Raw genomic sequence first — 72,089 nt, 5'->3', positions numbered from 1 at the left:
TACCCCTAAACCGAGGTCCCCCCACATCGCCGCCACTCTATTAAATTTTTTTAACCCCTAATCTGCCGACCGCACACCGCCGCCACCTACGTTATCCCTATGTACCCCTAATCTGCTGCCCCTAATACCGCCGACACCTACATAATATTTATTAACCCCTAATCTGCTGCCCCCAATGTCGCTGCCACCTACCTACACTTATTAACCCCTAATCTGCCGACCGGACCTGGCCGCCACTATAATAAATGTATTAACCCCTAATCCGCCTCACTCCCGCCTCAATAACTCTATAATAAATAGTATTAACCCTTAATCTTCCCTCCCTAACATCGCCGACATCTAACTTCAAGCATTAACCCCTAATCTGCCGACCGGACCTCACCGCTACTCTAATAAAATTTTTAACCCCTAAAGCTAATTCTAACCCTAACCCTAACACCCTCCTAAATTAAATATAATTTAAATCTAACTAAATAAATTAACTCTTATTAAATAAATTATTCCTATTTAAAGCTAAATACTTACCTGTAAAATAAACCCTAATATAGCTACAATATAAATTATAATTATATTGTAGCTATTTTAGGATTAATATTTATTTTACAGGTGACTTTGTAATTATTTTAACCAGGTACAATAGCTATTAAATAGTTAATAACTATTTAATAGCTACCTAGTTAAAATAATTACAAAATTACCTGTAAAATAAATCCTAACCTAAGTTACAATTAAACCTAACACTACACTATCAATAAATAAATTAAATAAAATACTTACAATTGTCAACAATTTAAACCTAACACTACACTATCAATAAATTAATTAAATACAATACCTACAAATAAATACAATTAAATAAACTAACTAAAGTACAAAAAATAAAAAAGAACTAAGTTACAAAAAATAAAAAAATATTTACAAACATTAGAAAAATATTACAACAATTTTAAACTAATTACACCTACTCTAAGCCCCCTAATAAAATAACAAAGATCCCCAAAATAGAAAAATGCCCTACCCTATTCTAAAAATAAAATAGAAAAGCTCTTTTACCTTACCAGCCCTGAAAAGGGCCCTTTGCGGGGCATGCCCCAAAGAATTCAGCTCTTTTGCCTGTAAAAAAACATACAATACCCCCCCCCCAACATTACAACCCACCACCCACATACCCCTAATCTAACCCAAACCCCCCTTAAATAAACCTAACACTAAGCCCATGAAGATCTCCCTACCTTGTCTTCACCACACCGGGTCCCGATCGGTCCAGAAGAGCCTCCGATGTCTTGATCCAAGCCCAAGCGGGGGGCTGAAGATGTCCATGATCCGACTGAAGTCTTCTATCAAGCGGCATCTTCAATCTTCTTTCTTCCGGATCCATGTTCATCCCGCCGACGCAGAACATCCATCTTCACCGACGACTTCCCGACGAATGACGGTTCCTTTAAGGGACGTCATCCAAGATGGCGTCCCTCGAATTCCGATTGGCTGATAGGATTCTATCAGCCAATTGGAATTAAGGTAAGAAAATTCTGATTGGCTGATGGAATCAGCCAATCAGATTCAAGTTCAATCTGATTGGCTGATCCTAGAATCCTATCAGCCAATCAGAATTCGAGGGACAACATCTTGGATGAAGTCCCTTAAAGGAACCTTCATTCGTCGTCTAGTCGTCGGAAGAAGAGGATGGATCTGTGCTGGAGGTCTTGAAGATCAGCCGCTCGTCATCGGATGGAAAAACATAGAAGATGCCTCCTGGATGAAGATGTTTGCCGGTCCGGATGTCCTCTTCTGCCCGCTTGGATCAAGACTTCAGCCGGAGGATGGATGTCTTCAGCCCCCCGCTTGGGCTTGGATCAAGACATCGGAGCCTGGACGGATCGCTGATACCCGGTGTGGTGAAGATAATATAGGAAGATCTTCAGGGGCTTAGTGTTAGGTTTATTTAAGGGGGTTTGGGTTAGATTAGGGGTATGTGGGTGGTGGGTTGTCATGTTGGGGGGGTATTGTATGTTTTTTTTTACAGGCAAAAGAGCTGAATTCTTTGGGGCATGCCCCGCAAATGGCCCTTTCAAGGGCTGGTAAGGTAAAAGATCTTTTCTATTTTAATTTTAGAATAGGGTAGGGAATTTTTTAATTTTGCGGCTCTTTGTTATTTTATTAGGGTGCTTAGAGTAGGTGTAATTAGTTTAAAATTGTTGTAATATTTTTCTAATGTTTGTAAATATTTTTTTATTTTTTTAACTTAGTTCTTTTTTATTTTTTGTACTTTAGTTAGTTTATTTAATTGTATTTATTTGTAGGTATTGTATTTAATTAATTTATTGATAGTGTAGTGTTAGGTTTAATTGTTGATAATTGTAGGTATTTTATTTAATTTGTTTATTGATAGTGTAGTGTTTGTTTATTGATAGCTATTGTACCTGGTTAAAATAAATACAAAGTTACCTGTAAAATAAATATTAATCCTAAAATAGCTACAATATAATTATAATTTATATTGTAGCTATATTAGGGTTTATTTTACAGGTAAGTATTTAGCTTTAAATAGGAATAATTTATTTAATAAGAGTTAATTTATTTTGTTAGATTTAAATTATATTTAACTTAGGGGGGTGTTAGGGTTCGGGTTAGAGTTAGCTTTATGGGTTAATACATTTATTATAGTAGCGGTGAGGTCCGGTCGGCAGATTAGGGGTTAGTTATTGTAGGTAGGTGGAGGCGACAGGGGCGGAATATTAGGGGTTAATAAATATAATATAGGGTCGGCGGTGTAGGGGCAGCAGATTAGGGGTACATAGGTATAATTTAGGTTGCGGCGGTGTACGTAGCGGTAGATTAGAGGTTAAAAGAAATATGCAGGTGTCAGCGATAGCGGGGGCGGCAGATTAGGGGTTAATAAGTGTAATGCTAGGGGTGTTTAGACTCGGGGTACATGTTGGAGTGTTAGGTGCAGACTTAGGAAGTGTTTCCCCATAGGAAACAATAGGGCTGCGTTAGGAGCTTAACGCTGCTTTTTTTTTCAGCTCAAACTGCCCCATTGTTTCCTATGGGGGAATCGTGCACGAGCATGTTTTTGAAGCTGGCCGCATCCGTAAGCACTGCTGGTATCGAGAGTTGCAGTGGCGGTAAATTATGCTCTACGCTCTCTTTTTGGAGCCTAACGCACTGAAAACACAGCCATTCTGTGAACTCTAAATACCAGCGGTATTTAAAAGGTGCGGGTGAAAAAAAGCATGCGTTAGCTACGCGGGTCGTTGCCAACAAAACTCTAAATCTAGCCAATAGTATTTTGTAACTTTAATTTAGGTGTATTTTAATTTTGTTAAAGTTAGGGGGTGTTAGATTTAGGGGTTAATAGTTTAATTTAGGTATTTGCGATGTGTGGGGATGGCGGTTTAGGGGTTAATATGTTTATTTAGTGTTGGCGATTTGGGGGGATTGCGGTTTAGGGGTTAATAGGTTTATTTAATGTTGGCAATGTGGGGGGATGGTGGTTTAGGGGTTATTAGACTAGGGGTTTATGTTAGGATGTTAGTTTTTTTATAACTTTCTTTCCTCCATAGACTTCAATGGGGAATGTGAAAATGCAATGGCGATTTCGCAAATCACAGGTGTAAGGTTTTTTTCCAACATTTTATCTCTATTGATCTCTATGAGGGAATACGTGCACGAGCACGCCAAGTTGAAACTTGGTTTGTGTGCGTTATGTGGGTTACCGCAACTTATTGTCAGTGGCCTAAAGCCCAGATTGGCTCCTCCAAATAAGGCAATTTGTTGGTGGAATTTAGCTGTTGAAAAATAATTGTGATAAAAAAGATTTTAATTTGTTTTAAAAAAATTTAAACTTGGTTGATATTGTATAACAACAGAACAACAATCTCTTGTTATTACAAGGTGTTTATTGTCTCTTTAATGATGCCTGCCACACCCTGTATGGCTGCCGCTCCCTGGGCAATGAGGCAGTGCAGAAACAGTGCTATTGAGGTCACCTTTGACAAGTGATCGCAGAGACAGGGAGGCTCAATAACAGCTCGCCTGTAAGTGTGGTGCCTTCATTAAATGAGTAACATGCTGAGATTAGCGTGTATCTAATGCTGTTGCTGGATGGCCCTAGGTTAGTACCCTGGGGTGTCTAGTTTCACATTGGATTGGGTGACCGCTATTACATTTATAGTCCAAGCATAGCAAATATTACCATTAAACCAAGAATTCAAACTTTGTAGTATTTGGTCTATATTTGCTATAAATTACTTAGAAACTGAGACATATGAGGTATTCCTAAAATAAGGACAAAATAATGTATTTTTGTAGAAATTATTATAACTTAACAAGAGAATGGATAATTATTGTGATACCAATTCAGAGTATAAAACGCCAAAATTACCTGTCATTTAAACACAGACATTGCGAAAGACCTTTATCCTTGAGTTAAAAAAACTGCAAAACTATTACATCCTTTTTCATGAGACTATGCAATGACTTCCTATCCAATATGACACATTGAGGCCTAGTTATCAAGCCGTCAACCTCAAATACGCTGGAATTCCGCAGCGTATTTATGGCGAGGCTGATTTGCCTTAGTTATCAAAGGCTAGAGACTGGCAAAAGTAGAATTTTGTGACATAAACTTCGATCCGCCGGACTCAGTCCGACACAGATCGATTCTTACGTCATTCCAGATGTTCCGCACACAAGTGCGGCACAATCTGACTACTTTTGCTAGTTATCAAAAAACTAGCAGGTACGCTCGGCACTTGTACAACCCAGCGTACCTGGTTTTCAATCCGCCGCCCTGGAGGCGACGGATCCCATATGAATCAATGGGAGTCTGACCATAGCGAAAGTACAAGTTCGCTGCTGCCAGACATCCCATTGATTCCTATGGGAGCTGTCTACACCTAACACCCTAACATGTACCCCGAGTCTAAACACCACTAATCTGTCCCCCCTACACCGCCGCAACTAAATAAAGTTATTACCCCCTAAACCGCCGCTCCTGGAGCCCACCGCAAGCTACTCTTTACATATTAACCCCTAAACCGCCGCTCCCTGACCCCGCCGCAACTATAATAAATGTATTAACCCCTAAACCGCCGCTCCCGAAGCCCACCGCAAGCTACTCTATACATATTAACCTCTAAACCGCCGCTCCCGGAGCCCACCGCAAACTATATTAAATTTATTAACCCCTAATCTGCCCCCCTACACCGTTGCCACCTATAATACATTTATTAACCCCTATCCTGCCCCCCACCTACACCACCGCCACTGTAATAAAATTATTAACCCCTAAACCTAAGTCTAACACTAACCCTAACACCCCCCTAACTTAAATATTAATTAAATAAATCTAAATAATATTTCTATTATGAACTAAATTAATCCTATTTTAAACTAAATACTTACCTGTAAAATAAACCCTAAAATAGATACAATATAAATAATAATTATATTGTAGCTATCTTAGGATTTATTTTTATTTTACAGGCATCTTTCAATTTATTTTAACTAGGTACAATAGCTATTAAATAGTTATTAACTATTTAATAGCTTACCTAGCTAAAATAAAGAGAAATTTACCTGTAACAGCCAATAGAATGCAAGCTCAATCTGATTGGCTGATTGGATCAGCCAATCGGATTGAACTTGAATCTGATTGGCTGATTCAATCAGCCAATCAGATTTTTCCTACCTTAATTCCGATTGGCTGATAGAATCCTATCAGCCAATCTGAATTGAAGGGACGCCATCTTGGATGACGTCCCTTAAAGGAACCTTCATTCATCGGTAAAGAAGGATGTTCCGCGTCGGCGGGATGAAGATTCAAGACCCGGCTTGGAAGATGACATCGCCCGGATAGAAGACTTCTTCAGCGCCTCTTGGAAGATGACATCGCCCGGATGGAAGACTTTTTCAGCGCCACTTGGAGGATCACTTCATCGGATGGAAGATTTCTTGAGCGCCGCTTGGAGGATCACTTCTGCCGGTCCGGGTCTCCTCTTCAGTTCCATCGGTGGCTCGGTTGAGTGAAGACGACTAAAGGTAGGATGATCTTCAGGGGATTAGTGTTAGGTTATTTTAAGGGGGGTTTGGGTTAGATTAGGGGTATGTGGGTGGTGGGTTTTAATGTTGGGGGGTTGTATTTTTCTTTTACAGGCAAAAGAGCTGAATTCTTTGGGGCATGCCCCACAAATGGCCCTTTTAAGGGCTGGTAAGGTAAAAGAGCTTTGAGCTTTTTTAATTTAGAATAGGGTAGGGCATTTTTTTATTTTGGGGGGTTTGTTATTTTATTAGGGGGCTTAGATTAGGTGTAAGCAGCTTAAAATTGTTGTAATATTTTTAAAATGTTTGTAACCTGCTTTTTTTATTTTTTGTACTTTAGTTAGTTTATGTAATTGTATTTAATTGTAGTTATTTGTAGGTAATTTATTGAATTTATTTAATGATAGTGTAGTGTTGGGTTTAATTGTAACTTAGGTTAGGATTTATTTTACAGGCGATATTGTATTTCATTTAGCTAGGTAGTTATTAAATAGTTAATAACTATTTAATAACTATTCTAACTAGCTAAAATAAATACAAAGTTACCTTTAAAATAAATATAATTCCTAAAATAGCTACAATGTAATTATTAATTACATTGTAGCTATCTTAGGGTTTATTTTACAGGTAAGTATTTAGTTTTAAATAGGAATAATTTATTAAAGTATAGTGTAGTGTTAGGTGTAATTGTAACTTAGGTTAGTTTTTATTTTACAGGTAAATTTCTCTTTATTTTAGCTAGGTAGCTATTAAATAGTTAATAACTATTTAATAGCTATTGTACCTAGTTAAAATAAATTGAAATTTGCCTGTAAAATAAAAATAAATCCTAAGATAGCTACAATATAATTATTATTTATATTGTAGCTATATTAGGGTTTATTTTAAAGGTAAGTATTTAGTTTTAAATAGGATTAATTTAGTTCATAATAGAAATATTATTTAGATTTATTTAATTAATATTTAAGTTAGGGGATTTTTAGGGTTAGCGTTAGACTTAGGTTTAGGAGTTAATAAATTTATTACAGTGGCGGCGGTGTAGTGGGGGGCAGGATAGGGGTTAATACATTTATTATAGGTGGCGACGGTGTAGGGGGGGCAGGATAGGGCTTAATAGGTATAATGTAGGTGGCAGCGGTGTCCGGGAGCGGCGGTTTAGGGGTTAATACATTTATCAGAGTTGTGGCAGGGTCTAGGAGCGGCGGTTTAGGGGTTAGTAACTTTATTTAGTTGCGGGGGGTGCCGGTATAGGGGGTAGAACAGTGTAGTTAGTGTGAGTGCTTAGTGACAGGCTAGCAATAAAGCTGGCAAAAAGCAGAAGAGCAGCGAGATCGGATGAGTGATAACTCTCACAGTCCGCTGCTCATCGCCCCGCGGCTTTTTGACAGCTTTATTTGATAACTTAGGCGAAATTTTTCAGGTCCGCGGCGGCGATGTGAGACGAGCTTAGGCGGGCGTATTGGGCCGGCGAAGGCAGGAAAGTTGACACGTTGATAACTACCCCCCATTGCTTAGATTATGACTTTCACTACTCCATCAAAATATATTCACAACATAAAATAGTTCCTTTCGATTTAGCTCTATTACACCTGTGCTGTGGAAAACCCCCAAAAACTTGGTTGCCCAGTATGAATAACCTTAGCTCTCACTCTCTTATGATTTGGCGAACTCAGGATCGTAAACATTATAGCATGTCCCATTTTAACTGGGACAGAGTATAACATATTTTTTAAATCCCGACCTTCAGATGCAACCTCTTTTCATAGTAAAAAATAAGAAAATAACAAAAATTATAAAACATGTGTTCCCCCATAAAACCATTATGAAATGTCATGAATACAATATATTTAAATATATATATATATATATATATATATATATATATGTGTGTGTGTTTTAAACATAAACTATTAACCAAAATGTGTGCATGTATTTAGCTAAAGAGGGTGGTGAGAAGACAAGGTATTGCACTCACATACATTGTATAGATTACTATTATTACTAGATCTTAATGTTCCCATGCTCTACATAGACACGTCATTCTAACTCCTAAGGTGTTGTGGTATTGCCAATGTCATTATCACTATTATCATTATAAATGCTGGATTATGTAATAATCACTAAACCTCATATTGTAATTTACTTACCAGAAAGTGTAATGTATGTCTCTATTGAAGACTTCTTACTGAAATTAATGTCTGAAATTTATGTTGCAACAGCTCCCTGGGGTAGGTTGCATATGAAGTGAGAACAGCTTTGGGCGGGTAATATTATACTTTGAAAACGATTGCACAAACATTAGTAAATAGTACTAAATGAACAGGCTTAACCTATCTTTTAAACATTATCACTTACGCATTTGTTAGCAGTAATGTGATATTAAAAAAAGACAAATTACCATTGTATAATATTTACTATGTACACATGAAGTGCCAGATTAAAAGTGGAGTGCTATTTAACGCTCCCGTTTAATCATTAATTGCACTAGAAGTAAACGTTTTGTGCTCATCAGGTTGTGCTCGTATTATGAGTTAAAAATAAACTGTTTTCAGTTGCGCTAACTTGACGAACGCAAAAAGCGGTAGTTAGAATATGAAGTGTGGTTTACATATTCACCCATAAAAGTCAATGGAGAAAAAAAAGTGGAAAAAACCTAACACCCTACTCTTGTACAAACCTGATCTCTGAAAATATGAATATTTCACATTCCAATGTTCTTCACATAGACGAACATGTTTTATTTATTCATAAATGCATATTTCTAGATATATATGATATATTTCTAGATATATATGATATTTTTTGGTACAATATATATTTATTCCTATGTTTTCAACTACTTAACTGCAAACAGCTCCAATGCACTTATATATATATATATACAGTATATATGTGTACATATATACTTTAAAATATGTGTACATAAGATTTTATGTGTTTATATTTCTGTAAATACATACTGTATATACTCATATAAATACATATGTATTGTGACACTTTTTAGTTTTGCAACAGTTAACCAGAGCTCTGAGAACACGGTAATCATTCTAGTGTAAATTGTGATTGCGTTCCAGCGATCGTGTTTACTTTCAACTCATTATACGAGCGGTAAGCCCAATGAGTGCAAACCCCTGCAATAAACCCCTTATCACTTGTGCACAAACGTTAGCGCTCCACTCGTAATCTGACCCAAAGTAGTGCTCTCAAAACTGTCACAATACCTTTTTCATAAATACTAAATCAAAGTTTTTGATATACAGGGTAACTCTTATAAAAACCAAGGCTTAGGTCCTATGCTGGCTGCTGTAATCAAGTTGTGGCAGCAGATTTCTCATAGTGACTTAAAGGGACATTAAACACATTTTTTTTTTCATAATTCAGATAGAGAATACAATTTTAAACAACTATCTAAATTACTTCTATTATCTAGTTTGCTTCCTTCTCTTGATATTCTTTCCTGAAAGCATATCTAGATAGGCTCAGTAGCTGCTGATTGGTGGCTGCACATAGATATCTCATGTGATTGGCTAACCTATGTGCATTGCTATTTCTTTAACAAAGGATATTTAAAGAATGAAGCAAATTAGATAATAGAAGTAAATTGGAATGTTGTTTAAAATTGTATCTATACTATAATTGTGTTTGTAATGTCCGTCGCCGTCGGCATTTGCTCACACATCCTCAATGGAATGTTGGCAGTGCGAGGTGGATTCTTCCACCACCCTGCCATTTTCGGAATCCACCGGGATGCAGTGCAAGAGGGGAGAGAGAGCTCAAAAGAGAAGAGAGAGAGAGCAAAAGAGAGGGGAGAGGGAGAGCAAAAGAGAGGGGAGAGGGAGAGCAAAAGAGACGGGAGAGGAAGAGCAAAAGAAAGGGGGGAGGGAGAGCAAATGAGAGGGGGGAGAGAGAGCAAAAGAGAGGGGGAGAGAGAGCAAAAGAGAGGGGTGAGAGATCAAAAGAGAAGGGGGAGAGAGAGCAAAAGAGAAGGGGGAGTGAGAGCAAAAGAGAGGGGGAGAGAGATCAAAAGAGAAGGGGGAGAGAGAGCAAAAGAGAGGGGAGAAATCAAAAGAGAAGGGGGAGAGAGAGCGAAAGAGAAGGGGGAGAGAGAGCAAAAAAGAGAGGGGTGAGAGATCAAAAGAGAAGGAGGAGAGAGAGCAAAAGAGAAGGGGGAGAGAGAGAGCAAAAGAGAGGGGGAGAGAGGTGTGGTGAAAGAATCCACCTGGATGGATTCTTTACCACCCTGCTTTTTTTTGGAATCCACCTGGATGCAGCGGCATCCAGGTGGATTCCGAAAATGGCACCACAATAGACTGCCCTTCCGAAAATGGCAGGGTGGTTCAGTCACCACAATAGACTGCCCTCTGGTCAGGCTTTCCCATTAGTTCTCTATAAAAAGAAGTTTAAAAAAAAATTGTATTCTCTACCTGAATCATGAAAGAAACATTTTGGGTTTAATGTCCCTTTAGGTTAACCAACCAGATCAAACACACACCTATATTATTTAGTAAAAGTGTTACAGGTTATTTGTAGCTTCTCATGGTTTGTCAATGTGACCAGCTGCCAGAGAGTTTCTGATCTCTACACTATTCCTCCTACTGCAAGAGCACAACCTCATGTAACCTTCCAACCCACCTATACACACTACTTGCCCACCCACTGACTAATTCCACCCTCCCACGTTTACTCTTCCAAATTGTGAAGATAAAAAGCTCTTAATAAAAACATTAATGACCCTTACTATTATCTGTGCTGAAATTTAAATGAAGATTCATCATTCCATAGCGTCTTCTCTTAGTATTGATTTTGGGTGGGGTCATTGTTAGAGTAGCCAAAGCCTTCCAGAAGGTGAAGATAATTAACAAGTAGAGGACTCCTTGCTGCCTTTTTCAAAGAATATTTAAAGGGATATGAAACCCAACATTTGTCTTTCATGATTCAGATAGAGCGTTCAATTTTAAAAGGATAGGAAAGTCAAAATTAAACTTGTATGATACAGATAGAGCATGTTATTTTAAGACACTTTTAAATTCACTTCTATTTTCAAAGGTACTTTGTTCTTTAGTATCCTTGTTGAAAAATAATACGTACATATCCTACACTTGAGGGAGCTGGCAGCTGATTGGTCCCTGTACACATGTGTCTCTTGTGATTGGCTGACTAGCTCTCAGTAGTGCATTGCTGCTCCTTCTTCAAAGGATATTAAGAGAATGAAGCAGATTTGCTAATAAAAGTAAATTGGAAAGTTGTTTAAAACTGTATGTTCTATCTAAATCCTGAAAGAAAAAAAAAAGGATTGTATTTCCCTTTAACTGAATTTCAGGACAGGCAATATATTTTGTTTTAAGAAACACAATAGAAAGAGGCGCCAATGGTGCAGATCAATGGTGAATCTTGGGAGCTTCTGACAAGAGATGAACACAGGGTACTCACTTGTATGAAAGGCAATCAGTCATGCCCATAGGCTGGATTTCTGCAGCAGTCCAGCTAGCTGATCAAGGACAATATATTTTGTTTATTTCTCTTAAGTAAGTATTTTTTGTGATTTTGGAGAAGGGATTAGGAATTGGGATTCCCTTGAGATAGAAGAAGAGAGTAACATAAGGGTAGGGTAACAGATGAGAGGAGGGTGTATTGGAACTAATATGACTAATATTTAACAGGGAAGATATTTGCAATAAGAAAAAGGATGATGTTTATCAATGGGGGAGGAAGGTAGATGTAGATAGTTTGTTTACCATATAGGGAGATTGCAGGGGGCTGTTTAGAGATAAAAAGGTTTAGCATAGGAGGGATAGTGGCTACAACAGTTTCAGTGAAGGATGGGTCAACCATTTTACTGTATCCATTCAGGGATTGGTGATGTTGCTGTTGGGATTAACCTTAGTGTAGGGGATCAGGTCAGTTAGGGTTATTAGTGCTGGAGGTATTGGGCTAATAAGGATTATTTTTAGTGGGGTATTGAATGAGTGCCAGTTGGTGTTCTGCTTTTAAGAGTCTATAGTAAAAAAGCTGAGCAAGAGAGAAACGCTGGCTTCTATACATAATAAAGCAGATCACTGATATTTTTCTTATTATGTTTTAGTGGCTCCTGCAGAAAGTAGCTGTCACTGTTACTTGTGGGCTGCAAAAGAGCTTCAGCTGTTCAATGTTTGATTGGCTGAAGTGCAAAGATTGACCTATATATAGAATAAAGCATCATGCAGTCCAGGGGAGGTTTTACTCCATAATATTCAGGGGTGCAAAGAGCAGAGCATGAAACTAAATAAAGGTAATGAGGTTCCCTATCTTTACCAAGCCCCTCATATTCTTCTATGTTTAGATTTATTTTTTTGAATCCCCTTTCTCCTTCCTTCACATACGCTCTGTTTAGAACACTTGATATACAAAACTTGTTACAAATTCAGGGTAACTGGGGAGGTCCGGAACTCCCCCGCATCCCCCTTACAACCACCACTGACATAGTCACCACTGCAAAATTATTATTTTTTTTATTGAGAATTGAAAGAAGATGACGTGTCTGACTTAAAATGTGTTGTTGCATTTGGAATCACTAAAGTTAGAATATCTAACATTTACTGAATGGGATGTAAAATAAAAACCTTGCTGGCACTCACAGGGACTGCCCTTAGTTTCGAGATGCCTCCCTTACACCAAGATTACAAGTTTTGCGCTATACCTGGTGCGTAAATAAAGCAAAAAAAAATAGCGGTATCGCACTTTCCATAGCGCTGCCCTTACAAGTTACTGAAAAACCTTCTCTTGTTGTACGGTATGGTGCGATAAGCTCCATACCGCACAAAACCCAAAGCCTGACTTTACGTGCTTGTGCACGCTTTCTCCCATAAACATCAATGGGGAAAAAGTGTCAGAAAAAAACTAACACCTGCGGTCGCGGAATGGCGAACACCGTAACGCAACCCTATTGATGTCTATGGGGAAAACCCAGACATTGCCGACACTGAATAAAATGATTAACTATTAATCCGCCGCCCCTTACATCGCTGACACTAAATAAACCTATTACCCCAAAACCGCAGCCCCCCCACATAGCTACTAATAAAATAAACCTATTAACCCCTAAACCGACAGCCCCCCACATCGCAACACACTAAATTAAACTATTAACCCCTAAATGCCGGCCCCCCACATCGCAACACACTAAATTAAACTATTAACCCCTAAACTTAACACCCCTCCTTATTTAAATTAAATTTACAATATAACTATATTTAAATAAATAAAAACGTACCTATGAAATAAAAAAAAACTTAAGTTTAAACTATAAAATAACCTAACTTTACTATTTTAAAACAATCAAATTAACGGGGGGGGTAAATAAAAAAAAAATACAAATTAAAAAAATCCTAACACTATGTAAAAATAAAAAAAATTACATTACAAAAAAATAAAAACTCTAAAATTACGAAAAATAAAAAACTCTAAGATTACAAAATAATAAACTAAATTAAACCTAATCTAATACCCCTATTAAAACAAAAAAGTCCCCACAAAATAAAAATACCCCCTAACCTAACAATAAACTACCAATAACCCTTAAAAAGGCCTTTCATAGGGAATTGCCCTGAAACAATCAGCACTTTTACCTTAAACAATTACAAAGTCCCCCCTAAAAGTAAAGAAGTCTCGCCACCTTGATAAAGATGGATGTCTGAAACTGTGAGTAGATTTCCTGGGGTTAGTGTTAGTTTTTTTTAATTTTTTTGGGTGTTTTTTTTTAGAATAGGGATTTTAATGGCAATACCCATACAAATGCCCCTTTACGGGCAATGGGTATGTTAGGATTTTTTAAGACTTGGTTGGGTAGAGACTTGGTTGGGTAGGGAGGTTTTACTTTGACGAGGGACTTTGTAATTTTTTAAGGTAAAAGAGCTTATTGCTTCAGAGCAATGCCTTACAAAAGGCCATTTTGAGGGCTATTGGTAGTTTATTGTTAGGTTAGGGGGTGTTTTTTATTTTGGGGTGCTTTTTTGTTTTTATAGGGATATTAGATTAGATTTAATTGTTATAATTTTGGATAATTTCATAATTTTAGAGTTTTTAATTTTTTGTAATGTCATTTTTTAAATTTTTTGTAGTGTTGGGATTTTTTAAATTTGTAATTTAAGTTTTTTATTTTTCTTTCATTTTATTGTTTTAAAATAGTAATGGTAGGTTACTTTATAGTTTAAACGTAGGTTTTTTTTATTTCACAGGTAAGTTTTTATTTATTTAAAGACAGTTATATTGTAAATTTAATTTAAAATTAGGGGTGTGTTAGGATTAGGGGTTAATAGTTTAGTGATTTAGTTTTAGTTTAGTACTTGCGATATGGGGGGTGGGGTTGGCGGTTTAGGGGTTAATGGGTTTATTATAGTAGTAGCGATGTGGTGTGGGCGGGCGATTTAGGGGTTTATATAGTGTATGCTATGTGTGTGGGCGGCGGATTAGGGGTTAATAAGTTTAATAAAGTATTTGGGATGCGGGAGTGTGGTGGTTTAGGGATTAATAGAGGTTAATAGGTAGTTTATGGGTGTTAGTGTACTTTGTAACATTTTAGTTATGAGTTTTGTGGAACATTTTTGTTTCACAAAATCCATAACTACTGCTCTTATATCGCGGTATGGATCATGGCAGTATAGGCTATAACGCAAGCATTTTAGCCAGACCGTTACAGACTAAAATGCTTGTGGTGTAGCTATACCGCCGCGACTTGTAATACAGGAGACCTGCCATTCCATGTGTATTGTCAAACACAGATGGGGAAGCGCTAACAGCAAGGGTGGAGATAAAGATATCACAAGCTATCATGTAGAATCATGTTACTTCAATATTAAAGCACAAATGTACTAGCAATTCTAATCATATCGAAAGATATAAAACACAGGATTATTGTATAAAAAGTTGTGGCCACAACATACAATTCAATGTTCATAAAAAAAATCAAAAAAGTTCCAGAAAATCATCCGAGTTCAGAAGTAGGTAACTGACACTTTGTGAATACTTTGTAAATATTTGTAAGAAGCAGCCATTTGGAGTATTGTTGCAATCTTACCAAACCTTTACGTGTCAGTTAATGTCCGTTATTAGATTAGACCACTATTACCGCTGAGAAACTTTACCATCAGCTGCCTGAAATAGCGTTCAAACTTTCTTTGCAGTCTTGGCGTCTTCCACTTACAGCGGGTCGTGGTTCCTTATACTCACCTGTATGCTGTTATCACGTGATAACCTTGCACCAATCCAATGTTCGTTTTCTCGATTCCTCTCCTCTGGACACTCCAACAAATTCCAAAATGTTGATGTTAGTTAAAGGATTGTAGTAACATTTTTTTAATGTTCACTAGGTATTGCTATCTTCTCAACAGATCTTTTGCTAGTGTTGCTAGATCTTTTGCTAGTTATAAAGGCACAGAAGTAATGCGTAGCAAAAGATCTGTTGAGAAGGTAGCAATACCTAGTGAACGTTCACAAACTACTACTACAATCCTTTAACCGAAAAAAGCACAGAGGTAGCACTGAAATGCATAGCAAAATATCTGTTGAGAAAGTAGCAATGCCTAGTGAACGTTCACAAACTGTTACTACAATCCTTTAACAAATATCAAATATCAACATTTTGGAATGTCCAGAGGAGAGGATTCGAGAAAATGACCATTGGATTGGTGCAAGGTTATCACGTGATCACAGCACACATGTGAGTATATCGAACCACGATCCGCTGTAAGTGGAAGACGCCAAGACTGCAAAGAAAGTTTGAACCCTATTCCAGGCAGCTGATGGTAAAGTTTCCCAGTGGTAATAGTGGGCTAATCTCATAACGAACATTAACCTACACCTAATGGTATGGTAAGATTCCCCAGGCAAGTCCGGCTGGCAACAATACTCCAAATGGCTGCTTCTTACAAATATTTACAAAGTATTCACAAAGTGTCAGTTACCTACTTCTGAACTCGGATGATTTTCTGGAACTTTTTTGATTTTTTACAAACTTTGAATTGTACGTTGTGGCCACAACTTTTTAAACATCGCAGAAATCCTGTGTTTTATATCTTTATCTTTCTATTGGTTAGATTTAGAGTTGGGCGGTAGCCGTCAAAACCAGCGTTAGAGGCTCCTAACGCTGGTTTTTACCGCCCGCTGGTATTTGGAGCCAGTCATTAAAGGGTCTAACGCTCACTTTCCAGCCACGACTTTTCCATACCGCCGATCCCCCTACGCCATTTGTGTATCCTATCTTTTCAATGGGATCTTTCTAACGCCGGTATTTAGAGTCGTGGCTGAAGTGAGCGTTAGAAATCTAACGACAAAACTCCAGCCGCAGAAAAAAATCAGTAGTTAAGAGCTTTCTGGGCTAACGCTGGTTTATAAAGCTCTTAACTACTGTGCTCTAAAGTACACTAACACCCATAAACTACCTATGCACCCCTAAACCGAGGTCCCCCCATCGCCTCCACTATATTTAAATTTTTTAACCCCTAATCTGCTGTTCCGTACACCGCCGCCACTTACGTTATCCCTATGTACCCCTAATCTGCTGCCCCTAACACCGCCGACCCCTATATTATATTTATTAACCCCTAATATGCCCCCCACAACGTCGCTGCCAGCTACCTACAATAATTAACCCCTAATCTGCCGACCGGAGCTTACCGCTAGTATAATAAATGTATTAACCCCTAATCCGCCTCACTCCTGCCTCAATAACCCTATAATAAATAGTATTAACCCCTAATCTGCCTATCTGCCTACCCTAACATCGCCGACAGATAACTTCAAGTATTAACCCCTAATCTGCTGACCGGAGCTCACCGCTACTCTAATAAATGGATTAACCCCTAAAGCTAAGTCTAACCCTAACACTAACACCCCCCTAAGTTAAATATAATTTAAATCTAACGAAATAAATTAACTCTTATTATATAAATTATCCCTATTTAAAGCTAAATACTTACCTGTAAAATAAATCCTAATATAGCTACAATATAAATTCTAATTATATTATACCTATTTTAGGATTAATATTTATTTTACAGGCAACTTTGTAATTATTTTAAACATTTACAATAGCTATTAAATTGTTAATAACTATTTAATAGCTAAAATAGTTAAAATAATTACAAAATTACCTGTAAAATAAATCCTAACCTAAGTTACAATTAAACCTAACACTACATTATCATTACATTAATTAAATACAATACCTACAATTATCTACAATTAAACCTAACACTACACTATCAATAAATTAATTAAATACAATACCTACAATTACCTACAATTAAACCTAACACTACACTATGAATAAATAAATTAAATAAAATACCTACAAATAAATACAATGAAATAAACTAACTAAAGTACAAAAAATAAAAAAGAACTAAGTTACAAAAAATAAAAAAATATTTACAAACATTAGAAAAATATTACAACAATTTTAAACTAATTACACCTACTCTAAGCCCCCTAATAAAATAACAAAGCCCCCCAAAATAAAAAAATGCCCTACCCTATTCTAAAATAAAAATAGAAAAGCTCTTTTACCTTACCAGCCCTGAAAAGGGCCCTTTTCGAGGCATGCCCCAAATAATTCAGCTCTTTTGCCTGTAAAAAAAAAAACATACAATACCCCCCCAACATTACAACCCACCACCCACATACCCCTAATCTAACCCAAACCCCCCTTAAATAAACCTAACACTAAGCCCCTGAAGATCTCCCTACCTTGTCTTCACCACACTGGGTCCCGATCTGTCCAGAATAGCCTCCGAAATCTTCCTCCAAGCCCAAGCGGGGGCTGAAGAGTGACGTCCATCCTCTGGCTGAAGTCTGGATCCAACCGGCAAATGAAGAAGTCCATCTTCGGGAAGAAATCTTCATCCTATCCGGGCAGAAGAGGACATCCAGACCGGCAACCATCTTGATCCAAGCGGCATCTTCTATCTTCATCCGATGAGGAACGGCTCCATCTTGAAGACCTCCAGCGCGGACCGATCCTCTTCTTCCGACGTCCAACTGAAGAATGAAGGTTCCTTTAAGGGACGTTCCGATCAGCCAATAGAATGCGAGCTCAATCTGATTGGCTGATTGGATCAGCCAATCGGATTGAACTTGATTCTGATTGGCTGATTCCATCAGCCAATCAGAATTTTCCTACCTTAATTCCGATTGGCTGATAGAATCCTATCAGCCAATCGGAATTCAAGGGACGCCATCTTGGATGACGTCCCTTAAAGGAACCTTCATTCTTCAGTTGGACGTCGGAAGAAGAGGATCGGTCCACGCTGGAGGTCTTCAAGATGGAGCCGGTTGTCATTGGATGAAGATAGAAGATGCCGCTTGGAAGAAGATGGTTGCCGGTCCGGATCTACTCTTCTGCCCGGATAGGATGAAGACAATAATTTATATTGTAGCTATATTAGGGTTTATTTTACAGGTAAGTATTTAGCTTTAAATAGGAATAATTTATTTAATAAGAGTTAATTTATTTCATTAGATTTAAATTATATTTAATTTAGGGGGTTTTAGGGTTAAAGTTAGACTTAGCTATAGGGGTTAATACATTTATTAGAGTAGCGGTGAGCTCCTGTCGGCAGATTAGGGGTTAATACTTGAAGTTAGGTGTCGGCAATGTTAGGGAGGGCAGATTAGGGGTTAATACTATTTATTATAGGGTTATTGAGGCGGGAGTGAGGCGGATTAGGGGTTAATACATTTATTATAGTAGCGCTCAGGTCCGGTCGGCAGATTAGGGGTTAATAAGTGTAGTTAGGTGGAGGCGACGTTGTGGGCGGCAGATTAGGGGTTAATAAATATAATATAGGGGTCGGCGATGTTAGGGCAGCAGATTAGGGGTACATAGGGATAATGTAGGTGGCGGGGGTGTACGGAGCGGCAGATTAGGGGTTAAAAATAATATGCAGGGGTCAGCGATAGCGGGGCGGCAGATTAGGGGTTAATAAGTGTAAGGTTAGGGGTGTTTAGACTCGGGGTACATGTTAGGGTGTTAGGTGCAGACGTAGGAAGTGTTTCCCCATAGGAAACAATGGGGCTGCGTTAGGAGCTGAACGTGGTTTTTTGCAGGTGTTAGGTTTTTTTTCAGCTCAAACAGCACCATTGTTTTCTATGGGGGAATCGTGCACGAGCACGTTTTTGAAGCTGGCCGCGTCCGTAAGCACCGCTGGTATCGAGAGTTGCAGTGGCGTTAAATTATGCTCTACGCTCCCTTTTTGGAGCCTAACGCACTGAAAACCCAGCCATTCTGTGAACTCTAAATACCAGCGGTATTTAAAAGGTGCGGGGGAAAAAAAGCATGCGTAGCTAACGCACCCCTTTGGCCGCCAAACTCTAAATCTAGCCGTATATGATTAGAATTGCTTGTACATTTGTGCTTTTATATTGAAGTTAATTTTGCCTTTTTTTCACTACATGATATAGTTTGTGATATCTTTATCTCCACCCTTGCTGTTAGCGCTTCCCAATCTGTGTTTGATATTGTTTAATTATAATAGTGTGTTGGAGATTCAATATTTTTTATTGGGTTAGCTATAGGGTGTATGAAGTGAGTAGACACAGCTATATCTGCCTTTTTTGGCATTCCACGCATAATGGCCAATTTGTCAGCGGTATAGCCTTACCGCACCATACCGCAAAACTTGTAATCTTGCTGTAAGAAATGTATCAAGTTCAGTGGAAAGGGAAACTACTTCTATGGGGAGAGTAAAGTTAGCAGAGTGCAGGGGTTTAAAAATTAAATACTGCAGCCAATACAAGTCATATTAAGCTAGCGTATAGTTTCTTACAATCGCCCTTGTTTTCAAATATATTTGTTTTTCTATTAAAGGGACATAAAACCCCAATTTTGTTTCTTTCAGGAATAAGATAGAGAATACAATTTGTAACAACTTTCCATTTTACTTCTATTATCTAATTTGCTTCATTCTCTTCTTATCATTTGTTGAAGAAACAGCAATGCACATGGGTTAGCCAATAGCATGAGGCATATATGTGCAGCCACCAATCAACAGCTCCTGAGCCTACCTAGGTATGCTTTTAAACAAAGGATATCAAGAGAATGAAACTAATTTTATAATAGAAGCAAACTGGAAAGTGTATGCATTTTCTGAATTTTTAAATAAAACATTTGTCTCATGTCCCTTTAAGTAATAAGTGTTTTGGGCATTTTGACAAAAGCTTACTACCTTTCAGTTTGTGAAATAAAACAGCGGGATCAGCAGTGGTAAACGTTTAGAGAATACACCAGACCTTTTGGAGGATTTTCAGCTGTGCCCATGGAGCTTCTCTGCTCAGCCCACCATCAATTCATAAAGGGATATAAAAAATATATATTTTGTAATTAACACAGAGAATATCATTTCTATTATCAAATTTTCCCTGTTCCCATCATATTCTGTGTTGACAAGATACCTAGGTAGGCATCTGAAGCACTACAGGGCAGGAAATAGTGCTGACATCTATTATAATTATTATCAGGTATTTGTAGAGTGCCAACAGGTTCCGCAGCACTATGAACATGGGTGGTATATAAAAACAATTACAGGGATCAAATGGGTGAAGGGTCCTGCCGAGAGTTGCACTGTTGTAGTCGGCTCTTATGAGGGGGAACTACAAACAGCTGGACTCATAGGATTACATGCTATGGGGTTTAAGGGGATACCAGTAGAGATAGGAAGGTTAGTGTAGGTTATAAGCGTCCCTGAATAGTAGAGTCTTCAGGGAGCACTTGAAGCTTTTAAAACTAGAGGAGATTCTTGTGGAGCGAGGCAGAGAGTTCCACAAGATGGGAGCCACCTAGTGCTCTTGCAAATGGATAACATTCTTGCAAAACTGCTGCCATATAGTGCTTCAGAAATGTGCCGGTTCCAAAGCATATGCCCCTGCTTTTCAACAAAGAATACGAACAGAACAAAGACAAATTGATAATAGAAGTAAATTAGAATTTTTTTTAAAACGCATGATCTATCTGAATCATGAAAATTGGGGTTTCATATCCCTTTAAATTATGATTTTGTGAGCATTATTATAATGCATGCACCTCTTTCTCATACTGCAGGTATGCAGGGAGCACCCTTTTGTGAGACACACTGTTCTCAAGGTAGATACTGACTTTAAAGAATGTATAGCACAGGCAAGATTTTTTAGTGAAGCAAACCAGAAGTGAGGAAACCAGTATTAAAATAGGTGAGGGCTACACAAAATGTTAATGTATTTTACCATGGCTAAAACAGGGTTACTCCACCTTAGGTCTAAAGTACCTACCACACTCTAGCAGCAAGAAGTTGTGGCCTTTTTGTTGTCAGAAATGTTGGTGAAAGTGATGGTCAGGCTGCTGGGAAGAGGCAGATACTGCAGGTTGTGACCTTGAGGGCCCTTCCCCTTCTTTACAGTAGGTCATAAGATCTCTGGAAACCTTGTTGCTTCTGTTTGGGTGGAGTATGTCCATATCAGCTTCCGGTAGGGCTGCTGACCTCCGGATGTTCTGAGTAGTTAGGGACTCCCTTACTGATATCCTATGTTTGAAGTTTAGTCGGTTATCTTTAATAAACCCAACACGCATCTGGTCTTTTCTTCTACCTTGCTGTCTGTGTTTTTTCTTATGGTCTGTAATTTTTATAGGCTTGTGTTAAGGTATGGAAGGTACTTTACTCTGGCAGTGACCACACAAGGCCTATAATCCTCCATATATTTCTGTGTAAAAGGGGTCATTTTCTTTGAGTAATTAACCCTACACAAAGGGCTAATCTGTGTTAACAAAAAGTTATCAGAAGACAGATAACCAGATATCCCGGGATCAGTTGGGGCACCACAGGTAATGACCCTATGTCCAAACCACCACCCCCCCCAAAAAAAAAAGGCACACGCACACACACACGCACACACACACATACAAAGTTATACATTTTGTCCCTTTTTTGGATTAAAATCAGTGTTATTTCTTTTAGCTGTAACCCTTTTGGTGAGATATTTTAATATTATTAAAAAAAATGGTGTGCATCTGTGGTTGTATAGTTTGACCAATCTAAAGAATGTAAACAAAAATATAGAATAAAGGATTGTGAGATTATAATAAACATTTCTTTGCCTTTTTTAATGTAATATACACGCTACATGCAGACACTACCTCAATTAAATATTTTCGCAGGTTGGTAAGTTCTGTTATTTACTTCACAGTTGGGCTAGAGGATTTCTTTGGGTAATCATAGACTCTGCCAGGTAATTAAATCTCTCCAAGATCAATATGCAGTTTGCAAATTCTAATAAGAATGCCATTTAGCATGTAAGTATGAAAATGAACTTGCCTTTAAATCACTGCTCATCTGTTTTGTTTGGCAAAAAAAGTGCTCTTTCTTTTATAATGTATAGCTAATTTTTCATTGAAAAATTTTAATTTTTTCAAAGTAAGTTAAATGGTTTTATTATAGCAGGTTCCTTTAATTTTATCTTTTGTTTTATTTAATTCTCAAAGCATTGCTAATTAGTGATCTTATTGGAATATTAACCAATACCAACCTGTTTATTATTAAAACTTTTTCAGCTAACCAATACCCACATTGTCTTAAAGCTTAACAAGTAAAGAGCACGTCAAGCAGACAGTTAATATCACCTGTGGTTTAATCAAGTTCTCTCAGCATCTCAGAATTGAAGAGTCACACCTTCCGTCTCTGCAGTCCTCTAACACGCTGGCATTTGTCATTAAAGGATCACACCTGGCCCTGGGCAGAGGCAGCTTCAATCATTGTAAATGTGTAAACTAAATTTACCATTGCCAGTGTGACCAGAGTTCTTCACGGTTCCTGTCGACACCATCTAATGGATGACCCGCAGAGGAGAAATCCTCTAACACAATGATATGTATGTCATTAGCAGATTGATAGCGTCAAGAACAATAACCATAATCCTTTAGATACTGGAACATCACACAAACTATTAAATAAGGATTTACCCTTTACTGTATATTTGTCTGTTTATATATGCACATTGGAATCAAAGGGACATTTGTTTTTTATGTATGAGTAAATTATAATGTAAATTAAAAAAGCCTTGCAAAATATTTGTATTCAAAATAAATGCCACTTTGATAAACAATTTGCAAGGTTTTACAAATAAAGAGAAAAATTGGGGTACTAATGGCACTACTATAATGTGAATTCAGGAATTACCATAAATTCGACCTAGATGTCTGCTTTGAAATCATAAATCTTATACTGCAGATCTCAAGGTTCTATGGTGAGTACAAATGATAACCACAACTTAATCAGTACACAACTGATAATAGTGTACACTTGGATAGCACTCACATTCCTTAGCGGCTAAATTTATAGAGCAACGTAATATGGTGGAGGAGCAAACTTGAAAATATAAAATTTAACCTTTATTAGGATACTTTTAAAATTAAACAATACACACACATTTAAAAATACAAAGTTGTCAAGTCTGGTAATAAATGTGTAAATGTGGCCTCAAGTAAAAGGCAGAGAGAGTGCTTCTATACGTAAGGGATTTAGACCTAGGATGTAGATAGTAGTCCATAGTCTATTTCCATATAAGTAAGAAATACTAGGCTTGTGCTGTTGCCATCAAAGTTGCAACTACTTATAGTGCTGCTTAACATAAGAGGCTTATATAATTAGAACGTATTTAAAATCAATACTAGTAAACGTACTGCAGTTCCCTTAAAGGGACATGAAATCCAAATTTTTTCTTTCATGATTCAGATAGAGAATAACATTTTAAACAACTTTCCAATGTACTTCTATTATTTAATTTGCTTCCTTCTCTTGTTATCATTTGCTGAAAGGTTTATCTAGGCAAGTTCATGTGCAGCAGAGAACCTAGGTTCTAGATGTTGATTGGTGGCTGCATATATATATATATATATATATATATATATATATATATATATATTGAATGTGATTGGCTCACCCATCTGTTCAGTTAGAAACTAGTAGTGCTTTGCTGCTCCTTCAACAAATGATACAAAGAGATTGAAACAGATTAGATAATAGATGTAAATTAGAAAGTTGTTTAAAATTATATTCTCTATCTGAATAACTGCAATATGGTATAGATTCCAGTATTGTAATACAAATTATTATAGTTTGGATGCTCTCTCTTATTCAGCTAGTCTATTGTGTCACAATAGTATCTCGTAAGGGATTATGCAGAAAGATACTGCTTGCAAAGATTCTATATAGTTAGTAAGTGGTAAAGTACAAACATTCGGTTCAAATCGGTTCAATGATTTAGTCAGGGAGCTTTGAACAGAATGTTGTGCTCGATTGAAAGCCTAAACTGCGTTAGAATATTTAGCCAGACTGCAAATTTCTCAATCAGTGTTACCACTCCAGGATCCTAGGATGTGCAAAGTCCCAGAAGTTTCATCCCTTAGGATTTCAGAAAAGAAAATGTCCAAGTGTTCCCAAAAAAGTCTTATTATTAGGAAACTGTAGTAGCTCTTCTCAAAAACATGCACAGGATGATCTAGTGCTGTGGAATCTGTTGGCGCTCTACAAATAACCGATAATAATAATAATAATTATCTAAAAAAAAGAGAAATAAAAAGAAGGCGCCTCTTGATGCAGTACAATTTCACAATGTGGAATTCTTCCCTCTATGTGGCAAATAATATACTCACAAATGGAGCAGCACCCAACGTGCTGATTGAAGCAGACTGAGATATCACAGTGTCTCAGCTCACTGAACCAGGTTGTGGAGTCAGCTGGGTTCAATCAGCCTCACAGGAATAATGATGTGAACACAAATGTTTTTTAAACAAATTAAACACCATTTATTAAAAGCATTTTAAAATCTTATAGAGCTGATAAGCATATCTAGCTCTTAAAACAGGTACGCTACGCGTTTCTCAGCCTTGCTGGCTGTTTCCTCAAGCATAATCTGTTCATATCTACCAAATAAAGGTTAACATAGCCAATCAAAATTGATCAAACACACCCCTTTTTTCATTAACTGCTTTGGTACTGTCTAAAACATGTATAGTTATATCACCAAACATACATTGATCAAACTATTCAAAAACTATATATAAAAAAATTATATAAGCATTAGATAAATCACATAAATTCAAAAGCCATATAAATATTATATAGATCACCTACTTATTACAATAAGCCATATAAAAATTCATACCAGCATTATATAAATTGCATATTTGTTGCAACAAGCCAATTAAAAAAGCCATATAAGCAATATATTAATCGCATATTAATTGCAACATAGCGATTCCTATATGTATTCAATTTTACCCCTGTAAGAGAGGAAGTTTCCTACATTGACCTATTTCAGTCCATGGTAATGGAAGATCTGGAAGGCATACCAAAACAGGCACAATATTTGGCCCAATGAAATGAAAGCTTTGTTAAGTTTGTTCAAAGATACCAGTATAGTAATCCGTCAGGTGGATAAAGGTGGTGGTGTTGTCATTCAAGACTACAATGACTATATAGAAGAATCAGATAGGATATTGAAAGATAGGGAATATTATCTTCCTCTTAAAAAAGATCCCACCAAAGATTACCTACAGATCTTGAGGACACTTTTGGATTATGGTAGTAGAGAGGGTATTCTGACAAAAAAAGAAAAAGCATTTTTATTACCTATGCAACCTAATGTGCGCTTCTACTACCATCTCCCTAAGATCCACAAAAATGTAAACAAACCCCCTGGTAGACTCATCTTTGCAGGGATTATTAGCCTATATGATAATTTATCAGCTTACATTGATGAGTTTTTACAGAAATATGTTTGTGTACTGCCTTCATATTTAAGAGACGTTACAGACCTGTTGCAAAAAAAATCTGATATCCATGGAAGTGAAAATATGCTATAGATATTCTTGTGACGTTAGTGCGTTATACTCGAATATATCGCATAAACTAGGATTAGAAGCCATGGATTTTTATTTGGAAAGGGACATATATATGCCTGAGAATCAAAATAAATATGTATTGGACCTAATTGAGTTTATATTAACACATAATTATTTTAAATATTTAGATAATTTTTATTTACAGATCAAAGGGACGGCCATGGGTACCAGGTTCACACCCAGTTTCGCCAATTTGGTGATAGGAATGTTTTAAAGATTATTACATTTATCATCCTAAATAGGAAGTGAACCTGATATTCTATGGCCGTTATATTGACGATTTGATCTTTATATGGAGGGGGTCTCTGGATACTGCCAGAATATATTATTATTATTGGCTTCAAATTTACATCCAATATTTAAACACACTTGATTGATTTTTTGGAGGTACAATTCTCATGGGGGACCAATGGGAGAGTGAATTCATGTACCTTTTTAAAAAAAAAAGTCGACAGTAATAATTTTTTGAATTTCAACAGCAACCATTTAAAAAGCTGGAAACTGAATATCCCATACAGCCAATTCCGTCGTATCAAAAGAAACTGTACAGAATTGGATATGTATGATACACAATCAGAAATTAAAAAAATATATATTTTTAGAGAAAGGTTATCCCAAGGATTTGATTGCCTCTTGCTATGAGAGAGCAAGAATTCTCAGAAGGGAGGAATTATTAGATACAAATAAAAAAGCCTCTCAGAAAATGACAGCTGATAAATTTAGTAACCAACCATTATTCATAACTAACTAACTAACGGCTAGATTACGAGTTGTGCATCAAGGTAAAAAAGCAGCGTTAACAGGTCCTAACGCTGCTTATTTACAACCGCTGGTATTACGAGTCTTGCAGATATAGGTGTACCGCACACTTGTTGGCCTTACCGCAAACCGACTTACGTAAAGTTCGTAAACCCTTTTTTCTATGGGACTTCCATAGTGCCGGTATTACGAGTCTGTCCTGGGAGGCCAAAATGTGAGCGGTACACCCTATACCGACAAGATCCCTAACGCATTCTAAAGTCAGTAGTTATGAGTTTTACACTACAACGCCGTAGCATAAAACTCATAAGTAAAGTGCTAAAAAGTACACTAACACCCATAAACTACCTATTAACCCCTAAACCGAGGCCCTCACGCATTGCAAACACTATAATAAAAATGTTAACCCCTAATCTGCCGCTCCGGACATCACCACCACTATTATAAACATATTAACCCCTAAACTGCCGCACTCCCGCCTCGTAAACACTAGTTAAATATTATTAACCCCTAATCTGCCTCCACTAACATCGCCGTGACCTACATTATACTTATTAACCCCTAATCTTCCGCTCCGAACATCGCCACAACCTACATTATATTTATTAACCCCTAATCTGCTGCCCCCAACATTGCCACCACCTACCTACATTTATTAACCCCTAATCTGCTGTCCCCAATGCCGCCACTAAATGAAATGTATTAACTCATAAAACTAAGTCTAACCCTAACCCTAACACCCCCTAACTTAAATATAATTTAAATAAATCTAAATAAATATTACTATCATTAACTAAATTATTCCTATTTAAAACTAAATACTTACCTGTAAAAGAAACCCTAAGATAGCTACAATATAACTAATAGTTACATTGTATCTAGCTTAGGATTTATTTTTATTTTACAGGCAAGCTTGTATTTATTTGAACTAGGTATAATAGTTATTAAATAGTTATTAACTATTTAATAACTACCTAGCTAAAATAAATACAAATTTACCTGTAAAATAAAACCTAACCTAAGTTACACTAACACCTAACCTTACACTATAATTAAATAAATTGCCTACATTAAATACAATTAAATAAATGTAATTAAATTAGTTAAATAACAACAACAAAAAACACCAAATTACAGAAAATAAAAAACAAATTACAGATCTGTATGGGCATTGCTCTTAAAAGGGCATTTAGCTTTATTGCTGAGCAAAGCCCTAACCTAAAAAATAAACCCAAGCAATACACCCCTAAAAAAATCCTAACACTAACCCCCGAAGATTCACTTACCGGGAGAAGTCTTCATCCAAGTGGCAAGATGTCCTCAAGGAAGCCGGCAGAAGTGGTCCTCCAGACAGGCAGAAGTGGTCCTCCAGACGGGCAGAAGTCTTCATCCAGATGGCATATTCTATCTTCATCCTTCTGACATGGAGCGGCTCCATCTTCAAGATATCCGGTGCGGAGCAACTTCTTCAAATGACGTCTTCTTCGGAATGAATATCACTTTAAGTGACGTCATCCAAGATGGCGTCCCTTAGATTCCGATTGGCTGATAGAATTCTATCAGCCAATTGGAATTAAGGTAGAAAAAATCCTATTGGCTGGTGCAATCAGCCAATAGGATTGAGCTGGCATTCTATTGGCTGTTCCAATCAGCCAATAGAATGCAAACTTAATCCTATTGGCTGATTGGATCAGCCAATAGGATTGAAGTTCAATCCTATTGGCTGATTGCATCAGCCAATAGGATTTTTTTCTACCTAAATTCCGATTGGCTGATAGAATTCTATCAGCCAATCAGAATCTAAGGGACACCATCTTGGATGATGTCACTTAAAGTGATAATTATTCCAAAGAAGACGTCATTTGAAGAGGATGCTCTGCGCCGGATGTCTTGAAGATGGAGCTGCTCCTCGTCGGAAGGATGAAGATAGAAGATGCCGTCTGGATGAAGACTTCTGCCCATCTGGAGGACCACTTCTGCCCGTCTGGAGGACCACTTCTGCTGGCTTCCTTGAGGACATCTTGCCGCTTGGATGAAGACTTCTCCCAGGAAGTGAGTCTTCGGGGGTTAGTGTTAGGATTTTTTAAGGGTGTATTGGGTGGGTTTATTTTTTAGGTTAGGGCTTTGGGCAGCAATAGAGCTAAATGCTTTTTTGCTCTCACTTCTTGCCTGGTGATGAATATAAGGAAATTTGTGCACAATAATCCTAATAGAAATAGTAGAACATTGAGAGTTGGCTCTTTTAGATGTGGAGTTAAATGCTGAAACATGTGCAAATGTGTCACCCATGGTGCCACGTCCGTTATCTCACATAAAACAGAGGAGACCTTCAACATAAAGAGTAGGCTCACTTGCAGCTCCAGCTATGTAATATATTTGCTATCTTGTTCCTGTGGGGTCCAATATTTAGGTAGAATGACTAGAAAAGTCAGAGAAAGATGGGGCGAACATTATCGGAATGTTATAAAAAAAATCATTAAATCATAGTGTGTCTAGACATAATACCTGCCTGACTCACTGATGCAAATACAACCGATGTAACAAGCTACCCCAACCTTATGTCTCTGCACCCTAAACCTATATACTGTGAGCTCTCTGGAGCAGGGCCCTCTTCCTCCTGTGCTAGATTTGTTTAGTTTTGTTATGTTTTGTATTTTATCACAAATCTTTGTCATTGTATACCCCTATCATTGTACCCAGGGCTACGGAATTTGGCGGCGCTATACAAATAAATGATAATAATAATATAAATATACATATTTTAGACAGTACCAAAGGAGTTAATGAAAAAAGGGGTGTGTTAGTTGGATCAATTTTGATTGGCTATGTTAACCTTTATTAGGTAGATGTGAACAGAAAACAGATTATGTCTGAGGAAACAGCCAGCAAGGCTGAGAAACACGTAGGGTACCTGTTTTAAGAGCTAGATATGCTTATCAGCTCTATAAGATTTTAACATGCTTTTAATAAATGTTGTTTTATTTGTTTTAAAACCATTTGTGTTCACATCATTATTCCTGTGAGGCTGATTGAGCCCAGCTGGTTCAGTGAGCTGAGACACTGTGATATCTCAGTCCGCTTCAATCAGCACGTTGGGTGCTGCTCCATTTGTGAGTATATTATTTGCCACATAGAGGGAAGAATTCCACATTGTGAAATGTCATTGCACCAAGAGGTGCCTTCTTTTTATTTCTCTTTATTTAGCCAGACTTCAGACCTAAAGTAAAATGTAAGGGTTATAAAATGTACAAAATACAAGTAAAACACATAACAATAATAATAAAGTAATAAAGTATTACACACATATATACACTTTGTACTAAAAAAATAATTGAAATATAAATAAAATGGTTTTAAAGTGGTTGAAAGGGATATGGTATATGGTAAAGTGTCTATGTATACATGTCTAAATATGTATATATATGTATGTGCACGTATATATATATATATATATATATATATATATACAAATACACATATATGCACATAAATACACATATCTATACATATTTACACACTTTTGAGCCCTTTCCAGTCATACCTACAAACATGTATTTTCATTTGTATTTATTTATAATGCGTTTTTAACGGAAATACTTAAAATGTATATGTTCTTTACATATAATTTATTTTTATTTAAAATAGATATTTATATGTATATATATATATATATATATATATATATATATATATATCAGGGCTCAAAATTTCAAGTCCAAAGCTACTAACCAGGACAAAATGTTACTCGCCATTTCTAATCCCACCCACACCACACTCACTACTTTACCCCCTCTTTGCATGTTTAACCATTGTGAAACATTTTGTAATATTGTTTTTATTTTATATCATAACAAATTAAATAATGCTACATACAGTAATAAATGAACAAAATAAGTTCATATCAGCTTGAAATATCAACTAGAGGTTCTGGGGAAGACAACAGCTGGATAGAAAAAAGGAAGTTGTTGAACTGAAAGAATGCAGAGAGTGCTGACAGTCATGGAAGGTCATAGCAGACCTCCCTTCCCGCTCTTAACTATCTTTTTCAACTCCCTCCTCTCTTCAATCTCTTTTTACCCTCTCTCTTCTCTCTCAGGCCATATCTTCCCTTTACACTTTTTCTCTCTCTCTCTCAGATCTCTTTACTCTTTTATTTCTCCATTCTCTCTTAACTCTACCTTCTTCTCCACTTCCACTTTTTTTATACAGTCTCTCTCTCTGCCCGTTTACCCTCTCAGAAGTAACAGTCTAAACAATAATGTGGCCCTTACAGCCCTAGAGGAATAACATATCCTTGCACTTTAATGCATATATATAATATCCCTTTAGATAATAGTTTTAGCACTCAGCACAAAATGTGTTTTTGTCAGTGCTTCAATAAAATAAAATAAATAAAATAAAATGTGCTAACTTTGCTACTTACAACATGCCACCAGTCTTTAGACTCAACATTAACTAACTAACTTTCAGTTGCCACTGTTAAATTTCCACTCATCAATGGCTAGTGGGCTAGTGGAAATTTTGAGCCCTGTATATATATATATATATATATATATTTAGGGCTATAACATACATATAGTACCCCTTTAGATACACACCTGAACCTTAACAGTGTCTTACACAGGTACGCCATGAATGCCATATGCGCCATGTGCATATGGGTCAGAAGCTGACGGCGCGTAAGTGACGTCATCACAAAGTTCCCATTGGTCACGTCATTGCGCAGCCGCAAATTCCGCTGTACTTTGAAAGCTGTCACATTATCATTACCTTTCTGCCGTAGCCACACATCAGATCCATAGAACAAGGAATCATGTGCTTACACATTGTCAAGTCTGAGGAGATCGCCCTTTTGCAATATGACCCTTATTACCCTATGCAAAACATTGTGATAGATTTTGCTTCAAATGACTGATGGAATATGGTAGAAGCTAAGATCCAACTGAGGTACTTAGTTAAATTTGCACATAAAGTGGGTCTATAGATATAAGTGCCTATTTTGTATATACATCTCAGTCACTTATTCCTTATATTAACGTAAGTCCCAATCAATTAACTTGAACAGCACGAACACAATCTGTCTAGCCTAAGGACTATGTTTATTGATGATATACCACCTTTACGAAGGGGTGGAAATAGAGCACAAAAGCTCCTACGTGTGGAATCAAAATGGATCTACCTGTTGGATACTGTGGCACCCAAAGGTTTGAATACGATCCTCGAGTTTGGACCATTCTTTGGCAAATAGTGACAATTGGGACTTCCGTTAATATAAGAAATAAGTGATTGAGCTGTATATACAAATTAGGCACATATATATCTATAGACCCACTTTATGAACAAATTTAACTAAGTACCTAAGTTGGATCTTAGCTTCTATCATACTCCATTATTAATTCGAAGCAAAATCTATCACTGAACAGCCTGGTGTATACTTTGACAATATGTATATAATCATATACTTTTTATGTATTTGATGTTTTTTAAAATGTGTATTTTTAATTCTTTGCATAGGGTAATAAGGGTCATATTGCTTAAGCACGATCTCCTCAGACTTGCCAATGTGTAAGCGCAACATTCCTGGCTCTATGGATCTGATGTGTGGCTACGGTAGAGAGGTAATGATAATGTGACAGCTGTCAAAGTACAGCAGAGTTTGCGGCTACACAATGACGTGACCGATTGGAACTTTGTGATGACATCACTTACGCACCGTCAGCTTCTGACCCATGCGCATATAGAGCATATGATGTTCATGGCGTACCTGTGTAAGACACTGTGTTAAGGTTCTGGTGTGTATATAAAGGGGTAATGTATTTATGTTGGTTAGTTATTATCTTTGATGTATTGCATTTGACAAAGGGAACGTTATGCTCACTTTTACTTGATTGATATTAAACGCTAAGGCCTAGATTTGGAGTTTTGTCGGTAACGACCCGAAAACGCCGGCTTTTTTCTGGCTGCACCATAAAAATAACTCTGGTATCGAGAGTCCACATAAAGGCTGCGTTAGGCTCCAAAAAAGGAGCGTAGAGCATTTTTAACGCAGCTTCAACTCTCGATACCAGAGTTGCTTACGGACGTGGCCAGCCTCAAAAACGTGCTCGTGCACGATTCCCCCATAGGAAACAATGGGGCTGTTTGAGCTAAAAAAAACCCAAACACCTGCAAAAAAGCCGCGTTCAGCTCCTAACGCAGCCCCATTGTTTGCTATGCGGTAACCCTTCCTACGTCTGCACTTAACACTCTAACATGTACCCCGAGTCTAAACACCCCTAACCTTACACTTATTAACCCCTAATCTGCCGCCCCCGCTATCGCTGACCCCTGCATATTATTATTAACCCCTAATCTGCCGCTCCGTAAACCGCCGCTACTTACATTATCCCTATGTACCCCTAATCTGCTGCCCTAACATCGCCGACCCCTATATTATATTTATTAACCCCTAATCTGCCCCCCACAACGTCGCCTCCACCTGCCTACACTTATTAACCTCTAATCTGCCGACCGGACCTGAGCGCTACTATAATAAAGTTATTAACCCCTAATCCGCCTCACTAACCCTATCATAAATAGTATTAACCCCGAATCTGCCCTCCCTAACATCGCCGACACCTAACTTCAATTATTAACCCCTAATCTGCCGACCGAATCTCGCCGCTATTCTAATAAATGTATTAACCCCTAATGCTAAGTCTAACCCTAATACTAACACCCCCCTAAGTTAAATATAATTTAAATCTAACAAAATTAATTAACTCTTATTAAATAAATTATTCCAATTTAAAGGTAAATACTTACCTGTAAAATAAATCCTAATATAGCTACAATAAAAATTATAATTATATTATAGCTATTTTAGGGTTTATATTTATTTTACAGGTAACTTTGTATTTATTTTAACCAGGTACAATAGCTATTAAATAGTTAAGAACTATTTAATAGCTAAAATAGTTAAAATAATTACAAATTTACCTGTAAAAGAAATCCTAACCTAAGTTACAAATAAACCTAACACTAGACTATCAATAAATTAATTAAATAAACTACCTACAATTAACCTAACACTACACTATCAATAAATTAATTAAATACAATTGCTACAAATAAATACAATTAAATAAACTAGCTAAAGTACAAAAAATAAAAAAGAACTAAGTTACAAAAAATAAAAAAATATTTACAAACATCAGAAAAATATTACAACAATTTTAAACTAATTACACCTACTCTAAGCCCCCTAATAAAATAACAAAGCCCCCCAAAATAAAAAATGCCCTACCCTATTCTAAATTACTAAAGTTCAAAGCTCTTTTACCTTACCAGCCCTGAACAGGGCCCTTTGCGGGGCATGCCCCAAGAAATACAGCTCTTTTGCCTGTAAAAAAAAACATACAATACCCAACATTACAACCCACCACCCACATACCCCTAATCTAACCCAAACCCCCCTTAAATAAACCTAACACTAAGCCCCTGAAGATCATCCTACCTTGTCTTCACCATACCAGGTTCACCGATCGGTCCAGAAGAGCTCCTCCGATGTCCTGATCCAAGCCCAAGCGGGGGGCTGAAGAGGTCCATGATCCGGCTGAAGTCTTCATCCAAGCGGGCCAGAAGAGGTCTTCCATCCGATTGAAGTCTTCATCCAAGCGGCATCCATCCGGAGCGAAGCGGCAGTATCCTGAAGACCTCCACCGCGGAACATCCATCCTGGCCGACGACTGAACGACGAATGACGGTTCCTTTAAATGACGTCATCCAAGATGGCGTCCCTCGAATTCCGATTGACTGATAGGATTCTATCAGCCAATCGGAATTAAGGTAGGAATATTTTGATTGGCTGATGGAATCAGCCAATCAGAATCAAGTTCAATCCGATTGGCTGATCCAATCAGCCAATCAGATTGAGCTTGCATTCTATTGGCTGATCGGAGCTATTTTAACTATTTTAGCTATTAAATAGTTCTTAACTATTTAATAGCTATTGTACCTGGTTAAAATAAATACAAAGTTACCTGTAAAATAAATATAAATCCTAAAATAGCTATAATATATTTATAATTTATATTGTAGCTATATTAGGATTTATTTTACAGGTAAGTATTTAGCTTTAAATTGGAATAATTTATTTAATAAGAGTTAATTAATTTTGTTAGATTTAAATTATATTTAACTTAGGGGGGTGTTAGTGTTAGGGTTAGACTTAGCTTTAGGGGTTAATACATTTATTAGAATAGCGGCGAGATTCGGTCGGCAGATTAGGGGTTAATAATTGAAGTTAGGTGTCGGCGATGTTAGGGAGGGCAGATAAGGGGTTAATACTATTTATGATAGGGTTAGTGAGGCGGATTAGGAGTTAATAACTTTATTATAGTAGCGCTCAGGTCCGGTCGGCAGATTAGGGGTTAATAAGTGTAGGCAGGTGGAGGCGACGTTGTGGGGGGCAGATTAGGGGTTAATAAATATAATATAGGGGTCGGCGGTGTTAGGGGCAGCAGATTAGGGGTACATAAGGATAACGTAGGTGGCGGCGCTTTGCGGTCGGCAGATTAGGGGTTAATAAGTATAGGCAGGTGGAGGCGACGTTGAGGGGGGCAGATTAGGGGTTAATAAATATAATACAGGGGTCGGCGGTGTTAGGGGCAGCAGATTAGGAGTACATAAGGATAACGTAGGTGGCGGTCGGCAGATTAGGGGTTAAAAAATTTTTCCAGAGTGTCGGCGATGTGGGGGGACCTCGGTTTAGGGGTACATAGGTAGTTTATGGGTGTTAGTGTACTTTAGAGTACAGTAGTTAAGAGCTTTATAAACCGGCGTTAGCCCAGAAAGCTCTTAACTACTGACTTTTTTCCTGCGGCTGGAGTTTTGTCGTTAGATGTCTAACGCTCACTTCAGACACGACTCTAAATACCGGAGTTATAAAAATCCCATTGAAAAGATAGGATACGCAATTTATGTAAGGGGATCTGCGGTATGGAAAAGTCGCGGCTGGAAAGTGAGCGTTAGACCCTATTTTGAGTGACTCCAAATACCGGCGGTAGCCTAAAACCAGCGTTAGGAGCCTCTAACGCTGGTTTTCACAGCTACCGTCAAACTCTAAATCTAGGCCTAAGTGCTTATCTCTGCTGTTTGATATTGACTGTTTACATAACACCGTGGCTGATGATGTTTTTTTTTTATATGGAGTGCATCCTTTTCGAGTAATATATATATATATATATATATATATATATATATATATATATTTATTTATTTATCTGCATATATTAGGCTTTTGCTTTAGTTTTGTTACAAATGCAAATTACACAGGGCCAGATTACTATTTAGCGCTTCAGCTTGAGCCTAAACTACGCTAGAAGTACTAGTGCGAGTGGAAACCCCGACACACTAACCAAATATCGCTACCTCGTTAACGAATTTTCCACATAAGTCAATTGAGAGCGCAGAAAAAAAAAACACCTATCACTTGCTTGCTAACGCGACAGGAGTTAGTCATATTTCACATTCCGATGTTCTTCACATACAGAACAATGTAATTTTTATTGTACAACCCCAATTCCGAAAAGTTGGTACAGTATGGAAAATGCAAAAAGACAAACAAATAGAGTCATTTGAAAATTCAATTTACCCTGTACTTTATAGAAAACACATTATTTGATGTTTTACTTTGTGAATTTAATGTATTTTGTAAGATATACACTCATTTCAAATCTGATGACTGTAACACGTTCCAAAAAAGTTGGGACTGGGGCAATTTAGGACTAATAGCGATGTGAGAAGTTTAAATAAGAAGGTGATGTGAAACAGGAGAGGCCATTGTGTAATCATAGTATATAAGGAACCTCCAAAAAAGGCCTAGTCCTTCAAGAGCAAGTATGAGTCATGGCTCGCCAATCTGCCAACAGATGCCTCAGCAAATAATCCAAAACTTTGAGAACAACATTCCCCAAAGAAAAATCGGTAGGATTTTGGGCATTTCACCTTCTACAGTGCACAATACAATTAAAAGATTCAAGGGCCTAGATTTAGAGTTTGGCGGTAGCCGTCAAAACCAGCGTTAGAGGCTCCTAACGCTGGTTTTTACCGCCCGCTGGTATTTGGAGTCAGTCAGGAAAGGGTCTAACGCTCACTTTGCATCCGCGACTTTTCCATACCGCAGATCCCCCTACGCCATTTGCGTATCCTATCTTTTCAATGGGATCTTCCTAACGCCGGTATTTATAGTCATGGCTGAAGTGAGCGTTAGAAATCTAACGACAAAACTCCAGCCGCAGAAAAGTCAGTAGTTAAGAGCTTTCTGGGCTAACGCCGGTTTATAAAGCTCTTAACTACTGTGCTCTAAAGTACACTAACACCCATAACTACCTATGTACCCCTAAACCGAGGCCCACCCACATCGCCGCCACTCTATTAAAATTTTTTAACCCCTAATCTGCCGCTCCGTACACCGCCGCCACCTACGTTATCCCTATGTACCCCTAATCTGCTGCCCCTAATACCGCCGACCCCTATATTATATTTATTAACCCATAATCTGCCGCCCCCAACGTCGCCGCCACCTACCTACACTTATTAACCCCTAATCTGCCGACCGGACCGCACCGCTACTATAATAAATGTATTAACCCCTAATCCGCCTCACTCCCGCCTCAATAACCCTATAATAAATAGTATTAACCCCTAATCTGCCCTACCTAACATCGCCGACACCTAACTTCAAGCATTAACCCCTAATCTGCTGACCGGAGCTCACCGCTATTTTTTAACCCCTAAAGCTAATTCTAACCGTAACTCTAACACCCCCTACGTTAAATATAATTTTTTTCTAACTAAATAAATTAACTCTTATTAAATAAATTATTCCTATTTAAAGCTAAATACTTACCTGTAAAATAAACCCTAATATAGCTACAATATAAATAATAATTATATTGTAGCTATTTTAGGATTAATATTTATTTTACAGGCAACTTTGTATTTATAGCTATTAAATAGTTAATGACTATTTAATAGCTACCTAGTTAAAATAATTACAAAATGACCTGTAAAATAAATCCTAACCTAAGTTACAATTAAACCTAACACTACACTATCAATAAATAAATTAAATTAAATACCTACAATTATCTACAATTAAACCTAACACTACACTATCAATAAATTAATTAAATACAATACCTACAAATAAATACAATTAAATAAACTAACTAAAGTACAAAAATAAAAAAGAACTAAGTTACAAAAAATAAAAAAATATTTACAAATATTAGAAAAATATTACAACAATTTTAAACTAATTACACCTACTCTAAGCCCCCTAATAAAATAACAAAGACCCCCAAAATAAAAAAATGCCCTACCCTATTCTAAAATTAAAATAGAAAAGCTCTTTTACCTTACCAGCCCTGAAAAGGGCCCTTTGCGGGGCATGCCCCAAAGAATTCAGCTCTTTTGCCTGTAAAAAAAAAACATACAATACCCCCCCAACATTACAACCCACCACCCACATACCCCTAATCTAACCCAAACCCCCCTTAAATAAACCTAACACTAAGCCCCTGAAGATCTTCCTACCTTATCTTCACCACGCCTATTTTATTAGGGGGCTTAGAGTAGGTGTAATTAGTTTAACATTGTTGTAATATTTTTCTAATGTTTGTAAATATTTTTTTATTTTTTGTAACTTAGTTCTTTTTTATTTTTGGTATTTTAGTTAGTTTATTTCATTGTATTTATTTGTAGGTATTGTATTTAATTAATGTATTGATAGTGTAGTGCTAGGTTTAATTGTAGATAATTGTAGGTATTTTATTTAATTTATTTATTGATAGTGTAGTGTTAGGTTTAATTGTAACTTAGGTTAGGATTTATTTTACAGGTAATTTTGTAATTATTTTAACTAGGTAACTATTAAATAGTTATGAACTATTTAATAGCTATTGTACCTGGTTAAAATAATTACAAAGTTGCCTGTAAAATAAATATTAATCCTAAAATAGCTACAATATAATTATAATTTATATTGTAGCTATATTAGGGTTTATTTTACAGGTAAGTATTTAGCTTTAAATAGGAATAATTTATTTAATAAGAGTTAATTTATTTCGTTAGATTTAAATTATATTTAACTTAGGGGGGTGTTAGTGTTAGGGTTAGACTTAGCTTTAGGGGTTAATACATTTATTAGAGTAGCGGTGAGATCCGGTCGGCAGATTAGGGGTTAATTATTGTAGGTAGGTGGAGGCGACGTTGGGGGCGGCAGATTAGGGGTTAATAAATATAATATAGGCATTGGTGGTGTTAGGGGCAGCAGATTAGGGGTACATAGGGATAACGTAGGTTGCGGCGGTGTACGGAGCGGCAGATTAGGGGTTAATAATAATATGCAGGGGTCAGCGATAGCGGGGATGGCAGATTAGGGGTTAAAAAGTGTAAGGTTAGGGGTGTTTAGACTCGGGGTACATGTTAGTGTGTTAGGTGCAGACTTAGGAAGTGTTTCCCCATAGGAAACAATAGGGTTGCGTTAGGAGCTGAACGCTGCTTTTTTGCAGGTGTTAGGTTTTTTTTCAGCTCAAACTGCCCCATTGTTTCCTATGGGGGAATCGTGCACAAGCACGTTTTTGAAGCTGGCCGCGTACGTAAGCAACGCTGGTATTGAGAGTTGCAGTGGCGGTAAATATGCTATACGCTCCTTTTTTGGAGCCTAACGCAGCCCTTCTGTGAACTCTAAATACCAGCGGTATTTAAAAGGTGCGGGGGGAAAAAAGCATGCGTAGCTAATGCACCCCTTTGGCCGCAGAACTCTAAATCTAGCCGAAGGAGTCCGGTTTCAGTGCATAAAGGGCAAGGCCAAAAACCACTTCTGAATGTGTGTGATTTCCGATCCGTCAGACGTCACTGACTCAAAAACTGTCATAAGTCTGTAATAGATATCCTGACATGGTGTCATGCCGCACCTCTCTAGCTGTTGCTGGGGGTGCAGCGTCTGCTTCCCTGCTCATTGTCAGGGGCTTTGTCGGCTCCGGTTGCATGCCATGCTGATGTCATAACCGCAAGCTCCTCTCTCAGTTTCCGGTTCAGGATTCCTATGGCGTGAATCTTGCGCATGTGTAAGTACCTCAATAATGATCAATCACTGCCCAAGTATAGGTGTTACTTTGTGTGCTCCTTGGTGTGATAGATCGTTATTGCTCTGGATTGCCTTATTATCGATGAACCTTGCCTGTCTGACTAATCTACTTGATTAACCCCTATTGCTCTGGATTGCCTTATTGTTGCCAAACCCTGCCTGACTACTCTACTTGACTAACCCCTATTGCTCTGGATTGCCTCATTATCGATGAACCCTGCCTGTCTGACTACTCTACTTGATTAACCCCTATTGCTCTAGATAGCCTTATTGTTGCCAAACCCTGCCTGCCTGACTACTCTGCTTGATTAACCCCTATTGCTCTGGATTGCCTCTCTGTTGCCAATTCCTGCCTGCGGGACCATTCTAGTGGTTTACCGTTGCCAAACCCTGCCTGTCTGACCATTCTAGTGGTTTACCCCTGAACTGCCTTACTCTGATTCCCTGCCTGTTGCCGCCGAAGACTATCCTACCTGTGGTGAGTGCTGCTTACCTCATCTTGTAAACATTCTCTGCTCTGGGATATTTCCTATCATTCCAGCTCGACGCCGGAATAAGAAGACTACTGGCCAAGTTCGGTCTGATAGTGGAATATCCCATGAGCATTACATTATACTTGGTCCATGGAGCCAAATGAGGTAGCAAGAGTGGTTTATGTTCAAGGACAGATGTTGGGAACCCATACCACACAGTTGCAGAGTGTGGATTCCAAACTAGAGGCTATAACCACTCAACTCTATTCACTAATTGCAGCAAGGAATACCGCTCCTGTTGTTGTACCGCCAGCCTCTGCTCCTAGTACTGCAGCTTCTTCCCCTGCTTCTAGAAGTATACCCCGGATACCATTGCCTGACAAGTATTAAGGTACTACTGATTGTAGGGATTTTCTTAACCAATGCAGGCTGCACTTCAGCAATGATCCTCGCACCTTTCAGTCTCACCAGTCAAGGGTCGCCTTTATTATTTCCTTACTGAAAGACAAGGCCCTAGCCTGGGTCTATCCCCTTTTGGAACAGAATGCTTCACTCCTGAATGATGCTGATGCATTTATTTCTGCACTCACTTCTGTATTTGGGACTTCAGGCCATACTGCTGAAGAATTGTCTCTCCTAGATCTCTGCCAGGGCAATAGAACTGTGGCACAATTTGCCATCAAGTTTCGCACCTTGGTACTAGAGACCAGTTGGGATGGCAGTGCCCTCAAGGCACTCCCTTATTGTGATATTCCCTCTTCTTTGAATGACTTTATAACACTTTGTATCAGTCTAGACTCTCGCTTCCAGGAGACACAAGTCAAAGAATCCTTCCCTCCCATCCTTCTATTCGTCCAGTTTCTGCCGTGTCCTCCGCCCCTTCAACGTCTACAGCCACCCCAGTAGAGGAACCCATGGATCTTTCCTCCTTCAAACCCTCACAGTCTGAAAGACAGAGAAGAAGGAGATTGAGACTATGCTTTTATTGTGGTTCTAGCTCCCACAAACTAAAGGACTGTGACATTCGGCCAGGAAAAGCCAATGCTTATGGATTACACTGGGGTACCTCTAAGCATGATCACTACTAAATCCCCTCACTCCTCTCGGATTCTGGTACCTGTTACTCTTGCCTTTCTTCAGAATTCTGTCCACACTCATGCCTTCATTGACTCGGGGGCAGCTGGAAATTTTTTGGATCACCGTTTTATGATTCAAGATGGCTTGCCTCTTCTGCAGAAAAGACATTATCTCAAATTAACTACTCTGGATGGCACCCCCCTTGGTTCAGGGTTGATCCATTTTGAGTCAGCACCCCTGACCCTGACTGTGAGATTCTTTCATACGGAACAGCTGCAGTTAGAGGTCATTCATTCCCCAGCACAACCTGTCATCCTTGGTCTTCCTTGGCTTTGTATACATAACTGCAGTTCGACTGGGCTGAAGGACAACTGGCCTTCTGTGGTACCTCCTGTTTTCATTCCTGCCTTGCTAAAGTCACTCCTTTGCTCTGCATCCCCAAACTTGCAATCGGTAAATGCGGACTTCGCAGATGTATTTGAGAAAAAAGCAGCTGACGTGCTGCCACCCCACCGTCCTTATGACTGTAAAATTGACCTCTTTCCCAGAACCCCACTTCCTAAAGGGAGGACTTATCCACTCTCCAAAGCTGAAACCAAGTCCATGGAGGAGTACATCCAAGAGAACCTTGCTAAAGGTTTTATTCACCCTTCCTCCTCTCCTGCTGGGGCAGACCTCTTTTTCGTCAGTAAGAAGGATGGTGGGCTAAGATCCTGTACTGACTAGTGGATCTTGAAAAATATAACTATCAAGAATCGCTATCCCATTCCTTTAATCACTGAACTGTATGACTCACTCCAGGATGCTCGCTTCACCAAGCTGGACTTACGTGAGGCATACAATCTGATTTGTATCTTCCCAGGCCATGAATGGAAGACTGCCTTCAACACAAGATCAGGGTATTATGAATACCTTGTAATGCCCTTTGGGCTGTGTAATGCCCCTGCAGTCTTCCAGGCATTTGTCAACGATGTCTTCCGTGACCTCTTCAATCGCACTGTCATCGTCTACCTGGATGACATCCTTGTTTTCTCTTCCACTTTGGAGGAGCATCAGAAACATGTGAGATAGGTACTTCAACGTCTCAGAGGCAATTCTTTGGTAGCCAATCTAGAAAAATGTGATTTTGATCAAGTTCAGATCCAGTTCCTTGGGTATGTTATCTCGAAGGAAGGTTTTGCCATGGATCCTGCTAAATTTACTGCAGTGTTAGAATGGCCTTAACTTACTTCATTAAAGGGATTACAGAGATTCTTGGGGTTCTCCAATTATTACCGCAAGTTTATAAAGAACTTTTCTCAAACAGTCGCTCCACTCACTGAATTGACAAAATGGAACAAAGACTGTAAACATTGGCCTCCTGAAGCCATAAATGCTTTCTCTCGTCTAAAAAAAAGCCTTTCTGTTTTGCTCCTGTGCTCCGCCATCCTGATTCTGACCTACGGTTCACTTTAGAGGTTGATGCCTCCAAGATAGGGGCTGGAGCAGTTCTAACCCAAAGGGTTCCTTTGACCTCCAAGTTGCACCCTGTAGACTTTTCTCTAAACGCTTTACTCCTACAGAGAGGAATTATGATGTGGGTAATCGTGAACTCGTAACCATTAAGATGGCCTTGACTGAATTGGGTCATTGGTTAGAGGGCACCGCCAATCCCATTCAGATTCTCACCGACCACAAGAATCTAACTTACCTAGAGACTGCTCATCGACTCAATCCTCAACAGGCCAGGTGGGCCTTGTTCTTTTCCCGTTTTAACTTTGTGGTCTCTTATCTTCCTGGGACCAAAAACAAGAAGGGGGACGTCCTTTGCCATCACTCAAGTGAATCCTCTGTAGCTCCTATTTAACACATCATACCTCCCTCATCTGTGGTTGCTCAACTGAATACCACCCTTCTTCAAAGACTGCAACGTGCCCAGTCTAGTAAACCACCTGAAGCCCCCATGGCCTCCAATATCCTTTTTGTACCTCTGAACCTACGCGCTCCTGTGCTATCCTGGGCTCATGATAGTAAACTCTATTATCATCTCTTTTTCTCTTGCATGTGGTACGACTTCATGGCATTCCTGTGAATATTGTTTCCGACAGAGGTCCACAATTCATCTCTACCTTTTGGAGAGCCTTTTGCAAGTTGATTGGAACCACTGTTTCCTTGTCTTCTGGCTACCATCCTCAGACCAATGGACTAATTGAGAGAGTAAACCAGGATCTCGAGGCCTATCTTAGAGCCTTTGTCAATTTTCTCCATGCCAACTGATCTGACTTGCTGCCCCTAGTCGAGCTGGCAAGAAACTCATTGGCACTCTTCTCTATGATGTTCTCCATTTCAAGCTGCAGCAGGGTATCAACCTTGTGTCTTCCCTCTTTCTGCTCAGTCCACTGGGGTTCCTGCTGCAGACCGACACGTTACTGAACTCACCACTCATTGTCAACGTATTTGCTCTCAGCTACGTTCAGCTGTCTCTTGATACAAGAAGTCTGCTGATCATCATAGAGCTTCTGTATGTGCCATCTTGGTAGGTGAACGTGTTTGGGTCTCTACTCGACATATTCGTCTATATCAACCCTGTCACAAATTAGGGCCTAGGTTTATCGGTCCTTACAAAGTCTTGAAAAGACTGTCTCCTGTTGCCTACAAAGTGGCCTTGCCCAAAACCCTGCGCATACACCCAGTCTTCCCCATCTCTCTACTTAAAGGGACATAATACTCATATGCTAAATCACTTGAAACTGATGCAGTATAACTGTAAAAAGCTGACAGGAAAATATCACCTGAGCATCTCTATGTAAAAAAGGAAGATATTTTACCTCATAATTTCCTCAGCTCAGCAGAGTAAGTTCTGTGTAAAAAGTTATACTCAACTGCTGCTCAGCTGCAGGTAAAAAAAAATAAAAAAAATGCAGAAATGAACAGCAGCCATTCAGCATCAACAGTGCTGAGGTCATGAACTCTTTTACTGTGATCTCATGAGATTTGACTTAACTCTCATGAGATTTCATTGTAAACTTCCTTAAGCTGAATAGGGATATAAGATGAGAGTGCACGTAAGCTCGCTCCTTCTGCTGTCCAGGGACAGATATACTGATTTGTTGCTTAGAAGTCCTTTACAATGGGATGTGGCTACTGAGAAACTTTTGAGGTAAAATATCTTTCTTTTTTACATAGAGATGTTCAGGTGATATTTTCTAGTCAGCTTTTTACAGCTATACTGCATCACTTTTAAGTAGTTAAACATTTGGGTATTATGACCCTTTAAGCCTTACATCAAGAATAGATATACCCCGACTCAGAGCTCTTCCTCCTCTCCTGGTCCATGGCTACCCTGAATATGAGGTTGCTAAAATCCTGGACTCCAGATACAGGAGCAGACAACTGCAGTATCAGTATAAGGGTTATTCTGTGGTGGATCATTCCTGGGTTCCTGCCCGTGAAGTACATACTCCATCTTTTGTCTCCAGATTCCATGTCTCTCATCCTCATAATTCCGGCTCGACCCCGGGATAAGAAGACTACTGGCCGAGTTTGGTCTGATAGTGGGATATCCCATGAGCATTACACATGGGCTCAGCAAACCTTTGTCAGTGAACACCATTCGCCCCTGCATCCACAGATACAAGTTAAGGCTTTACTATGCAAAGCAGAAGCCATACATCAACACTGTCCAGATGCGCCATTGGCTTCTCTAGGCTCAGTCTCTTATGAGATAGACAGTAGCACAGTGGAATTATGTTTTGTGGTCCAATGAGTCAACATTTCAAATACTTTTTGGAAAAAACAGCCGTTGTGTTCTCTGGCCCAAAGAGGAAAAGGACCATCCAAGCTGTTATCAACATCAGATCCAAAAGACAGCATCTTTCATGGTATGGGGGGGTGTCAGTACCCATGGCATGGGTAACTTGCATATCTGTGAGGGCACCATTAATGCAGAAAGATATGTATACATTTTGGAGCAGCATATGCTGCCATCCAGACGTCGACTTTTCCAGGGACGTCCCTGCATTTTCCAAAAGGATGACGCCAAACCACATTCTGCCCAGATTACAAGCACATGGTTGCGTAAGCAGAGAGTGTGGTGCTAGCATGGCCTGTCTGCAGTCCTAACCTGTCTTCAATTGAGAATGTGTGGTGCATTTTGAAGATCAAAATAAGGCAACGAATGCCCCATTCAAATGTGCAGCAGTGAAGACATGCAAAATGGATGAATGGTAAAAATGTAACTTGCTTAACGTAACCAACTGGTGTCATCAGTGCCCAAATGCTTAATAAATAGGCTGACCATATTGCCAATTTAAGAAGGGACTCATATGAAAAATACATATGATTGGAACAGCCAATAGAATGCTAGCTCAATCCAATTGGGTGATTGGATCAGCCAATAGTATTGACGATCAATCCTATTGGTTGATTGCATCAGCCAATAGGATTTTTTCAACTTTAATTCCGATTGGATGATAGAATTCTATCAGCCAATCAGAATTCAAGGGACGCCATCTTGGATGACGTCCCTTAAAGGAACCTTCATTCTCCAGTAGCCTTCAAAAGAAGAGGATGCTCCGCGCCGGATGTCTTGAAGATGGAGCTGCTCCGCGTCAGAAGGATGAAGATAGAAGATGCCGTCTGGATGAAGACTTATGCTCGCCTGGAGGACCACTTCTTGCCGCTTGGATGAAGACTTCTGCTGGCTTCGTTGAGGACTTCTTGCTGCTTGGATGAAGACTTCTCCCGGCTTTGTTGAGGATGGATGTCTGGTCTTCAAAAACTGTAAGTGATTCTTCGGGGGTTAGTGTTAGGTTTTTTAAGGGCTTATTGGGTGGGTTTTATTTTTAGCTTAGGGTTTGGGCTGAAAAAGAGCTAAATGCCCTTTTAAGGACAATGCCCATCCAAATGCCCTTTTCAGGGCAATGGAGAGCTTAGGTTTTTTAAATAGGATTTTATTTGGGGGGTTTGGTTGTGTGGGTGGTGGGTATTACTATTGGGGGGTTGTTTGTATTTTTCTTTTACAGGTAAAAGAGCTGATTTCTTTGGGGCAATGCCCTGCAAAAGGCCCTTTTAAGGGCTATTAGCATTTTAGTTTAGGCAAAGGTTTTTTTATTGGGGGGGGGGTTTATTTTGATAGGGCTATTAGATTAGGTGTAATTAGTTTAAATATTTGATCATTTCTTTTTTATTTTGTGTAATTTAGTGTTTATTATTTTTTATAATTTAGTTAATTGTATTTAATGAATATAATTGATTTAATTGTAGTGTAATGTTAGGTGTTAGTGTAAGACAGGTTAGGTTTTATTTTACAAGTAAATTTGTATTTATTTTAACTAGGTAGTTATTAAATAGTTAAAATACCTGTAAAATAAAACCCAACCTGTCTTACACTAACACCTAACATTACACTACAATTAAATCAATTACATTAATCTGCTGCCCCCAACGTCGCCGCCACTATACTAAAGTTATTAACCCCTAAACCTAACCCTAAGTCTAACCCTAACCCTAACACCACTAACTTTAACATAATTAAAATAAATCTAAATAAAAAATACAATGAATACCTAAATAATTCCTATTTAAAACTAAATACTTACCTGTAAAATAAACCCTCTATTTACTAACTAGTCTACCTAGTTAAAATAAATACAAATTTAGCTGTGAAATAAAAATAAAACCTAAGATAGCTACAATATAACTAATAGTTATATTGTAGCTAGCAAAGGATTTATTTTACAGGTTAGTATTTAGTTTTAAAAAGGAATTATTTAGGTATTAATTGTAATTTTTATTTAGATTTATTTTAATTATGTTAAAGTTAGTGGTGTTAGGGTTAGACTTTGGGTTAGGTTTAGGGGTTAATAACTTTAGTATAGTGGCGGCGACGTTGGGGGCGGCAGATTAGGGGTTAATAAATGTAGGTAGGTGGCGGCGATGTCGGGGGCGGCAGATTAGGGGTTAATAACTGTAATGTTGGTGGCGGCGACATTGGAGGCGGCATATTAGGGGTTAATAAGTGTAATGTAGGTGTCCAAAATCTTCAAAGAATGCAGCAGCACCACTTTTCATATAAAAAGTTCCTTTATTTAACACATAGTAGGAGCAGGTTAAAATAGAACGACGTTTCGGGTAGTCATCCCTTAGTCATGTTCACATAGTGTTTGTTAAGCTTAATCACCTTTAAATAGCCATCAGCCAGGTGAGACCACACCTTTTCACTTAATTGTTAAGGCATACATTTTTCTTAACCTCTATTGCCATCTAGTGGTCTAACCTATATCAAACATTCAATTTTATTTTACAAAAAATTATTTTTCTAAAAAAAGGAGAACAATCACATTTGTTGAAGAGCAGATATCAAAATGTCAAAATACAGAATTAAATGTCAGAAAGGGAATTGTGCAAAGATAAAAATATGTTACTTTATAAGAATACACTTAAATCTAGTTCCCTATTCATACCATTGGGGATTAAGCAATTTAATTTATTAATCCAAAATGCCTCACGTTTTTTGAGAAGCAATTCTCTATTGCCACCATGTCTAGGGCTCTGTATGTAATCTATTATTTGGAATCTTAATTGTGCAATAGAGTGACCTTTACTTAGAAAATGGTGGGCAACTGGGGCCTTTAAATCTCCTGTCCTGATATTAGATTTATGTTGGACTATTCTGTCCCTCACTCTCTGAGTCGTCTCTCCAATGTAGATAAGCCCACACGGACATTTAATTAAATATATAGCAAAATTAGCATTACAATTATAATAGCCCTTGATCTTAAATTTCTGTCCCGTAAGGGGGTGGATAAATGTATCACCTTTTATCATGTTATTACAACTGGAGCAATTGAGACAAGGGAAGCAGCCATTTTTCTCTGAAGTAATGTACCCCAATCTGGATTTCTTACTGGAGCCAACGTCAGCCTTAACAATTTTATCTTTTAAACTAGGAAGTCTAGTATATGCTGGCATCGGTGGTTGGTGGAATGCTAATACCCCAGGGTTACACTCTCTTAACACATACCAGTGCTTCTTAATGATCCTTTGTATTTCTGAACTGCAAGAATTATACTCAGACACAAATACCATCCTGTCAGGGTCCTTTCTCTTATGGGTATTTCCAGTATTAACCCTTTCATCAGGTAACTGTACCACCTTATCAATAGTCTCCTGAATCAAATGAGGAGGATATCCTCGCTGCACAAATCTAATGCCCATCTCCTGCAATCTCTGTAAAGCCAAGGACTTGTCTTTCACTATCCGCTTTACTCTCAGCATTTGACTATAAGGTAAAGATTTCACCAAAGCAGGTGCATGGGCACTAGAGAAGTGTAGGAGACTGTTCCTATCAGTATCCTTTCTGAATATATCTGTTTTTAGAAGGGAACCATCTTTATAGATTTTAGTATCAAGGAAGTTGATAGACTCTTCGCTCCAAGACATTGTAAATTTAATACATCCTGATGCCCTGTTCAATTCACTCACAAATTGTTGTAGGGATCCAACGTCACCCCACCAAATGCCAAATATATCATTTATGTAGCGCCACCAGGTGGCGCCACATAGAATGAAGAGCTCATTTTCATATACAAATTTCTCCTCGAAAATACTCATAAAAATATTGGCATAGGTAGGGGCGACGTTGGACCCCATAGCAGTCCCCTGTTTTTGTAAGAAATAAGAATCTTCAAAAAGGAAATAATTACAGTGCAGAATAATTTCCATTAACTCCATAATAAATTGCTGTTGCATAGCAGTGAACCTATTACTTTTAACAATAGCATATTTAATAGAAGATTCTTATTTCTTACAAAAACAGGGGACTGCTATGGGGTCCAACGTCGCCCCTACCTATGCCAATAGGTATATTGGTGCCACCTATGTCAGCCTTAACTAAAGTATCCCTAATGTTTTTAAACCTTCTATAGGAGTGCATGGGTGGAACTTTAAATTCAGGTATATGAGGGTTAAACTTTCCTAAAAGATACCAGTGTTTTTTTATAATATTCGCAATATGATCACTGTGTGCATTAAACTCAGAGGAAAAAATGACACATTTAGTGTCTTTCTTTATCTTTACCTTTGTATCCTGTAAAACTTTATTTTTACACCTAGTGATCATACATGGGGGATATCCTCTTTCAATAAATTTGTCAGCCATTTCCTCAAGTCTAGTACCTTACATATCTTTGTCTTGCACATTTCTGATGGTTCTGATGAATTGGCTTTTTGGAATAGAAGAAAAAACTTTCTTAGGATGGTAGCTATTATACTGAAGTAATGTTAAGCCTACTGATTGTAATACATTACTTCAGTATAATAGCTACTGGGTGCCCTAACACAGCCACACAATGCAGGCTCTCAAAGCCAGACACTCCTCCCTTGTTCCCAATTTGTCTGGCTTTAAGAGCCTGCATTGTGTGGCTGTGTTAGGGACTCAGGTGTTGGAAAGGACCTTGACATGGTGCCTGAGCTTGTCCCATTTGGCCAGATGCGGTGACTAACCTTTCCATTTTAAATCTTAGCTGTGAGCTAGCTGGTGATTGCTGGCTTTCCTTTATGCGTTGTATTTGTTTAGTAATCCCCCATGGGTCTTGCACCCACTCCTGTCTGGGGTTAACTGCCTATGGCTCTGGTGACGGCACAGCTTTTTGTGAGTGCTATTTAGCACCCAGGGCTGGCATGTTGCTGGGTCATGGGATGTGTACCTGGTCCGTTTTGGAGTGCAGTCCCCTTTCCGTGTTTTGTATTTTGCTGGGTGATTACATATACCTGTGCACCCCTCCCTTGTTCCCAGTTTGTCTAGCTTTGAGAGCCTGCATTGTGTGGCTGTGTTAGGGACTCAGGTGTTGGAAAGGACCTTGACGTGGTGCCTGAGCTTGTCCCATTTGGCCAGATGCGGTGACTAACCTTTCCATTTTAAATCTTAGTTGTGAGCTAGCTGGTGAGTGCTGGGTTTCCTTTATGTGTTTTATATATATATATATATATATATATATATATATATATATGTGTGTGTGTGTGTGTGTGTGTGTGTGTACACACACATATTTAGAAATGCATATGTACTTTATGTATGTAAGTATATATATATATATATATATATATATACACATTAGAGCCGTTTGCAGGCAAACTCCTATATACCATATACCTTTTAACCCTTATAACTTTTTATTTAAGTATTTATATGAATAAACTTTATCAGAAAATGTTTATATGAGTGTAATTGTAACTTTCAATGTATTTATGTTGTGTTTAGTTCAACATTTTTTAACACACTACCCATTTACGCGAGGGTTTCAGTCGCCCTATCCCGACGAGTGTAAAATGCGATTGCACTCTTGCGATCGCGTTTACTTTTTAACTTTCAACTAGTAATACATTGCTAAAATGGCCACACTATAATTATTTTTTTTTACTTTGAGCCCAGTTAGTGCATTCATCTGGTCCATTAAGTTTTCATTTAAATGATTTAATGGAACACAGACAGCAGGAATTTAAAAGCTTGATTGTCAAAGACACACATAACATAAGATATCAAAGTACATCTTTTGCTGTATTTCACTTTTGAGTAGTAGTTTTACTGTGAGATTGCCCTGAACACACACAGACACATACCAAATGTACAAAGATTTAACTCTTTAATAGCCTGATACTTGTGCAGGTCCTGTGACTAGGTGACCTCACTGTAAGCTGCCTCTATCAGTAAAGCTCTAAAGGAGTTTAAGAAAAGACTAAGAAGGAGTATATTAAGTATGACTGTATAGCCCCATTTACTTCTACATCCTTTAGGTACATTTTCCTGGCAATCAATGCTCATTGTGCTTAATAGTGAACAGGCATGCACCTAGCAAAGAGGTAGCTAATTCTAAAATGTGATGCCAGATATGGAAAGTGATTACTAAGCACCTGTTTCACCTCTAATTATGCTGCACTGATGTTCATTTGATTTTAATGTTGATTTATTCCCTCTTTTGTTCTCAGCTGCATGGTGAGTAGATTTTCCAGAAGACAAATGTTTACTATTTCTCTGTTATAGAAGAAAGAAATATATTCATCTCTATATTATTAAAAAAAAGTTGGCACAGTCCTGTGTATGTATATTTGGATTTGGCCCTCTATTTGGCTATAACAGCCGCAACTCTCCAGGGACGAGACCACAACATTTTGGAGTGTGTCTGTGGCAATTTGTGTTACTCAGCCAAAAGAACATTGGTGAGTCCGGCAATATTTATAAAACAATAAGGTTTGCTCACAATCGTGATCCCATTAATCCCAAAGGTGTTCAATGGGATTGAGGTCAGTGCTTTCTATAGGCCACTCAAGTTAATTTTCCCCAAACTCTTCAAACCTGTACTCACTTTGTGCACAGGGGCAGAATCATGCTAGAGCAGGTTCCCCAAACTGGTGACACGAACTTGGAAGCAACCAATTGTCTAAAATGTCTTTGTATCCTGGAGCTTTATGATTACCCCACACTGGAACTAAAGGGCCTAGCCCAAACCCCGAAGAACAGCTCCAAATCATTTTCCCTCCTCCAAAAAAACTTTACACTAGGCATTATACATAGGTAGGTAGCATTCACTCATCTGCCATACCCCAATTTTTCCATCTGATTGCCAGTTCATTTAGTGAAGCGTTATTCATTACTCCAGATAATATGATTCCACTGTTCCAGAGTCCAGTGGCAGCATGCTAAGTTTACACCACTCCAGCCACTTGCTGTTGAACTTAAAGTGAGGGTCATATACAGCTGCTCAGCAATGGAAACCCATTTCATGAAGCTTCAGATGCACAGTTCTTGTTCTGATGTTGCCTCCAGAGGCAGTTTGTAAATCTGTAGGGTGAAGCAACAGGTAATAGGTGATTTTTACGAGCTTCAGTACTTAGCAGCCCCACTCTGTGTGTTTCTGTGTTCTACCTCTTTGTGGCTGGACTGTTGTTGCTCATAGATGCTTCCACTTCGCAATAATAATGTTTGTATTATTTTTTTACAGGTAAAAGAGCTGATTTCTTTGGAGCAATGCCCTTTGGGGCTATTGGCAGTTTAGTTTAGGCTAGGGATTTTTTTTATTTTGGGGGCTTTTTTATTTTCATAGGGCTATTGGATTAGGAGTAATTCGTTTAAATATTTGATAATTTCTTTTTTATTTTGTGTAATTTAGTGTTTGTTTTTTGTAATTTAGTTAATTGTATTTAATAAATGTAATTTATTTAATTGTAGTGTAAGGTTAGGTGTTAGTGTAAGACAGGTTAGGTTTTATTTTACAGGTAAATTTGTATTTATTTTAGCTAGGTGGCTAGAAAATAGTTAATAACTATTTACTAACTAGTTTACCTAGTTAAAATAAATACAAACTTGCCTGTGAAATAAAAATATAACCTAAGATGGATACAATGTAACTATTAGTTATATTGTAGCTAGCTTAGGGTTTATTTTAGAGGTAAGTATTTAGTTTTAAATATGAATTATTTAGTTACTAATAGTAGGTTTTATTTAGATTTATTTTAATTATATTAAAGTTAGGGTTAGACTTAGGGTTAGGATTAGGGGTTAATAACTTTAGTATAGTGGCAGTGATTTTGGGGGCAGCAGATTAGAGGTCAATAATATTAAACTAGTGTTTGTGATGCGGGAGTACGGCAGTTTAGGGGTTAATATGTTTATTCTAGTGGCGGCGATGTTTGCAGCGGCAGATTAGGGGTTTATAGTTTTATTTTATTATTTGTGATGCGGGAGGGCCTCGGTTTAGGGGTTAATAGGTAGTTTATGGGTGTTAGTGTACTTTTTAGCACTTTAGTTATGAGTTTTATGGTACGGTGTTGTAACATAAAACCCATAACTACTGACTTTCAGGTGGCGGTACAAATCTTGGCAGTATAGGGTTTACCGTTCACTTTTTGGCCTCCCAGGCAAACTTGTAATACTGGCGCCAATAACTCCATTAGAGCCTGAATAGCTATAATCCTTGGCGGAGGAAGTCACACTACCGCCCGGACACTTGTAAGCAAGGATCCCTAGACACCGGCTCTCCCATCGGAGGCAGATAAACTTGACCGCCCCACATGGAACCATGGCTGTGGCGGGGCCAGATACAGGTGACTCCTGCAAGGGGAACAAGCTGCACAGGGAAGGGTAAAAGCCCAGGATTACGCTGCAACAGCAAATAAACTGACCTCAACTGTGATCAATCAGAGACCCGGTCTCAAGGCGGCCGCCATCTTCCCGCGTATGTAAATCACAGAGGTGGAAAGTTCAGGCAGGTAAAAGTGCTTCACCACACAAGCATATCCCCCCCCCCCCCCGAAGAGGTGACCCCACAAGCACAATTAAAAGTATTAGGAGAGGGGGGGAGTGTGAGATAGCTATAACACCACTAATAACAAAGAGCTGGGATCAGCAGCGTGGCAGCTGAATTACTAGGCCCCCGCACACTTCTAACAGGACATTGGGATCTGTACCTATGTGCAAGGACATAGATCACTATGTTGAACAGTTTTTTGTCATAAACCCCTAATCACTATCTTCATATCAGCAGTGGAAGGAAGCTGCCTCTACAAATTTTTTATCTGCTTAGCACTGCTGATTAGGGAGGGGAAGGTGGTTGCCTGGGCGGCATAATTGGTATTACATTTGACATAAAGTTGCGCTGTTAATACTTCTAGTGTACTTTGTAAATTTTGTGTTTCGTAGGACAGCTGCACTATGGAAGAAGTGGTGGATATTACAACGTTAGAAATTGAGAATAGAGGTGACTACATTAGGCATAGACAAAGGAAAGTTAATCTGCTCAATAGTGACACTATTGAGGGTGAAGACCCTCACAGTCTTTTTAGACAATTGGAAAAATTATTAACTCAGGATACTAAAGAGTGGCATGATCTGATTCTATTAGATAATTATATTCTACACAATATAATTCCCAGAGGATTAAGGATAAATAAATATCCTGCCTTTAACTTGGATGAAATAGAATTTATCACAGAATGGGATAGTGCCATACATACCTGTTCTATGACGTTAATTAAAATTCTAGTCAAATATAGAGAATTTAAATTGGAAAAAATAAAGAAGGAAATAAAAGATATAACTCCAAAAATTAATAACTTTAAAGATATTGAAAAATGGAAGTAAATTAATAGTGACATTATGGCTAGGATTGACACTCTAGAAAAAGAACTTATGGTACATAAAACACAAAAACAAGACGACTATAAAAATGATAGGATTCATAATAGGAACCATATAGAAAGAAGAGTTAATAATAGAAGGGGTAATTATTTGCCAGAGAAAGATCAGTTACACCGCAAGGAAGAAAATAATTTTAAAAGTGAAATAAAACATGCCCCCCAAAAAACGAATACCATGCAATTTAAGAATCACAATAAGAGTAATGGGGATAAGGCAGATAAAAGAAGTGATTATGGAGTAGAGACACAGAACTGATTTCAGGCCCTAGGTGAATCACCTGTACCGCCTAGATGGAATGAGCAGGGGGCTAAACCTAAACCTTATGTTCATTTTAGGAAAGAACCAAATAACCATATGCAAAGAGAACAACAGCATATTAAATATAATAATAATCCCCATGCATATGTATCTCCTTCTGCTCTCTCTTCTTCTTCTTCTTCTTCTTCTTCTTCTTTTTTATGGAGGGACAGGCCTCAACAAACTTGGCCACAGAAAACTCAGCACAATTACAATCAACAAGAGAGACAGTGGGATCAGTACCCGAATTATCACCCACAGGAGAAGAGAGAGGAGAGGAGACAGGGTACAAAAAGAAGGTGGGAACAAGACGAGGATCCAGAGCAGGGACACGAGTTAGAGAATGTAAGATCAAGAGGCAGGTATTAGAACAGGAGAAAAAAGATGTTTTTAATCTATCTAAGAGAATTTTATCAACAAGTGAGTATAAGCTATTGGGTAAAGGACTTAAATTTGCACCTTTGAGTCCTCCCAATAGCTTTGAAATTTTATAGATTTACAGAAATTCATACGTAAGCTTACTTTACAACGTTATTTTTTAAAGATCGATTCTAGAGAAGAAAGAAATGAGACTATTCAATCCCAATCTCAATCAGGTGAGTGTGAGATTGAATTTCTGAACACAGTGGTCAGCTTGAGTGAGGAATGTTCATCTAACACACAAATTATGGAGGCTGAACAAGAAGAGGATAAGTTCCTTAATATAAGTGTTTACGAGGAAGAAATTCCAATTAAACATAGTAATTTTAAAAAACAGTCGAGTTTTAACCCCATATTTGCACAAGGTAATTATATTCCAGTTTTTAATGAAATAGTAAAAGAAGAATTTAGAAGCTACTTTGAATTTTTAAAAAAGAAAGATAATTATAAATATAGGGACAATTTAACACAGCAAGAAAGAAAGGCTTTAGATGAACTTAAATCTGATCTCACTATTACTATAAGACAAGCAGACAAGGGAGGAGGGATTGTTATCCAGGATCGAGATATTTATATAAAGGAGGCATACAGACTGCTAAACTGTACTAGAACCTACAAGAGACTTGATAAAGATCCCTCCTCCCAATACAGTCTAGAGTTACATGCCTTTGTATTAAAAGGAAGGGAAGATAGCCTATTAACCACTGAGGAAGCCAATTTTATTTTAATTTCTTGTCCTTCGGTACCTTTATTTTACCATCTACCGAAGGTACATAAGGACAAAGTAAACCCACCCGGGAGACCTATAGTCTCTGGGGTGGGGTCTTTAACTAGTAACCTTTCTAGCTATCTTGATTGGTTCTTACAGCCAACTGTTAGGAAAACTAGATCTTATCTGAAAGACACTACACAAACTATAAAACTATTTGAAGGCATAACATGGGATGATAGTTTTTTATGGATATCTTGTGATATTACCTCATTATATATATGAATATACAACACACAGAGGGAGTGAAAGCCTTTGAGGAGTTCTTTGACAAATTTAGTGATTTACCACCGATACAAGTCAAGTATTTAGCAAGAGGGATTGAATTTATTTTATTCCACAATTTCTTCTCCTTCGAGAAAAAGTTTTATCAGCAGATACAAGGAACGGCCATGGGTACGCCCATGGCCCCTTCCTATGCCAATATTTACATGGCTGCTTTCGAGGAGAGGTACGTGTGGAATAACAATCCATACAAGGAGAATGTCATGAAATATCGGCGCTATATCGATGAAATTCTCATGGTATGGAAAGGGAGTGATTCTAAAGCTATGGAGTGTATCAGTCATCTTAATAACAATAATTTTAACCTGGAATTTACAAGTAAAATACACAAGAGTGAAATAGAATTTCTGGATTTATGTCTTTTCATTGATCCAATTACTAAGAAAACAGCGGTCAAGAACTTTAAGAAAGAAGTAGATAGTAATGGATTCCTAAATGCAGGAAGTGGCCACCTGCCCCAATGGAAAAGAAATATACCGTATGGCCAATTTCTTAGGATTCGTAGAAACTGTACCAACATAGATGACTTTGATATAGAAGCTGATCAGTTAGAAGACAAATTTTTAAAGAAAGGGTATGACAGTAGTTTAATACAGAAAGCAAGAATTGAAAGCAGAAATAAGGATAGAGGAGACCTTCTGCTCAGCACTAATGAAAATCAGGTTGGTACTAAAACCCAGAATGAGGAAAAGAAATGGGGAGCTAAATTTATAACAACATATAATTTAGGTGCTAACTTTATTAAAAATACTTTAAAAAAACATTGGAATATCCTGTTGGCTGACCCTGTGTTAGGACCCCATTTAGACCCCTACCCGGTAACTATCTTTAAGAAAAACAAAAGTATTAAAAATATTTTGGCTCCTTCAAAATTAAGAGAAAAATACAAAGAAAGGGACTCTCTCAGATTGGTGCATTAATAAAGGGGGAACTTTCAAGTGTGGTAGACTTAACTGCTGTATGTGTAGCCTCATTAGTAAGGGTGATAATGTTTACAATTGGGATCACTCCAAGGAATTTAAAATTAAAGATAGAGCTTCATGTGTGTCCATATATGTGGTGTATTATCTCATGTGTGAGTGTAATTTAATTTACGTGGGAAGAACGAAAAGGAAAGTCAAACGCTGCATCTATGAACACATAGAGAATATAACAAAGGGATATGAAAATCATAGTGTATCTGAACACTTTAGGAGGGTACATGATAAAAATCCAAATAGCCTCAAAGTGAAAATATTAGAGACTATCCCACAGTCAGTAGGCAATGAACAGCAAAGGTTAATGCACCTCAGAAAGTGTGAAACCAAATGTATTCACCTGCTTAATTGTATGGCCCCAAAAGGGTTAAATGTCGATATAGACTTGCAGGCCTTTATGCTGTAAAATCAGTATATATGTTTCTCTTTTTGTAACAAAATAAGTAATTAATTTTTTATGGACTGTTGATTGAATTCAGATCAACTCTTTTTAATGTAATATAGGTCCCTTCAAGATGAATTTTTATTAATTATGAATGATTTTTTATTAATTCTTTTTGTAGCTATATAGGTTCCTATAAGGAGAATTTGTATTAAACATGAATTGTATATGTAAGTATTTATTCAGCCTTTTTTAATATGTCAATCTTTTTGTATCTAATCATGTAAAAAACTTTTATGAAGTGAATGAAATTTATCCTAATGTTAATCTGTGAATAATGAACTACGTATATATAGAGGTCCATTTATGTTTTACTAATTGTTCCTTTAATGTTTTATCAGAAGATCTAAGTATTCAAACACTCAATGGAGTATGCTGACAAATAGTAAGACTGTATATTTATTTTTCATCAAGTGGGTTAGCTTACGATATTGCCTTTAGTGTTAAGAGGCTTTGTCGCAATCCGCGACCAGATAGGTCAGTGAACAACCAATGAGAAGTAACGGCCAGATGTAAATAGCAGCATACAGGAGCGTGCTAAACATCATCATTTCCTCTTGATAAAGTCTGGAGAGCGCAGACGAAACGCGTTTGGGGTGGAGCTAAGGACGGCTCCGTTTTACTTAGCCAGTGTGGAAGGAATATCGATGCGGCAGTAATACAACTGTGACCGGAAGGATTTCTAAACTGGCACTTGCTTCCTTTTTCCCTATGAAGGGATCAATGCGAGAAATTTTAAACTGTTTGTAAGTGCATTACTTGTGTGTATTCAATAAATTTGTGAAAACTACTACCTTGATGTGGGGTTGCGCTGTCTCTTTTTCTCACCATAACATTTGACATAAAGATCAACATAAATAGTCCTCTAACAGCAGGAGCGCACAAATTTCTAAGCGCAAGCACCAATTCAGAGGCTCATATAAAATTCCTTATTCTTACTGGCCACATGGTACCTAATATGAGCGAGTAAGCCGGGGACCCCTATAACCTTACTCCCCACAAACATCACCTCAGCCTACACATACTCTCTGTGGTTACCTGCAGTGACTACTTTGAAGCTGCTTCAGTACCAACACATTGTGATATTCCGTTCTGTATGCAAAAATACTATACCCCATACACCAAAACTACAGACAAGATGTCTGGGAAACAAAGGCAACAAGACAGACGAAAAAAACATCACACAGAGACATCTGCAACCACTGGGAATGCACTTGACAAACTTGAACCTAGTCAGCATGATACCCATCCTATTGTTACACAGCTGTCGGCCCTCTTCTTGCCCAAAATAGATCAACTCCAAACAGGTCTGGAAACGCTATCTTAAGACCTCAAGGTATTCTCTACTAGATTGGCAGTGGTGGAGCAGAAGGTAACAGACAATGAAGCACAGACAAGAGAAACTACTGTTAGTATCACCCAGCTACAAAGACAGAACAAACTCCTACAAGAAAAGATGGATGACCTAGAAAATAGCTCCAGGAGAAATAACATATGGGTGGTGGGTCTGCCAGAGACAGTGCCTAATTCTGATCTACTGAGGTTTGCGGAAACCTTCTTGCTGACTCTGTTGAAAATACCACAGAATCAGCTCCCTTATGTCAATGAGAGAGCTGACAGGGTAGGTCTACTTATGCCTAGACAGGAAAAAACGGTGATGCCCAGACAAGTCGTGATTAAATATCTTAATTTCCAGGAGAAGACAAACATCTTAAAGGCTTATAGGCAAATGCCTGAGTTGTTATTCGATGGCCAGCCAATCTCTTTATTCCAAGATTACTTGGCAGAGGTGGCTAAGAGATGCAGAGAATTCACGTCCTACTGTAAAGAGCTTTGGGAGAAATCCACCAAACAGCTTCAGAGATACCTGCAGAGACCCAACATTAGGAGAGAACAGGGAGGAGAAGAGGACCTCATCGAAGAAGCGCCAAACTGACCGAAAGTTACTTTGCATCAGGAGGTTATTAGTATTCCCTGGTTAGCATCGGGGAAACCAACTATGGACTGAGTACCTACAGATATATGTTTCTACAAAGGCTGTAATCCAAACCTTTAATATCCTTTCAGAGTGGGGGGGTTATTTCTCTGTTGCACTTACATTGACTTGTAGACCTGTTAAAGCTGTTAAATTGATTTGCTTTGCACCATATCTTTTATTACTTTTACTGTTTATTTGATCCCTGTATTCTGTTTTAACGCAGGCTTGTTCTAAATATTATATTGTATTGCAGCATCTTGCCTTGAACTCTAGTAATATACCCAGTGTGAATCTGAATCCAATCTGTTGGTGTGAAACCCCAGGGTGCTGTGCCGCATGTAAGTTTACCACGTTCACCATGGGCACAATACATTAATCTTGTAATATTCGCAGCCTACAGCACACTATAGCGTCTTTGGTGGGAGAAACATAAACTCTATAATGTCATTAAGGATCCTGTCCTGGAATGTGGGGGGTGTTACATCACCCATTAAAAGAAAATCTATATTCAAGCACTTGAAATCAAGTAGGGTGGATATCACCATACTACAGGAGACACACCTCATGCCAGGGGAACACCAAAAACTCAGGCAAAGCTGGGTTGGGGAGGTTGTAAATACACTCTATGAAAGCACGAGGGTGAGAGGGGTAGCCATCCTTTTTCAAAAAATCTGCAATACAAGCTCCTAGACATAATTGCAGACCCAGAGGGTAGGTATTTATTCACGACATTAGAAATAGAGGGCAGCCCTATCCTGATAGGGGGGGGTGTATGGCTCCCACACACATAAAGCTGAATTTTGGAGCAAAGTCAGAACCCGACTACTGGGTATGCCAGACATGCCAATAATATTAGGGGTCATAACTACTTATGTTATCACAGGGGAAAAAAAAAGAAAAAAATTAGAGAAGAACTAGCCTTAAGACAACTAATTAATGCCAGGAATAAATATTTGGGACAACCAACGGCAGAGCACAGAGCAAAGTACAAAGACATCAATACACAACGGGACACTGTGCTTGCGCAGACTGTGGCCAAAGAACTGCAGCAACTCATGCCAGATTCTATAGGCATGGAAACAAAACCGGGAGACTTTTAGCGAGACTCACAAAACTGACCAAGGGAACCTGCACCATAGCAGCTGTGGCTGACAAGGGTATATTACACACAGAGACAAACGGAATACAAAACATTTTCAGAGACTACTACACTACACTCTACCAGGGACAGCAGGTAGACGAGAAGAATAGGGACATTTTCTGGGAAACCCTAAAACTACCCAAGCTGACAAAAGACGAGTTAGAGGTACTTAATGCCCCTTTATCAACGGCAGAAATAATTAGAACTTTAAGGGATCTTCCTCTTGACAAAACACCGGGCCCGGATGGTCTGCCCAGTGAATTTTACAAAGTTCTTGGGATGGAGCTTGCGGATACTCTCTCGACCCTATTCAGTGGTGTGATGGGGGGCACTGTCATGCTTTCAAACGATTTACAGAAGCCAATATCAGTCTTATCCCCAAGCCAGATAGGGACCCTCTCAACCCTGCGTCTTATAGACCCATATCCCTCATGAATTCAGACTATAAGCTGCTTACCAAGATCCTGGCCAATAGACTTGCTACATTTTTACCCTACTTAATCCACAAGGACCACACAGGTTTTGTGAAAGGTATATCTGTAGTTACTAACGTTAGAACCTTGCAATATTTGTTAACACACTTTTCAACTCTTAAAAGATCTGAGGAGCAGGCAACTACACAGAAAGCATGTGCCATATTGGTCAATGCAGAAAAGGCCTTTGATAAGGTACTATGGGGCCACCTTTTCTACACACTAGAGAAATATGGCATCCAGGGTCAATTTGTGCGAACGATTCAGACACTATATTCCTCGCCACAGGCGGCTATACTAGTTAATGGAATTACATCACAACCTTTCACCTTTGAGAGGGGAATGAGGCAAGGATGTCCACTTTCCCCCCACCTTTATGACCATGCCCTGGAGCCCCTAGCAATTAAGATTAGAGAGGAAACAGAAGGACTAAAACTAGGAAACAAAGTCCTGCACTTATCTCTTTTCGCAGACAACATGGTACTTTATATGCAAGACCCAGACACTAACATCCTGAAAGTATTTGACATGATTACCAGGTTTGGTCGGATTTCTGGATACAAAATTAACATTGACAAGACGGAATTAATCTGGCTAACCCCGCAATCTGACACACCAAATTGGGCATATGACTTTAAGGTGGTGACGGGTAATTTCAAATACCTGGGGATTAAACTAAATACAGACGCTAAAACATGGTACAAAACAAATTATGCACCAATGAGGACAGAAGCGTAGTATCTAATACTACATTGGACTAAACTGCCCCTCACAATGACAGGCAGGATAAGTTTAAAGGGACACTGTAACCAACATTTTTCTTTCGTGATTCAGATTGAACATGAAATTTTAAGCAACTTTCTAATTTACTCCTATTATCAAATTTTCTTCATTCTCTTGGTATCTTTATTTGAAATGCAAGAATGTAAGTTTAGATGCCGGCCCATTTTTGGTGAACAACCTGGGTTGTCCTTGCTGATTGGTGGATAAATTCATCCACCAAGATAAAAGTGCTGTCCAGAGTACTGAAACCAAAAAAAAAGCTTAGATGCCTTCTTTTTCAAATAATGATAGCAAGAGAACAAAGAAAAATTGAAAATGGGAGTAAATTAGAAAGTTGTTTAAAATTGCATGCTCTTTCTGAATTACAAAAGAAAAAATGTGGGTTCAGTGTCCCTTTAATTAAAATAGTATTGTTTCCCAAACTTTTGTACATACTTCAAATGTTGCCTCTCGTACTAAGGCAGATGTGAAATTTTGGCAATCCCTCATCTTCTCTTTTATCTGGGCTAAAAAGAAACATAGAATCAAGCACACTAGAATGACCAGCTCAGTTGAGGTGGTAGGCATGGCAGTGCCAAATATAGAATTTTATATACGTGTTAGACTGGGTTAATGGTCGGGATAACTTTACCATACCAGAACTAGAGCAGCTGGCAGTGACCCCCTGGTCCCTGGCTATGTTACCGTATATGCCGGCTGCTAAGGCAGATAGGTACTTGCTAAATTATCAAATGCTTCAGCAGCCTGTATACGCCTAGAGAAAGATCTGCAATAAAATGCAGTTCAACCATGAGGTTACCAAGTTAATCCCATTGCAGGGTAATCCAAATTTTCTACCAGGCCTCACTACTCAGGTATTTAAGACTTGGGGGAATGTGGGGATAGAAAGGATTGCTAGGATACTAGGAGACGATGACCAGACCATCGACACATTTGCACACTTAAGAACCATATACAACATTCCACCACAGCATCACTTCGCCTACTTGCAGGCTAAACACTATGTAACCAACCTACTGCAATTCAAAAAAATGCCAACAAAGGACAATAAATTACCTACTGAGTCTATACACCCAGGGACAAAAGTCCATATCAGCAACTTACAAGTTATTAATGGCAAGAGATAATGCACATACACTAAACCATGTAAGGGACAAATGGTCCAGTCTGCTGGAGGAGGAAATACCTACCAAGCTGATACAACACAGCATAGCGATAACTCACAAAGCCACATTATCGGCCAATATCAGAGAGTCACACATTAAGATTCTTGAAATAGCATACATAACTCCCAAGATACACAAAACTTGGGAACCTGACTATGTGGGGAAGTGTCCCAAATGCTCTCTACCGAAGGCAGACTTATTACACATGCTCTGGGCTTGCCTCAAACTGTATAAACTCTGGGGTATGCTGGCGAGGTGGGTCTCACAGGTGGTAGACACAAAGATTTGTCTCTCGGCACAGGCAATAATATTTCTAGACATGAGCAACCTCCCATCAGGTACAGCCCTATTTATATTTAATGCAGTGCTCCATGCTAGGACCCTCATTTTGCAACACTGGCTACAACTCGACTCAAACACAAATTACATCAACAGCTAATATATGAGCAAGCCGATGCGCTGGGAGACCTTCAGAGTAGGACAGCACACTTTATGAGAAAGTGGGAACCATACATACTGACCTTAAACAAAACCCAACAGAGGCAGCTAATATACCCAATTAGGAATACAGAGTACATTCTAAATGCCCAACTATGGGGGGAATGGTTATTAGACCAAACATAAGGTACACTGTCAAAGGCTGGGAATGGATCACTTAGAGATGAATGGTTGCCATTGCCAATTCTCTGTGCGGCACCCTGGGGAATAACACTGGAAGCAGCAAGAACATTTATAAGTTATGATACGAAAGGGGAAGATCTTACTGCTAGATGATGGCCCAGGGATTTCTTCCCTATGTGGTACTGTTGTTGTACTTGTTTATTAGTATTGCTCCCTTTTCTCCCTTGTTCCCCTCCCCCTTTTTTCCTGTCCCTATGTGCTAGGGATATTGTTAAAAGATAAAAATGTGAGGGTGCACGTATGCAGCTTAAGCATCATAATCAACATAAGAGACTTAGCCACGCAGGTTGGCAGAGGACACTCACTATGAACATTCTAGGGCTTGTTTTTTTATTCTTTGAAATGTCCTCTTGATGTACAAATGATGTTGGCTGTGTATGTTGTGCTTTCTATATAAATAAAAATAGATGCATATATAGATAGATACCAACCAATCATATTCTAGTATAGTTGTTTTATAGTATAGCTGTGATATCATGAATAATTAAAAATGCATCAATACATCATTGATTCTGCCATCAAAATAAGCTAAGAATCACTGCACTTGTGACCTAGAAGGTACTGAGTCTATTGGCTTTTCGATATCATTAGTAAAGTTTGGAGCCAAGTGTGACTGACCTCTTAGTTATGTCACGGACATTTGTACACTTTAGTTTTCTGAGAAACTGAATTCAGACACTACAGCCATTTGTAAACTCTTTATTCCTTAGGTGTGTCACTGACATTTGCTCCCAACTGGAACTAAATCTCTAAATAGCTGCCCTAATTAAACCACTTCTATAAGCAAACAACATCTTATGCTTGCCAGAGCTATCCGTATATTTTTGTCTCTGGAGTGAATGAATCTTCCTTTTTTTGCTTTAAAGTCATATGTCTCTCCAATCCCTGCAGCAATATGAAGAATCCTTGACAGAGACAGCATTGTGCTCCACTCATCAGAGAGTAATCCTGCTTCACAGATATGTTTGCTTTCTGTCTGATCAGTTCAGTGCTTTCCCCTTTCAACTTGCATAAGCTGAAGAGTGACATCTTCAAATGTGTCACGGGTGGGAATCAACTTTTCAGCAGCTTTGTTTGGCTCCCGTCTAGCAGCTGTCGCCATTTTCTCACACACCATGTCATAAAGCTCTCATTATTTTAACCAGGTGTAAAATACACTGCTGAAAGATGTTCACTGGGCGAACACTCCGTCTCTGCAAAACATCACTGGTGTCTCTCCAGGACAAGCCCTACTTGGTATCATGTATTTGAAATAAAATTACTCTTCTCAAGCTTGAAGTATGAGGATGTAACAACTCCATTATAAGTACACCAACATTTATTTACCTGTGCAGTTTTATACTGTCATAGACAAAAAAAATGCAATTTTGTGTTATTTTATGTTAAGTTAAGGAGTAAGTTTTCTTATAGGTATTATGGTAAATCCTTAAAATAAAACCTAGCTACAAAGAGCTGTGTGAAGTTAGTGCCCTATTTAATTAAATTGTGAATACAAATATACAATTTGTTTGTGCTGCATTTGTGCTGATATGTGCCGCAAATACAAATGTTTGTGCCGGTTTGGTTTTGGAGATAGTACACATTATATTTTAGGCCGTGTACCCACAATCTCTACCCACTTTGCACCCCATGTAATGAAAGGGACAAGAAACCCCAAATGGTTCATTCATGATTCAGGCTATGGGGTCGATTTATGAAGTGCGGATGCTGCTTCCGACCCACTCTGCTTCAGGTCCACCTGAAGTGGAAGTTAAGAAGCAGCGGTCGTAAGATCGATGCACCTTAACTCGTCCCCCACCAATGAGGCGGCTGAAGCAATCATCCCGATCAGATACGATTGTGATGATTGAGACCCCCTGCTAGCGTCTGATTGGCTTTGAATCTGCAGGGGGCGGCATTGCACAAGCATTTCACTAGAAATGCTTGTGCACTGTTAAATGCAGACAGTGTATGCTGTCTGCATTTACCGATGTTGGGCGGACATGATCCACTACAGTGGATCATGTCTGCCCGCATCATAGTAAATCGGCCCCAGAGTATGCAAATCTAAACAATGTTCCAATTTACTTCTGCTATGAAATTTGCTTTATTCTTTTGGTATCCATTGGAGCAGCAATGCACTACTTAGTAGCACGGCCACAATCTCTATTGAAAGTACAGGGCAAGCTAAAAAGGCATGTTGGCCCTGTTAAACCTTATCTGGTAAATGTGTTTTACCATGGACTTGTAATATCAATTTGTGCAGTAATTTTAGTGCTATCGTTAGAGCTCCACTTGTAATCTGTGGCTAAATGTATTAAAATAATGTTAAACTATTAACAGACTTAACAAGATTTGCCAATTTAAGCGCAGTTCAGTTGCCCTCCTTTTAAAAATACAGGACTATGTGTAGCTGGTTTGTATTTCATGACAGATGTAAATAAGCATGTGATCTGAGCTAACCAGTCTCTGCATTGAATGTTGCAAGCTGCTGTCATTATTTTTTACCATTTTTAAGTATAATGAAGGAACTTTCTGGTCTTTCTGGTGGAAAATCAAACAAGTGCTATTTTCAGAGGTATTTTACAGCTAAACCTTCCAAAATAAATAATAAATGTATATGGCAATTTTAATTTATTTTCCTTAATTAAACTCATTAAATTAATTAAATTGGGGCTATGAAAGTATATTTAGTTTACAGTCCCTTTAAAAGTTACTTAATTGTCTTTAAAAAATGTAATATATATATATATATATATATATATATATATAAAACAATGGTGGTGGATTGTATGGTGCAAAATATTCGGCTAGATTACGAGTCTTGTGTTAGGCTTAAAAAGCAGCGTTGGCCGGTCCCAACGCTGCTTTTTAACGCCCGCTGGTATTACGAGACTTGCAGGTACAGGTGTACTGCTCACTTTTTTGGCCAGACTTGGAAATACTGCAAATCCACTTACGTCAATTGCGTATCCTATATTTTCAATGGAACTTGCATAGCGCTGGTATTACGAGTCTGACAAAAAGTGAGTGGTAGACCCTCTCCTGTCAAGATTGGTACCACATTTAAAAGTCAGTAGTTAAGAGTTTTATGGTACAACGCCGTAGCATAAAACTTTTAACTAAAGTGATAAAAAGTACACTAACACCCATAAACTACCTATTAACCCCTAAACCGAGGCCCTCCCGCATCGCAAACACTAAAATAAATATTTTAACCCCTAATCTGCCGAACCGGACATCGCCGACACTATAAGAAATATATTAAACCCTAAACCGCCGCACTCCTGCATAGAAAACACTAGTTAAATATTATTAACCCCTAATCTGACGGCACCTAACATCGACGCCACCTACCTACATTTATTAACCCCTAATCTGCCGCCCCCAACGTCGCCGCCACTATAATAAAGTTATTAACCCCCTAAACCTGTCTAACCCTAACCTCCCCATAACTTAAATATAATTTAAATAAATCTAAATAAAATTACTACAATTAACTAAATAATTCCTATTTAAAACTAAATAATTCCTATTTAAAACTAAATAATTACCTATAAAATAAACCCTAAGCTAGCTACAATATAACTAATAGTTACATTGTAGATAGCTTAGGGTTTATTTTTATTTTACAGGAAACTTTGTATTTATTTTAACTAGGCACAATAGTTATTAAATAGTTATTAACTATTTAATAACTACCTAGTTAAAATAAAGACAAATTTACCTGTAAAATAAAACCTAACCTAAGTTACAATTACACCTAACACTACACTACAATTAAATTAATTACCTAAATTAAATACAATTAATTACAATTAAATAAAATTATCTAAAGTACAAAAAACAAACAAACACTAAATTACAGAAAATAATAAAGAAATTACAAGATTTTTAAACTAATTACACTTAATCCCCCTAACAAATAAAAAAGCCTCCCCAAAATAAAAAAGCCCTACCCTACAATAAATTACAAATAGCCCTTAAAAGAGCCTTTTGCAGGGTATTGCCCCAAAGTAATCAGCTCTTTTACCTGAAAAAAATTACAATCCCCCCCAACATTAAAACCCACCACCCACACAACCAACCCTACTCTAAAACCCACCCAATCCTCCCTTAGAAAACCTAACAATAACCCCTTGAAGATCACCTTACCGGGAGAAGTCTTCACCCAACCGGGCCGAAGTCCTCATCAAAGCCAGGAGAAGTCTTCATCCAAGCTGGGCGAAGTGGTCCTCCAGACGGGCAGAAGTCTTCATCCAGACGGCATCTTCTATCTTCATCCATCCGGCGCAGAGCGTGTCCATCTTCAAGACATCCGACGTGGAGCATTCTCTTCTTCTGACTTCTAAACACAGAATGAAGGTTAATTTAAATGACGTCATCCAAGATGGTGTCCCTTCAATTCCGATTGGCTGATAGAATTCTATCAGCCAATCATAATTAATGTAGAAAAAATCCTATTGGCTGATGTGGGTGGCGGGTTTTAATGTTGGGGGGGAATTGTAATTTTATTTCAGGTAAAAGAGCTGATTACTTTGGGCAATGCCCCGCAAAAGGCCCTTTTAAGGACTATTTGTAATTTACTGTAGGGTAGGACATTTTTATTTTGGGGGGGCTTTTTTATTTTGTTAGGGGGATTAGATTAGTTGTAATTAGTTTAAAAATTTTGTAATTTCTTTATTATTTTCTGTAATTTAGTGTTTTTTTTTTTTTGCACTTTAGATAATTTTATTTAATTGTAATTAATTGTATTTAATTTAGGTAATTAATTTAATTGTAGTGTAGTGTTAGGTGTAATTGTAACTTAGGTTAGGTTTTATTTTACAGGTAAATTTGTATTTATTTTAATTAGGTAGTTATTAAATAATTAATAACTATTTAATAACTATTGTACCTAGTTAAAATAAATACAAAGTTGCCTGTAAAATAAAAATAAACCCTAAGCTAGCTACAATGTAACTATTAGTTATATTGTAGCTAACTTAGGGTTTATTTTATAGGTAAGTATTTAGTTTTAAATAGGAATTATTTAGTTAATTGTAGTAATTTTATTTAGATTTATTTAAATTATATTTAAGTTAGGGGGGTTAGGGTTAGACTTAGGTTTAGGGGTAAATAACTTTATTATAGTGCTGGCGACGTTGGGGGCAGCAGATTAGGGGTTAATAAATGTAATTAGGTTGCAGTGACATTGGGGCGGCAGATTAGGGGTTAGTAAATATAATGTAGGTGTCGGCGATGTTGGGGGCAGCAGATTAGGGGTTCATAAGTATAATGTAGGTGGGGGCGGTGTCCGGAGCGGCAGATTAGGAGTTAATAATATAATGTAGGTGTCGGCGATGTCAGGGGCGGCAGATTAGGGGTTAATAAGTGTAAGATTAGGGGTGTTTAGACTCGGGGTTCATGTTAGGGTGTTAGGTGTAGACATAACTTTTATTTCCCCATGGGGCTGCGTTAGGAGCTAAAATGCTGCTTTTTTTGCAGGTGTTAGGTTTTTTTTTCAGCTGGCTCTCCCCCATTGATTCCTATGGGGAAATCGTGCACAAGCACGTTTTACCAGCTCACTGCTAACGTAAGCAGCGCTGGTATTGAGGTGAAATGTGGAGCAAAATTTTGCTCTACGCTCACTTTTTTGCGATTAACGCCGGATTCGTAAAAACCCGTAATACCAGCGCTGTCTGTAAGTGAGTGGTGAGCATAAACTGCTTGTTAGCACCGCACCCCTGTTTACACAAAACTCGTAATCTAGGCAATTGTATGTTGCCTTATTTCTCAACAGAAGACTGAAGAACATCATTCTGTTAGTTTCTCAAATCACCTCAGCCTCATAAATTTCTAAAAGATTTAAGGCCACTAATCTATCTATCTATCTAGTCATCCTCCAGATCAATTGTTATAATAACATGATAAATGAAATGCAGATAAATCCTGGCTTACCTATATATCACAATAACATATTTAATAAATAAAATAATATCATGCTCATATTTGAAAAATGTTTTCATCATCATTTCATTTATCAGCATGTTCCTGTGTATGTGGGTGTCCTCTGAACAGTTGATGGAGTTGGGTTTGTCAAACAGTCAACATTAATAAAGGCAGTTTTGCTTTTCTCACCTATTTTGTCCCATTTCTTGAAGCACACTGTAATTTATGGACTCATTACGGGAAGAATTGTGAGTTAGGAGAATGTTTATTTATAGTAATATAATAACTATGGTTTTAAAGGACAATAAACAGAAGCATTTGCAGAAACTGTGTAGGCATTAATACAAGTAGTTCTATGGCTCGCTCAGTAGCTGGATATAATGTGTACATTTTATATGAAGGCATTATTTCATAATGACTGGGTGGAGGGGAAAAGTGCAATTGGGAAAATAAGTTGGTAGATTAGAAAACAAACAAGTAAAAGAATGTAGAGAGTAAAGGAGTGCCTGGTGTGAGAAAGAAGGGAGTGTAGTGAAAATGCAAAGAGAAGACAGAGGGCAACATTTACTATTGGCTGTCTCCAGCTTCTTCAGTCTTGAATAGACACTTTTCAGAGCAGGATCATTTAACTCCTGTGTTAATGTGCTTGGTTTAGTCTGTTTTATGTATCTATGTATCTTTCCACCACAATTTAGTGTTGCTGTGCAAGACATTGTGCTGCCTTGGTCTCAGAATGAAATGCTGCCCTGCAACTCTATAACAACTAAACTTAACCATAGTTGGAAGCCTCAAAGATTAAAGTTCAACCAGCTGAAGTTTCACACTAGCACATGCTTATACCCAGTTGATATATCACATTTGAGAGTAATATCTATTAGCCAGAACATGCTCTTCCTATGTGCTTACCCTGCCAAAATCTTAATGGATCCTATGGTCCCACTGGATCTCTTTGTAGCCAGCCTGTTGTGTATACCTACTCATGCACTTATTAAATAAATGATAATATAATTATAATAATAAAATATTACATGATAATATAATGATTAAAATAAACATTACTTGTTTGTTAATAAAATATGAATTACTGAGTCTGGAGTGATTGGTTAGATTTAATTTTACCTAGAAAGTGCACAAGGAGAGTAAGGGTCGTGTATCCTGGGGACATGAGAAACAGTGAACATAGTTGTAAACAGAGATAGAAAGAATGAAATTAAATAGATGTGTGTCAACAGCTTGACCCCATGGCAAATTGTGGGAATTGATACTTTGATACTTTGATATCAAATTGTAATTAACTATATACAATCTGCTTTAGCTGGTTACCATAAGAACATTTTACAATATTGTTTATTTTCAGCCATGATTAAAATTTCAAACACAAAACAATACCCCCTACACACATCTACACACACAAGTTTGCATCTTTAGAGTCCCATAATTTACTTTTGTGTATATTCTTGTGTTGTCACTTTGCTTTGTTCTCACCAGCATTGTCTACATACAAATATTATAGGCAAAATAGGAATAAGCACCAATGTAAGCAGTAGATATTTATATCAATGTAGTCAAGTCAATTACAAGCTTACTTTTTTTAACAGGGATAGATAGATAGATAGATGGATAGATAGATAGATAGATAGATAGATAGATAGATGATAGATAGATAGATAGATAGATAGATAGATGATGGATGGATGGATGGATGGATGGATAGATAGATAGATAGATAGATAGATAGATAGATAGATGGAAATACAGACAGACAGACATAGTTGATATGTGGACAGATACAACGATAATTTACACATGCATAAATATACAGAGATTGATTTTAATTAAAAAAAAAGGCTATATACATTCTGTAGAATGTATACTAGGAATATCATATTTCCTCTATAAGAAGGAAGCTTATGAAGAATACATACTGTATGGATGATAAACATTATCATGCAAATATGAGAACATAGCCTACAAATATAATGAGAGAGACTTGTAGTGAAGATCCCACTGCTTTATTACATTATCATTGCATTGTCAGCTTCACAAGCGGCTGACCCTGGCTCATCTTTTAGTGAGAGATGTGGAATGTGCTATGTGTATAAAGACAAGCCCTAGGCTCTAGTCACAAAAGCCCTGATGAAAGATAAGTTCACCTATATCTAGTCTGTTTAGATTCCAACAATAAAACTTCTGTAGTGATTCTT

Source organism: Bombina bombina, chromosome 6 (assembly GCF_027579735.1).
Source record: "Bombina bombina isolate aBomBom1 chromosome 6, aBomBom1.pri, whole genome shotgun sequence".
NCBI classification, from domain to species: Eukaryota; Metazoa; Chordata; class Amphibia; order Anura; family Bombinatoridae; genus Bombina; species Bombina bombina.
This window is presented reverse-complemented; position numbering follows the sequence as displayed.